Source organism: Castanea sativa, chromosome 1 (assembly GCF_040712315.1).
Source record: "Castanea sativa cultivar Marrone di Chiusa Pesio chromosome 1, ASM4071231v1".
NCBI lineage: Eukaryota > Viridiplantae > Streptophyta > Magnoliopsida > Fagales > Fagaceae > Castanea > Castanea sativa.
In genome coordinates, this window is record NC_134013.1 from 33,256,120 (window position 1) to 33,328,208 (window position 72,089).

Below are 72,089 nucleotides of genomic sequence, written 5' to 3' on the forward strand. Positions count from 1 at the left end.
TCATATGGTTTAAGTTGAGTCAAATGGTTCCTTTCCATGCCTTCTTGTGTGTGTGTGTGTGTGATGGTTTCTTTCCATTCCTTTTTTTTTTTTTTTTTGAATGGTTCATTTCCATGCCTCAAATGTATGGATGGAGAAATGTGAGACTTCAATTCAAATTCCAAGAAAAGAGGGCCCTTGTGACATTTGTTAATTGATAATTTTAGAAAAGTTTTAAGACTACTTATATGATAAATATAAAAGTTGTCGAAAAAATCAATTGTTTTTTTTTTTTTCATATTCGAAGTTTCTAAAAATATTATGACAAAAGTACAAAACTAACCCTCTAACTTTCAAGGTTTTTCATTTCAGTTTTCTAATTTTAAGTTTTGTCATTTCAGTCCTCTAACTTTCAATTTTTTTCAATCTAAGTTTCTATTAGAACTCAGTTAAGATTACCGTTACCCTTCTTTTTTTTAAAAAAAAAATTCGGAATTAAAAGAAAAAAAAAGAAAACATTTTAAGGGGAACAATGTCCTTGTTCCCCTTAAAATGCAACTAAATGAATGAATAAAGAAGATAAAGAGGAAAAGGACCTTGCAGGGCCAGTTTTCGCGATAGAAGTGGCAGATGGCGTGATTGCTGGCCTTGACGGTGGAGAAGAAGTCCTTCTTGGAGAAGATGTCGGTCTAGCCGCCATGGCCGAGGGAGATCCAACGGCTCCGCTTCTGGGCCATCTTCTTCATCTGCTGGAGCCTCCTTTCTCTAAGCGACTCCAGATCGTCGAGGTTAAGGTGATCCAGTCGTCTAGCTTGTCCTCTATGGCCTTTGCCACCGCCAGTCAACGTTCCCCTTAAAATGTTTTCTTCTTCTTCTTCTTCTTCTTTTTTTATAGATTTTTATTTTTTTCTTTTAATTCCAAAATTAATATTAAAAAAAGGTAACAGTGAGTTTAATGGCAATCTTAACTGAGTTCTAACGGAAGCTTGGATTGACAAAAATTGAAAGTTAGAGGACTGAAATGACAAAACTTGAAATTAGAGGACTGGAATAAAAAACGTTAAAAGTTAGAGGGTCAGTTTTCTATTTTTACCAAATATTTTTTTATAAGATATTATCATATGGTTTAAGTTGAGTCAAATGGTTCCTTTCCATGCCTTCTTCTTCTTTTTTTCTTTTATATATATATGATGGTTTCTTTCCATTCCTTTTTTTTTTGAATGGTTCATTTCCATGCCTTAAATGTATGGATGGAGAAATGTGAGACTACGATTCAAATTCCAAGAAGAGAGGGCCGAATGACATTTGTTAATTGATAATTTTAGAAAAGTTTTAATACTACTTATGATAAAAATATAAAAGTTGTCAAAAAAATCAATTGTTTTTTTTTTTCATACTCAGAGGGTGTTTGGTAGAATAGTTTGAGATGAGATTTTTGTAATATTTTGAAATACGTGTAAGTGAAAAAGTGTGTGAAAATGCTAGTAATGTTGTTTAAAATGTAAAAATGTGAGTTTGGGATGGGGTACCAAACAGACCCTCAAAGTTTCTAAAAATATTTCTTAAACCAGTGTTCTTAGAATATCTATTAATTTTTCCCATATAATGTATTTCTTACCGGTTCAAAAATAATATTATTAATAATAAGAAAAAAATGATTTTACTAAGATTTTATAAATAAAAATAAATAAGAACCCAAGAACTGACCATGTAATATTGATAAAAGGTGATGTTGCCAAAGATGAAGAGAAGTTAGAGTTCTCAGTGACTTCGCCCAGTCTACAATCAACAAGACTGGTACTCTCTCCTCCTCTCTCACAATTCCATTTTAGCCAACAATACCGACAAATAGTTTAGAACTCAAGCCCAACTACACAACCAATGGAAATCAACAACACCAATACTAGATGCAAATCTTGTCCAAAAAATCACAATTAATAAAAGTAAATAAATAAATTCTTAAACCCATCAAAGCCAAATGCAAATCTTAACCAAAATTACATGCAAAGGACACATAGCCAATATAGGAAATAGCATAGTTATCGAAACTAAATCAGAAGTTGACCAGGTTGAAGGATTGGTTAACTGGTTTAGTAGTTCAACCAATCACTAGTTGAATCCTAAGTTTATTAATTAAATAAATAATATATTTTATAATTATTACAAATAATTAAAATAAAATAAAAATACACCATTAATGTAAATTAATAACAAAAATTGAGAAAAAAAAAAAACAAAGGAAGAGGGGTGAACCGCATCATTCATATAAATAATCCAATATCCAAATCATATATATAGTCAAATAGCTTTGAAAGAACATATTTCATAGAAAGTTCAAAATAATTTTTTATTTTAATTGTTAAACACTTAAACCCAATAAAATAACAACATTATTTAAATATCCAAATACACCTAAGGATTAGAATTGACTCTTGTTTTCAACAAAACAAAAAAAGTTGTTGAATCTTGAATGGAGAGTATTGAAAAAATAAGATAACAGAGATAAAATAATGACTTTTCTAGTGGGCCAAGAGCATTGCCATCAAAACTTTTGAAAATTTTAGCATTTAGCATCTCAAAAACCACTTTCTCAATTTTACCAACTCATTTTACAATACACCCAACATCAAAAGTTTTCTTTTTTTACCATTTCGTTTAAAATAATATAAACTACTCATTAAAATAATAAAAAACAACTACACAAACCACCTTTTCCACCACAAACATTAAAATAATAATATTTAAAAAAAAAATGAAAGCTCATTGTAGCTCAGGTTCTATTTTTTTAAAGTTTAGCATGTTTGTTGTAGCTTGCTTTTTGGTGCTTTGTACAAACTTGATATTAAAATTTAGCATTTATAGCATTTAGCATTCTTAAGGAGAGGCAATATGATTTTGTGAAGTTTTGGAGTTGACGGCACACTAGGTGGGGGCTTAATAAATGCATATGTATTTCATATTAAAAATAAGGGTTTAGACTTTAGCAGTTGGTATCTCAAAGCAGCGCATAAAGTAAAGAATGTATGAATAGGATGCATCAATTTACTTTCTCAACAACCATATGTAGTGAATAGCTGAAAATAATAATAATAATAATAATAAGAAGAGTAAAATATCATTTTCGTCCTTAAACTATCACAAAAGTTCATTTTTCATCCCTAAAATTTTAAAAGTTCTATTTTCGTCCCTAAACTTTTCTAAACGTAATAATTTTCATCCCTCCATCTATTTCCGTTAACTTATATCTTATGTGGCCTAACAAAGTGTTGATCTGGTATCTAACTTGGATTAAAATTATTTTGTTTAAAAAATTATTTGTTAGGTTGCTAGTAGTTTTTTTATGAAAAAAATATAGGTTTTCACTAGTTGTGCTATAGAATTCTGGGTTGTTAAATTCCTGGGTTGTTATTAGTTTTTTGTTCATAATTTATGGGTTGTTAAATTCTAGTTTTCCTTCATATTTGGAATTGAATTTTCTTTTTGTCAATGCTTGGAATAGTTGGGACCATTTGTGGTTGCTACGGTAGATAGCTTCTATGAGTTTGGAATAATTGTGACCATTCAGTTTTTTTGATACTAAATTTCGTTGGGAATTAATATAGAGTTTAGCATCATTTTTGTTTTTCTTAAGGTTGGGTTTTATGTTTTTCTTGGCTAAAATCTTTTTTATGTTGTCTTAATTTTATGTTCAGATTGAATGAAGTGGCAGCAAGCAAAGTATGTGCAGGTGCAACAAAGATAATCAAATTCAGCTCTAGAGAATCAAGTGGCATTGTGGCAACAACCAAATTCTGGAAAATGGTGTACAAAATGAGATTGTTTCATGTAATAGGATGTACGTACAATTAATTGATATGAGTATGTAAGGAAGTGATGGGTATTGGCTTGTAAAATTTTACAATATAAGAATTATCTATGAATTTATATTTAGTGAAATTAATGTATCAGCGTGTGCTTTTGTTTGTGTGCATATAAGCAAATGTCCCTTTGTTTATATACAAAGATGCATATGGTTATCCACAATTATTTCTATACTTAAAATGAAAATTAGTATAAAAATTCTTACACTGGTACAACAACTATTTCATAAGATATACCCTGCCTGGATTACATTGTTCAGAATCTCAAAAAGTAGCAATTCAATCCAAAATTCATATTCAAGAGCATTTAATAATTCTTTGGATTTCTTTATTCAATACAACGTTATAATTCCTATTCATTCGTAAGATTGCATGCTTAAAATGGATAGCATCCATGATTAACCATACAACCATCACAAAACAATAAGTCATTACCATTACAATACAATATTCGTATGACATTGCATACACAAAATGGATAGTATCCATGATTAACCATACAACCATAAAAAAAAGTCATTGCCACTACAATACAAAATTCCTATGGCATTGCATACACAAAATGGATAATATTTTAGTCGTCTTGTCCCCCACTATTGTGTACTAAAATACTGCTTGAACCTAGTTCTACATCCTTGACTTATTGCAACCATTGTCTCCAGTGATACTCCAGAGTTGCCTCTAGCCTATGGTTGTGGATGTGGACATAATGGTGGAGGTGGATGTGGCTGTGGCTGTGGCTGTGGCTGTGATTGTGACTGTGACAAGGAGTTCCCTATTTTTGGTTCCTTCCTGCTTATTTTTTTAACCTGCAGACAATAAGAAGAATTATTTATCATCCTAAGACATGAATTATGCATGTTAGTAGATTCTTTCACATCCCTTAATTACACCTACTTAATTTCTTTGAAATTGTTATCGTCTCACCTGTGACGTTTTTGGACCACTTGAACTTGTTGCACCACTTGAACTTGCTCCATTTTTTTTCTTGACCTAATCAAAATATACCAAGCCACCCCACTAATTTCAATAATCACTTAATACAAACATTAACTAATTAATTACAATCATTGAGTATAAATCTCACTAGTTTCTTTCTCATTGTCTTTGCATCTTCTCTTGTTATGGCCCAACACCCTACACTGATTGCATCTAATCTGTGTATTGGTCCTTGGCATTTTGTATGGGTTTCTTGGCTCATCACATTCTCTCTTCCTTAGTTTTTTTGGTATGCCTAGTTGTCTCCTATGTGGAGGAGGGAGTATTGGATCTCTTTTACTTTGAAGCCACAAGTTACTGCCACTAGTAGGATATACACACGGCTCCCATGCAGTAGCTAAGGATTCCGTCCTATAGTATTGGTGCACATAATCCTCAACTTGCTCACCCTTAGAGCCTAATGCAGCTAGAGAAGGAACACAAGGAATCCCAGACACATCCCATAACCCACAAGAGCATGTGCGTTGTTCTATGTCTACAACATATCAATATGGTGCTTTTCTCTCCTCAAACCTAGAGACCTTTTTATCCCTACACTATACTGCAACCCACAGTCTACTATTGATCTTTTCTATTTCTAACTTGTGTTGTATTCTAGGGCATATAGGACCCTTGTATCTAGCAATCAGCTGCTTCATCTTTATATATCTCTCCATCAAACATCTAATTTCTTCAATCATGGTGATGATAGGTTTGTCCCTATATTTCAGGATTAATGCATTGAAACTCTCACACAAGTTGTTAGTCAAAGCATCACACCTTGGGAATGTCTTAAATGCAGCTCTAGTCCATAACTCTGGTGGATTTGCAACTAACCACTCCCATGCCTTATGATTGATCTTCTTAATATTTTCCATCTCAATTCGAAAATCACCCATGTTGGTGGCCCTTGCAGCAGCCCACATCCTATCTTTAAGTAGTTTTCCCTTGTGCTCCTTACTGAAGTTATTGTATAGGGGTTTGACACAAAATCAATGGTTCACACCTAGCATAAGCTCAGCAAACGTAGGTACTAGCTCTTGTACATTATTATATAACAAAAAGCATTATTAATAATCATGCATATATAACTAGAATATGGTTTAAAAAGCAAAGCAAATTATTACCTTCTATTGATTAGACATGAAAGTCCATCCCCGCTCATTCACACCTCCAATATCTTCAAGTAATCGTGAAAGGAACCAAGTCCAAGACTCTTTAGTTTCGGCTTCAACAACGGCTAACGCATTTGAATAAATTCCATTGTTGCCATCCTTGTCCACTACAGTAAGAAGCTACCTTGTAAATTCACCCTTCAAGTGACATCCATCAACCCCAATAAATTGCCTACATGCACTCAAAAATCCCCTCTTACAAGCATCTAGGCAAACATAAAATCTCTCAAAATAAGGCTGCAACTCTGGATGGGGTCTGTTAACTGAAAGTACTGCAGTAGTTCCGGGATTAGTTTTGTACAACTCCTCACAATAATCACCCAATTGTGCATATTGCTCCTTGTATGTCCCCTCCAATCTCTCACTTGCCCTCAACTTAGCTCATTGAGCCTGCCCCTTGTTTATATGGATATTGAAAGTACTATACACGTGTGCTGTCACATCTTTCAACTTCATATTTCGGTTAGTCCTTAATTGTTCAACAATATTTTTGCCTAAACACTTGGATGATGCTTGTTTATTCCTAAACTACCTCCCACATATATGCGCATCATTATATGTCCTAATTTGCCAAGTGTCCAAGCTCTTCCTCTTTGCATAGTATATAACAAAAGGATACTTATGCTTGCACTTTACCCTTACTCTAATGCAGTCATCTTTAACAAGTCTTACATTAAACCCTTTTCCCACAGCATAGTCTTTTATAGCATCCTTCAATTCCTACTTGGATGCAAACAACATCCCTTTTTCAAAACTAGTTTCAGATATAGGACCCTAACAATATTTAGTATACTGAGGTCTATCCTCTGCATCTGAATCAAACCCAACCAAGCTAGCAGAAGTATCAGACACATATCCATCCCTAACAGCCTCAGTAGTAGTACCTCTTAGCACATCAATTGCTGCTTTTGGCCCATTAACTTTAACACTTGGCCCAACATCACCTAATCCACTACCATCGCTAGCCTTGCTCCTACAAGCTTTCGATTTTTTCCTCTTAACACCCTTTGCCTTTTGCTTCTTGCCATTTATTGATGTTCCCTCATGTATTTCCTTCCCTTTTGTATTTTCTATTGGTGTTACTTCCTCATTCCCAATATACGTATGAAACATATCATCATTGTCACTTTCACTACCACCAAAATGGACTTCACAAGCACTATCATATTCTTTAATGGCCCCATTATCAACCTTTGCCCCCTCTTCCCCCTTTCTATTATTTGTATCTTCTTGCCCAAAGTCTTCGAAGAACGTCACGTATAGCTCAACTTCATGGTGCCCTCTAATAATTTCCACCATTTGCACAACATCATTGTCATATACTAAGGGCTTTAAGCCTCCCACAAATGGTAAACCAGGATCCCTATATAACAACAAATCAAGGGGCCCATAACCATACTCTCTAATAATACTGATCATCTCGATCATTGACATTTCATTGGAATTGTAGTCTTCATGCTTCTTTATCTTCCTCCCATCGTACCTGAATGGATTATTCTTACATTTCCCACCATAATGAAAACCTATGGTGAATTGAAAGTCTTCATCCATCCTATAACAAACAAAGTGTAAAAAGAAAGAAGTATCATGAATACAAAGGAAAATATTGGACGAAGTACTTATCTATTAAAAACTTCAAGTGTAACATCTACATTAATATTCCTAACAATCTTTTGATGAATTCAAGTAAATTTGTTTCGGTGATTCTGAGCCAATAATTCTTTGTGATATTATTAAAAAAATCAGTGGACTAAGTTACATAGTGGTTACCATGTGCAAATACTATAAAGCAAGCCAAACAAAATTATTATAGTCACTCAAATATAGCATGTCGTCCCTCAATGTCTGAGGGAGTCTTCAACGCTAAACACTAGGGACCACTATATCAAATTTCACCAATTTTTAAATATAAACCCTTGTCCCTTTCAGTAGCATAGCACACCCTTATGTAAACCAATTTTTTATAGTGACAAAACTTAAAAGCTCTTTCATTGGCCTTGCAGGCTGCCTTGTCACTTTTCCATTGGAGCAACTTTTCAAATATAAAAAACTTGTGTTTAAAGTGGACTCTTGTGTATTTTCATTACACTGAAAACCTAAAAATAGACTTTGTCTTGGAAACGTATAAATCAACATACTTTGAACCATACCCATCAAGCTATAGAAACATATATGTACATTCCAATAAAGCTATAAAGCAAGACCAACAAATTTTACTTTATAAGTCAGTACGAGCTTCGATTTCAATAGCAACTTCACGACGGAGTTCTGAACCCCATTTCATCTCCTCAATGTCAGCTAAGGGAGGCTGACCGGTTGGGGTCTTCAGCGGGTTTGGACTAGTTGATTTTGGTCACCGATTATAGTGGGGCTTGGGCATTAGGGTTTCGCGAATGCAGAACAGTGATTCACAAGTGGAGGGAGTGAGGGTCAACTGAGGCAGTGAGGGGTAATTTTGAGCTTTTAAAAAAAAATGGTTCCCACGTGCCCTATAATTATTTGTCACCTATTTGTATTTTTTAAAACAAAATAATTTTAATCCAAGTCAAATACCACATTAGCACCCCATCAGGCCACATAAGACATAAGTTAACGGAAATAGACAGAGAGACAAAAATTAGTAAGTTTAGAAAAGTTTAGTGACGAAAATAGAACTTTTGAAACTTTAGGGACGAAAAACGAACTTTTGTGATAGTTTAGGGATGAAAATAATATATTTTTTCCTAATAATAATCATCATCATCATAATAAGGTGTATTGTCTATGTTTTATTTTGCAATTTCCAACCATTTTATTGGTGGGATTACATACCGACACTAATGTATACAAATCTCATGGATTATTGGATGATTTTTGGCTCTAAAATTTAAACAAGTAAAGTTGTTGCACATTGCAAAAAATAATAAAATATAAATGACACACTTGCACTTTACAATACAAACATCATAAATTATACCAAGCCAATTAAGTATTTACAAGTGGCAAAAATAAAATATTGATGACACACTTACAGTAAGAAAATTGTAAATCTCCTTACACAAATAATATAATTTATATTATGTATAACGATCCTATTGAAAGGGGATAAAAAAAATGTTACTGAGGGCCCATTTGGTTGGAGATTTCTAGTATCGTTGTTCAGTAATTTTTAAGTGTTGTGGAAATACGTATTTGAATGTTATAAAAATACATATCAGAAGTGTTATTGTTGTTTAAATACTGAAAATTGTTGTTTAAACACTGGTACCAAATAGCTCCTAAGTACTTAGTGTGTAACATTCTATAAAGAAAGGAGATAAATAATCAATGATATCTGCAAAGCTTAGATGATATATATAATCAGTGATATAATCTAGGAGATTTACATTTTTTGAGTGTAAGTGTGTCATCAATATTTTATTTTTGTCACTTGTAAATACTTTATTGGCTTAGTATAATTCATAATGTTTGTATTGTAAAGTGCAGGTGCCAATAATCCATGGGTTTTGTATTCATTGGTGGGAGTAGGTTTGCACAAATAAAATAATTTATATTATGTATAATTAATGATCCCGTTGAATGAAACTATCAACTGGGAAGATTCTCGGTGTCTACTTCAAGATTTAAATAGCCATTTTTCTCTCTCTTGGTTGTGTATGGGCGATTTTAATGAAATTTTAAGGGTGGAGGAGAAGCAAGGTTGGCTTGACCAACCTGAGAGACAAAAGTAAGGGTTTCGTGATGCTTTTGATTATTGTGGACTTAAGGACCCTGGCTACAATGGGTTTTCATTTGCTTGGTGTAACCGAAAACTGGGGATTCAAAATGCGTGTGGGTTAGACTTGATCGTGGGGTAAATTCTGTGGACTGGATCCTTAGATTCCCTACCACTCGTGTTCATCACTTGGAGGCACTCCACTCTGATCACTGACTAATCATCCTAGTTTCTGAAGATTATCCATTTGTCAGGATAATCTTCAAATCTGGAATCAGGCTACCTGTTGCCAAGTTCGAATTACTTTCACCAAAAAACTCAAGGAGTTATCTAGGCCCAAAGAGATGGGGCTATACCAATCAAATCCAAACCAGATTCTCCAACTTAGAGATGAAATCCAACTCCTCCAAAATAAAGAAGAAACTTTGTGGAAGCAATGGTCTCATAATGATTTGTTAAAGGATGGGGATAGCAACATGAAGGTTTTTCACTGCAGAGCCAACCAAAGGAACAAGCATAACTTTATATTGGGTTTGGAGGATGATCATGATGTTTGGGTAGAGGATGAAGGCTGAATGGATAACATGGTTGAGGATCATTTTGCTGGTATTTTTACCTCTTCAAATCCAACCGAGTTTGAGGATATTCTTAAGGGTATCTTACCCACTGTCACCACGAATATGAATGCCAGTCTTAACCGTGAGTTTCAAGCTGTTGAAGTTCAACGGGCTCTTCAGCAAATGGATCCTCTCACAACTCCTGGGCCTTATGGCATGTTGCCCATTTTTTACAAGTCTTTTTGGCACATTGTAGGTGAGGATGTTTCAGCAATAGTTCTGGCAACGCTAAATGGAGGTATTGTTCCTGATGCTATCTACTCCACTTTTATCTCATTGATTTCTAAGATTAAAAAATCCTAAAAAGGTTTCCGATTTTAGACCTATTAGCTTTTGTAATGTATTATATAAACTCATTGCAAAGGTCTTGGTTAATTAGTTGAAATTAGTTTTGCCCCATGTGGTATTGGATTCTTAGGTTGCTTTCCTCTCTAGTCGTCTCATTAGTGATAACGTTCTTGTTGCTTTTGAGACTCTCAATTATCTTAAATCTAAGTCCTAAGGGAAGTTGGGTTGCATGGTTCTTAAGCTCGATATGAGCATGGAGTATGACAGGGTTGAGTGGGAGTTCCTTGAAAAGATCATAAGGCACTTGGGTTTCTCTAGGAAAATTTGGGACCACTATCATGTCTTGCATTATGTCAATTTCATATGCTATCCTTCTCAATGGAGAACTGGTTGGACACATTAAACCAGGGTAGGGCGCTTCGACAAGGTGATCCCTTATCTCCATACTTGTTCGTACTATGTGCCATGGGTCTTCAAAGCCTTCTGCATAAAGCTGAATCTGATGGGTTGATCAGGGGGGGTTTCAATTTGTAGAAATGGACCTTGGGTTTCTCACATTTTCTTTGTGGATGACAGTATTCTATTCTATCGAATTTCACATTTCCTTTATGGATGACAGTATTCTATTTTGTCAAGCTAAAGAAATTGAATGTCAAGTTATTCCTAATTTACTGGTAGTTTATGAGAAAGGACTGAACAAAAAATCAATAGAGACAAGACAAACATTTTTTTTAGCTCAAACACTCACTAGGACGTGTAGACTCGTAGACAACAACTTTTAGGTGTTCCTTCCACAAGACACTTTGAGAAATATTTAGGGCTCCCTGCCTAGTTGGAAGAGCTAAAAAACATAATTTTGTCTATATTAAAGAAAGGGTTTGGAAAAAGCTTCAAAGTTGGAAAGAAAAAGCTCTTATCTCAAGTTAGAAGGGAGGTATTGACCAAAGCAATAATCCAACCAATCCCCACTTATACCATGAGTTGTTTCAAATTGCCAAAAGGTTTGACACAGGAGTTGGAGACTATGATTCGTAAATTCTGGTGGGAATATAGCGGTGATAGTTGAAAATTTATTGGGTAAAATGGGAATGTCTCTGTGAAGCAAAGGAAAATGGAGGTATGAGGTCCAAGAGGATTGAGATGTTTAACAATGCTTTGTTGGCTAAGCAAGTGTGGCGCATGATACATAATCCTGAGTCACTATGATTTAAGGTTTTTAAAGCAAAGTTTTTCCCGGATTGTTCCATTCTTAAGGCTAGAGAATTGACCCAAGGGTCTTATGCTTGGAAAAACATCTTGGTGCATAGCATGTCATCAAGAAAGGCATGGTGTGGCGTATAGGGAAAGGGCAATCTGTGCTCATCTGAGAAGATAAATGGCTACTGGATAAGTGTTGTAGAACTGTGATCTCTCCACCACCTTTGCTTCCACCAAATATCAAAGTCAGTTATCTTATTGATGCCGAGTTAGCAACATGGAAATCAAACCAAACCCAGAATTTATTTATGCTGCATGAAGCTAGGTTGATCTTGAGTATTCCCCGAAGTTTCAGACTCCCCCTTGATCGTCTAATCTGGTCACAAATGCCTATAGGAGTTTTTACTACTAGTAATGCTTATAAATTGTTGGCTAATAATACTTCAGCCAATAGTGCAAGTAGCTTGAATCCAAATCCCATGAGTCATTTTGTAGAGGACTTTGGAAGCTATGTGTCCCTAATAAATTGAAGCATTTTGCTTGAAAAGCTTGCAATAATGGGCTGCCTACAATGGATAATCTCCATCGTCGCCATATTGTTCCTACTGCTCTTTGTAATCTCTGTCATAGTCTCCCTGAAGACCCATTGCATGCCATCTGGGAGTGCTCTGCATTGGGAAGTGTGTGGAGTAGCCTCTCAACTTTCAAGCAATCTGATACCCCACCACTAGCAGATTTCTTTGACCTCTTATCTAGATTTTTGCAGGTACATGACAATAAGAAAGCTGAAATTTTTTCATCTGTGTTGCTTGGTCCCTATGGAATCTTCGAAATGCCCTTTGTGTCAACAAGCCATCCCAGCCACTACACTTGGTTTGCCCTCTTACTAGATGACTTCTCTTTGACTATTGCAATGCCCAAGATTCATATGCACTGAGTGGCCATTCAGCCTTCCTCTCCAAATCAATGGTGTCCTTTGATCTCATATCTTTTCAAGGCAAACTTTGATGGAGCGTTATTCAGCAATTCCAATTCCGCTGGTCTGGATTCATTATCCGAGATAGTCACGGTGAAGTTATCAAGGGATTATCCATGCGAATTCCCGTCCCTTCTTCTGTTGCTGAGGTCAAAGCTCTTGCTTGCCGTCGGGTTGTTTAGTTTGCTGTTGAGATTGGCCTTCATGAGGTAATGTTTGAAGGTGATAGTTTGATAGTGATCCAAGCTCTCAAGGAAGGGTCTTCGGGCCACTCTGTATTCAACAATCTTAATGAAGACTCTCTGTTTCAAGTTGATAAGTTACATTGTTATCATTTTTGTCATGTAAAATGTAGTAGTAATACTGTTGCAGATGCTTTGGCAAAAAAAGCTAAGTTAGGCCCAGAGTTACAAGTTTGGTTAGAGGACCTTCGGAGACATTGCTCCTTGGCCTATTTTGATGTTCATTAAGGTTTCTTTGTTTTGCTTTGCTAATAAATTCCCAGGCAGCTCTCGGTTTGGTTTCTCAAAAAAAAAAAAAAAAAAAGATCCCATTGAAAGGGAGATAAAAAAATGTTGCTAAGTATCTTGGTGAAAATGACCAAATATCACCATTTTCATAAATTTGTAGCAATTAAGCACTGTTTCGAAACTAAATGGGAATCTACCACTTTTTAGGTATTCGAGCTCACTAAACTCGAGTTCTAAACGGTACTCAAGTTTAGTAAACTCGAGTTCCTAGTTTCATTCCACCGTGGTGTTGCTGACTTGGAATTTGTGCAATTAAAAAAAAAAATGTGGTACTTGAGCTTGGTAAACTCGAGTTCCATGCAACACAATACTCGAGCATATCATGCTCGAGTATGTTTATTTTTATGTTTATGTTAATTTTTTTTCTACGATTTGCTAAGCTCGAGTTCCTTGTAATAAGGAACTCGAGTTTGTTAAGCTCGAGTTCCTTATAACTTTTTTTTTTGAATAATCGATAAATAAACATAAACATAAAAATAAGTAGTTTTTTTATGTTTTTATTTATTTAAATAGAATCATTGTAAAATATAGAGATTTTAATTTCAAAATATGAATTTTTAGGCCACTCATACCCCTTGTTCATTCATTTTTAACACACTCATCAATTTCTAACTTCTTGAAAGCATTATGGTCAAATTGGTTAAAATATTGGGGGTTACAATGAGAAATTAGAATAACATGTAAAATAAAAATCTTACTCCATTTTAGCCATGGGCACACCGAAAGAAGTTTAAGCTACATCTAGATATGTAAATTTTTGACTTGCAGTGTTTCTAAGAGGAATGTGAAACATTTTTTTATGTATACCTAAATGTTTGGCTGATGATATGAAAGTCGCTTTTGCAACTTTTTTTCTTGGCGAGTTGTAGCACCTCATGTTTAGATAAATTGTTCACTTTTTTCTCATAAAACACCTAGTGAAATTGTGTTTTCTAAATTTAAAAGCCAAATCTGAATGCTTTTTCATGTTTGGATTTCACAATAATTGAATCTATTTTTCTGCATTGATAAAATGTGTTTTTACATTAATAAAATTTGCTCTCTACACATCATGTTTACTATATATTCAAATCTGCTTACTGCATTCATAAAATTTGTCTTCTACATTAATTAAAATTGTTCATTGTTTTCTCATAAAAATTGTTCACAGTTTTCTGCATAAACTGTTTCTAGCATTTTGCATAACATTATTTTCTGTTCAGCATTATTTAAAAAATTGTTCACTCTCTTTTTTGCATAAATTATTCTCTATTCATTGTTTTCTCATGAAACACCTAGTGAAATCGTGTTTTTCAAATTTAAAAACTAAATCTGAATGCTTTTTCATGTTTGAACTTCACAATAATCGAATATATTTTTCTGCATTGAATTGTTCATTGTTTTTTGGATAAACTATTTCTACCATTCTGTATAAAATTATTTTCTGTTCAGCATTATTTAAAAAATTGTTCACTCGCTTTTCTGCATAAATTATTCTCTATTCATTGCATAAATTGTTCACTGTTTTCTCATAAAACACCTAGTGAAATCGTATTTTCTAAATTTAAAAGCCAAATCTAAATGCTTTTTCATGTTTGAATTTCACAATAATCGAATCTATTTTTCTGCATTGATAAAATCTGTTTCTGCATTAATAAAATTTGCTCTCTACACATTATGTGTTACTATATATTCAAATCTGCTTACTGCATTCATAAAATCTGTTTTTTGCATTAAATAAAACTGTTCATTGTTTTCTCATAAAAATTGTTCACTGTTTTATGCATATACTATTTTTAGTAGTGAACAATTAACTCGTGCGCCTGGGGTTTTGTTAGGCGAGTCCTTCACAGTAGAAAAAATAGGCCCTTCGTAGAAAGTGGGGGTATTTTATACAACATAGGCCAGGTAGTGGCTATATGTTTGACAGGATGAATTCCACAGTGAACAATTTATGCAGTAAATAGAGAATAATTTATGCAGAAAAGAGAGTGAACACTTTTTTAAATAATGCTGAATAGAAAATAATTTTATGCAAAATGCTAGACATAGTTTATGCAAAAACTGTGAACAATTTTTTTTATGAGAAAACAATGAACAATTTTAATTAATGTAGAAAAAAAATTTTATAAATGCAGTAAGCAAAATTGAATATATAGTAAACATGATGTGTAGAGAGCAAATTTTATTAATGTAGAAACACATTTTATCAATGCAGAAAAATAGATTCGATTATTGTGAAATCCAAACATGAAAAAGCATTTAGATTTAGAAAACACGATTTCACTAGGTGTTTTATGAGAAAACAGTAAATAATTTATCTAAACATGGGGTGCTACAACTCGCCAAGAAAAAAAGTTGCCAAAGCGACTTTCACATCATTAGCCAAACATTTAGGTATACATAAAAAAATGTTTCACATTCCTTTTAGAAACACTGCAAGTCAAAAACTTACATATCTAGATGTAGCTTAAACTTCTTTCGGTGTGCCCATGACTAAAATGGAGTGAGATTTTTATTTTACATGTTATTCTAATTTCTCATTGTAACCCCCAATATTTTAACCAATTTGACCATAATGCTTTCGAGAAGTTAGAATTGATGAGTGTGTTAAAAATGAATGAACAAGGGGTATGAGTGGCCTAAAAATTCATATTTTGAAGTTAAAATCTCTATATTTTACAATGCTTCTATTTAAATAAATAAAAACATAAAAAACTACTTATTTTTATGTGTATGTTTATTTGTCGATTATTCAAAAAAAAAAGTTATAGGGAACTCGAGCTTAGCAAACTCGAGTTCCATATTACAAGGAACTCAAGCTTAGCAAACCGTAGAAAAACAAATTAACATAAACATAAAAATAAACATACTTGAGCCTGGTATGCTCGAGTATTGTGTTGCATGGAACTTGAGTTTACCAAGCTCGAGTACCAATTTTTTTTAATTGCACAAATTCCAGGTCAGCAGTGTCACGGTGGAAGGAAACTAGGAACTCGAGTTTACTAAACTCGAGTACCATTTAGAACTCGAGTTTAGTGATCTCGAGTACCTAAAAAGTGGTAAATTCTCATTTAGTTCTAAAATAGTGCTTAATTGCTACAAATTTTTGAAAATGGTGGTATTTGGCCATTTTCACAAAGTATCTTAGTGTGTAACATTTCTATATAGAAAGGAGATAAAAAAAAATTAAAAAAAATTGCCAAGTCTCTTAGTGTGTAACATTCTATTTATATATACTAAGTCATTCAGTGTTTTTAGAAATCTGCAAAGCTTTGATGATGTATTGTAGTTGATTAATTACTAAGGAAAAATAAATTATATATAAAAAAAAAACATGTGTAAAAGAAATTGACTTAGATTTTTACAAAGTTAGTTACATGGCTTCACTAAAAAAAAAATAAAAGAAGAAGAAGAAGAAGATACAGTTTCAATCTAGAAGATCAATGCACTAGATAGAAGCTTAGCCCGTCATCTATCTATTATTGGTCTAATTTTTTGCCTTTGTTTCTTAATTTAAATTTCGTAAGAAAGTAGTTAAAGACCTCTTAAGGGATATTTGTGCTTCTTTTTTTGTTGTTGGTTATTCAATAGTTATAAGTTATAACAGGAGATAGAAATTTGAACCATGAATGTCATGAACATACTAAAAAGTGCTAATCAGTTGTGTTGCAAGACACTGAATGGATATAAAGGCCGATTCACAGATAAACTGGTTGACCCGTTGGTCTAGTCTTGCTGTTTAAATAATGGTTGTAATTAGTTCAAAAACTCTATAATCTTTGTGTTTTAACTTGACCTAAGACTCAAAGTGTTATAAACAGTTTAACCGTTGAATTTACCTTTAATAATTTTTGGGTTTTTTTCTTAGTTTTTACTTGTAATTAAATATTAAGTGGTGACTCTATTTGCAAGTCTTTCAATTTATGAGGATGATATCTACACTAAAATTTCCACAATGAAATTTTCTATTGTATGTCTCAAATAATTAATTAGAGAGATAATTACAATATAATACTAATCTTCAGTTCGAACTGTTTTTCATTAGACCTGCAGTTCAGCTACAAGACCCTTGCAAATTAAGGCCTAATTGGATCACAATTCTCACATGAAATACTCATTTCATTTCCCACTCCCTTTTAGTATTCCTCACAAACATGTAAGCAATATTCATTTCTTTAATGAAATGAATGTAAAATATTGATTTTATCCCTATTTTAGAAAAAGAAAAATAAAAGATGAAGGCTACACATGTTATCGGTTATCCCTATCTTTCATTTCCATTTTTTCTTTTATAAGCATATATTTCTTTTTTCCATTTTTTCTTTTATAAACTTTCAAATACACTAGAGATAATGCACTATATTCAGATATTCTCTTCCTTCATGGCCTACTCATTTCATTTCATCATTTTATAAATTTCTAAATATAGTGTCAAGGGATATGAAGAATTATTAAAACTTCACCACTAATACAAACAAACACTGTTGTAAATAAATAATTCTATTATAATGCGTAAGTATTATTTTTATTAATATTTATTGATCATTGTCCTTTGTCCCTAATTTTTTTTATATTTTTGGGATGAATTTTAATTAGAGTTGTTTTTAATTACTTAATTTGATTGAAAGAGTTATTTCTTTCTTTTGGGGGTCTCATTTGATACGTGACAATTTTTAATTGCCGTTCATGACACAATTCGACTTACATTATTGCATGATATAGTTCTATTAACTTATTAGCACTCCATTTAAATTAAAAATAATTTAGTGATAAATTTTATAAATTATGATCAACACCTAATTTAATCGGAAGAAATAGAATCATCTTCTGAATCCACTTATTTGATAGGGCAATTTGTCACTGCCTCTTTGTTGCAAAGAGGAAGATCGTCTGATTTTTGGGTTTGGGCCACATGTAAATGGGGCTACTTAGTTGAACTTATGTTAGGTTTAGGCCCAAGTTATGACAAGAAATCATGCTGCTGGTGCTGGGCCTTTGTATTTAAATTTTGATTTAGAGCAATTGAACACCAATTGGCCCAATCGTTGAGATCGGTTCAAAATCAACCATTAAAAAAAAAAAAAAAAAAAAAAAAACCAACAGGAGTCCAAATCTTCTGTCCCACTTTTCCTGCTCTACTCTATATTCCACCAATAAAAACTTGCCACGTGTTCACCTAATTAATTAAATACTACTATTATTGACTTATTAATGCTACCGTTATTAATTAATAGTAGTATTTAATTAATTAGGTGGACACGTGGCAAATTTTTATTGGTGGAGTATAGAGTGGAGCAGGAAAAGTGGGACAGAAGATTTGGACTCGAATGTGAACTAAGTGATGTCCTATAAAGAGAGTCAACAGTTTCTTTCCAAGTGGCACTGGATAAGAGAACTAAAATCAATAAAAAAAAATTTTTAACTTGGTAGATTAAAATAACAATTCACCAAATTTATAATGTGTAAATTCTATTTTTGCCTAAATTTTAAGTATTACCTAATTATCTTAAATAAAAAGATAACTAATCATTTATTTAAAACAACTAGATTACCTAATTATCCAAGGCACCGATACAAATTCTTGCTTTAAAATTAAACCAATAAAATCAGGACACAGTGACAGAATTAATTTTTTTTAAAAAAAATTCTTAAAGAACCAATAACAATTAATTGATTATAATTACATTTGATCAATCTCAATTTTAAGAATGTGCACCAAATGTTAAAATCTTGATTTGGCTACATCTTTTGTTCCGACAGTTTGATTTAAGCACATAATATGTCGTTTTAATGGTTAGAACTTCTAAATTTGGTTTCAACTGAGTATTTGAAAATTGATCCATCGAATTACAATTTTTTACCATTAAGGCAATAATTACATAAGTTGCCCAACCAGAAAAGTTGACATTTTAACTATCTATTATTTGTTGGCAAGCCCAATTTGAATGTAAAATAGGCATCACTGATTTAATGAGCATTAGCTTTCCAGCTTGGGATAAGATAAGTGTAGATAACAACCGACCTTTCCAAATCTTGAAGTTTTGATGCTAGTCGGTCCATTATGGGCTGAAAGAACTTCTTCTTCTTTGCCCAGTGGGCCATATGTTTACCCAAATATGGCCTTATCCATATTCAGATTGTCTCATTAGATTTTTAGTATTTTTTGGACAAATCCACCTTCTTGTTGATTGAGGTTATGAGATGGATTTTGAAAAAAAAAATCCATATTGGGATATGGTTTTTGAAATAACCAAAAATAAAAACAGATACAAAAAAAAGGACGACCTAATTCCTTCTATTGGGCATTAGGCATTTTTTTTTAAGAAACAATTCAAAATACAAGTTAACTACATAATAACTCAATAATAGAATTACTATTTTCTGAATTATTATTAAGAATGAATCAATTGTTTTTAACTAGTCTATGGATCTAGATTTTCAGATTAACTTATAACCCATTAAGTATAATGAGTGTGATAAAAGAAGGAATTACTAATAGGTTAAGGTTGCTAAAAAGTAGACAAACAATTTCTTAAAATTGAATGCATACAAAAAACAATTGGGTTGAAGAAGCTAAGAAAAGAGAGAGAGCAAAATGGATTGAACTCAGCAAGTCTGGACGTTGGAAATAAAGAAATCAGAGAGACAGAGAAAGAGAGAAATTAAGAAGAGTCAAAGCCACTCAGGCTCACATTGGGTGAGCTCTAGGTGTGTTACTATCTTGCCTATCTACCCAAATGCAAATTTGTTGGAGGCTAGTGGTGACGTCTCCTTTTACCATCACCTCCAATGTAAGCTAAAAAGAGAGTTAAAAAAAAAAAGGGGCAAAATAGTTGCCTCTCTCTCTCTCTCATAATTGTTAAAATAGTTGTGTCATTAAGTTTGTCATGTTCAACTAAATTAAGTTTGTGATATATACAATTTATCACTAACAAGATTGTAGCCCTATTTAAATGGCTTACAAAATTATGTTTAACTGGCGGTAGAGGAACAAAATACATATATTCTTTTAAAAAGTTATAAAGTATTTTTTTTTTTTTTTGAAAAATTTTGGGTAGACCTAACCCCACCGACAAGTTACCACTTACTAGCATTTGAAAAATATTCTACAAGGTGGAAGGTGAGGCAATAAATTCAAAATTTATTAGTGAATATCTAACTAATCAAACATAGAAAAAAAGTGACATTAAATACATATGCAGATACCCAATGAAATGTATTGAGATTTTTTTTTCTTTTAATAGATACAATAATACTTGAAATGTCTACTCCATTATGATTTATGTCTATCAGAAAATATTTTTTTGGCTTTTGGCATTGACGGAATTCAAATCAAAATCCTTTATTCTTCAATTAAAGATTTTATCAATTGAATAACTAGAACCCACTAAATGTAACCAAAAGATAAATTAACAAACTTTGGTCATGCATATACTCTAGTTTTCTTTCCCTTTTTTTTTTTTAAATTTTTTTCCCCAATTCAAGATAAAAGTATAAAGCAAACAAACTGGAGTGATATCTACATGTGGTATGACAACTGCAAGTTTCAGTAATCCCAAAGAAAGTCCTACAAGATCCAATGCTTTTAAGAGAAATATACCTCAAAACATTCCCAAAATTATGCTATGTTTGGAGGAAGAGGAGAGTAGAGGGGAATAGTTATCTTCCACCTTATTTAGATGATTTTAAAATTGAGTAAGGAGGAGGGGAATAATTAACATTTTCATAGTTTGTAATTTTGTTAATATGATAAAGGTAAATTTGGTAATTCATTTGATCAAACATTTCTATGCTTTACTCTCCCTCCAAATCTCTCCAATTTGGGGGAATTAAAAATGAGGAGTTAGAACTTAGAAGTAGTTAGAACCCCTCCAAATACCTCTCATTCCTCCCTTAAAAAACATCCAAATAAGGTAATTTAAGTTTCTCTCCCTCCTTCTACTCTACTCCCCTCTACTCCTCATCTATCCAAACAAGCTATTAGTTTGGAACTTTGGAAATGGCTTGGCCCGCGCCAAATGTCTTATAAAATTGGGAAGCCAAATCAAAAATGAATGCTTTAAGAGGAATGTTATAAGTGATCGATCACACACATCAATACACAAGGAATATTTTATTTCTTTCTTTCTTAAATAGGTCTTTAATTCAAATATTGTCCCTACATTATTTATACAACTATGGCTATAAAATTGTTATGAATCTTGAAAAGCTCAATAAGTAAATAGCATCATAATATTTTTGATAAGCAGTAAGAGAAATTATTCACAATTGTGAAGGCGATTAATCTATAATGGTAAATGATAGGGTGATATCAGTAGTGAATTCTAATGAGCACTAACAAAAACCTATTAACTCAATTATCGTGAAAATTAGTGTATATATAGTGATGTGGGATGAAAACGCTCAGACCGTCCCTGGACGGTCATCACCTCGGCAGCCGTCCAGGAGTTATCCTCAGGACGAGAGTAACAGACAAGGCCATCCTGAGGATGATAGCGAAGCTACACCCCTCGTCCATGGGATGCGCACAGCCTGTCCCGAGAGGACTCGCCCACATAAAGATTCGTGGACGAGGATGCTACACTTGGAATTATCAGGCACACTCGACGAAGGAATTCCAGGACGAGGATATCATACTTAGGAGAATCTCCGAATATAATGTGACAATCCCTTATCCCACGCATAACTGTCATGTATCCGTTGTGAAATAGAAGTGTAACTCCTAAACGGTTATGGCAGTTACGTTTAATCCTCCTTGAATCCAGGGGAGGTTCCAGTATTCGATAACCGTCTATGGGAACACTATATAAACACTGATTCGGACAAAGCAAAGGTACGTTGAACAGTTTTAGTAAAAAGCTTGGAATTCCATATACCAAGAGAAAACTGACTTTACTATCGGAGGGTTTTTGGCCGGCAGTTCCGGTCACCTTTGATTGTTTTACTTTGTTTTTCAGGCCATTGGAGAGCGAGTTGTCTTTTCGAATCCGGATCATCCAGCCTACTGATTGAATTGCATCATCATATAGCATTACTCAATTATTTAGTATATTTGGTATAGTACATCTTTTGTTCATATAAATGTATGTTTTACATGTGGAATCTATGTGTGATTAGATTCTAGATGCTAGACCTATATGTTGGATTCATATTTATATAAGAAAAACGTGTAGTACTTTAAGTACATTGAATTAGGGAGGGGGAATTTGAATCTAGATTCTCTTTATAAAGGAGATCTCATGATGCCAATAAAATACAAGTCTTTTGGCATACATATTGACAAGTTGGGTGTAACACATGACATTGATTTACTTGACATAAAATTCAAAAAGTCATAAGGATTAACCAAAGGAGATCCCATAATATCACTAAACTATAAGTCTTTTGACATACATGCACCAAATAATTTCACAAGTTGTTAAGCATAACAATGTCCCACTAGAAAGTTGATCACATTATATTGTCTATATTTTGGCAAGCCCACTTCTTCTTCTTCTTTCTTTTTTTATTTTATTTATTTATTTATTTTTTTAACTACAAAGAATGTCATACAAACTGAGTTATCACTTGCAAGTTGCAACTACTTTAAAAATTCAAAGCAGGATAGTCTATAAATACTAAATACACTGTAATAAGCATTACCTTTCCAGTTTGGGATAACAAATGAACTTTTCAGTCTTGAAGTTTTTATGCTACTCAATGTGGGCTAAACAAACTCCTTTCTTCTTTGCCCAATTCGCCATATGTTTACCAACAATATGGCCTAATTTATATTTAGATTGTCTCATTATATTTGTAGTATTTATTGGACAAATCCATCATCTTGACAGGGGTTGTGAGGTGTAAAATGTTACATTTATCACCACAATATATATGCATGGGATATGGTTTTTAAAATCACCAAAAATAAAAACAGATAAAAAAAAAAGGACTATATCATATTCTCCTTCCTTCTATTAGGCATGAAAGTATTACAGACCCAAAAAAAGAAAGAAAAAAAAGGCAGTATCACACATGATGCAGCCATTGACGCTTTGGATTTTGTAGCCATTGATGCCATTACAACAAAAATGGCTGTGATAGCATCTGGTGACCTTAGGACACATGTCTATTATAAGGGAAAATTATTAAATATTTCTAGAATACAATTACATGTTGCTCCCTCCTTTTATATTCATAGTGAACATCATATTACCATACTCTAGGAATACCTAATAATTATTCTATTACAACTGTCCCACAATAAAAGTGGGGGGATGAACCTTAAAGAACTTGGGAATTCTCAAAGATGGGCAACGATGGCAGGCCTTGCATTTTTGGAATTAGGAACATCAGGGGCTGGAGATGGGAGCAGGGTGAGTGCCAACATTCCACTTATTGCAGCTGCAATAGCGCCCACCACGAATGCTGGTAGATTACCACCTCCGAATAAGGAATCCCAGGGTCCACTAGTAACCGATATGATCATCTAAAAAAAAAAAAAGATAAGGAGAAAGGTGAGGTCGTGAATTCAAAATTAATTAAATAGATAGCTAACTAATCTAAAAAATATCATATAAGGTAAAAGGTGAGATCATGCATTTAAAATTTATTAAAAATACTATTAAATACATATAAGTGCTTGTAGGGTGTGGGGGGCAAGGGCCGGGGTTCAAGTCTCCAGAAGGGAATTTCACACACATATACACTTAGATTAGGTTAGAGTAGAATTCTATCTTGTATAAAAAAATAAAAAAAATAAAACAGATATAATAATATTTAAACTGCCCGCTCCATTATGACATACGTTTAGTGTAGGAAAAAATTGGATTAAAGTATCTATTTAACAACAAAAAAACTTTCAATAAAGTAGACCTCCGGGTTTGGATTCTCAAACAAAAAAAAAACAAAAAAAACAAAAAAAAACTTTATTAGTTGAAGTAACTAGAACCTTGAAAATGTGACTGAAAAATAAAAGAAAAAAGGAAACTGAAGTGAAATCTACCTGAGGTATCACGATTGCAAGATTCAGAACTCCCAAAGAAAGGCCTGCAAGATCCAACACTTATAAGAGAAATATACCTCAAAGCAATCAAGGAATTAGTTTGGATATATATATATATATATATATGAGATAAAAGAAACCATACCTTGGCCCGCGCCAGATGTGCTAGAAAATATGGAAGCTAAAGCGAAAGGAATGCTAAATGTCACCTGCACCAATATGCAAGGAATGTTTTATTTATTTTTCTCTTAACAAATAGTTCCTTTATTTAAATATTGTCCCTACCTTAATTAATATGGTTCTAGATTTCACAATTTTTTTTCCCTTTTTTTTTTTATAATTCAATAATTGAGCAAGAGGGAAGTATTGAATAATAATTATTATTTTTTTAATTCAATTATTAGAATGATGGGAGAAATATGAATTTTGATTCTATTTGGTAATCTCATAAAAATACAAATCTTCTGGCATGCAATAAATTAAAATAAATTGAGTGTAACATAATGACATTAAATAATTTGACATAAAAATAAAAAAGTAACGAGGATTAAGCATTAAATTCCAAAAACTATAGATCTCTCTGTCTCCCTCTTTCATGTCAAAGAATTTTAACGTAAACGCAATCAACATTTATCAAAATGAATTACAAATTAAATAATAGAGGAGAGAGAAAGAAAAGGCAAAGTGTGGCTCGCAAAAAAAGGTAGGATGGGGCCAAAAATAGAATTCGGGAGGAAGTGAGGAAGATATATGTAACACGTCTGGAGAACATGCAAAGATATCAAGAATCAACAAAGAAAGAAAGAAAAATGATAATACAAATTTGGATCGACATCTTGTGCAATATCATATGGTATATAATCTAATGGAAGCTATAAAAGTTAATTTTTTAACTTTTTGTTATTTGTCATGTTGGATTTGGATCTAATTACATTCGCTGTTGATGTACGAGATCTCAATCTTACAAATCTTACCCAAAAAAAACTTAACAGAGGGATGTAGTAAGCATATAATTGGTACTATTTAAACAACATGATAAATAATTATTTAAATTACTTTTTTTTTAATTGATGACATTAATTTATAAGACTTATATAATAAAATTTATATTATCTTTAATATCATGCTGGAAAGAATTATTATTATTGTCCAGTTAGGTAAGAATAATTATTTTATGCATTGATTATGTATTATCATAGTGTGTAGATGCACAATCATGTAGGACCCATATATTATGATAAGTATAAACTTTTTATGGAAATTTTTTTTTTCATTTTTGATAGTTTTTTTTTTCTACTAAACTTGTATTAAAATTTTCTTAAGATTATCACTAACAAGCTTTCTAAAGACACTAGTTAATATGATTTATAATATACTAATAGATATATGACAAATGAATATATACCGGTCAAAGATCTTAAAGATTAACTTGCACTTCAATATGATTTTAACTAAGGAAAAGTATCTCATGAGACCTATTATTCATAATATTGTGGAATCCACACATATTGCAATAAAAATATCTTATAAGACAATTTTATTAGATAATCATTCTTTACAAAGGCAATTCAAATTTCTAATTCCTCAACTATAACGTAATAAATATATGCAATGCATGAGATACGTCTTATACTGAGTAGAAATGCTTACCGCTTGCGGTATACCCAACACCGCGAAGAGAGTCAAAGCGCCGGCCTTAATGCCTCCCGGTGGTGGCGCCACCGCCGGATGACCATTGCGAGCGTCCTTGGCCAACTTGGTAACCAACACAGTCAATGCCAAGCACGCAGCTAGCAAGAAATTAGCAATACCCCATAAACGCTTCACTCCCCCAACCCCACGCGCCAAGTGCTCCACCCCCAAAGATGTGAGCCCCAACACCACAGCGTTAAGCATCAGCCCCAATGCACCAGTGCGTACACCCACGTTGTACAACTCCCCCAGCTTTCCTTTCGCAGAAGCATCACCTCCAAACACCTCTCTCCCCATCCAATCAGTGTCAAAGAGAAAGAAAGGGAACCATGCAATCCAATTGAAACATGTCACCAACAGCAAAATCCACATGGGTCTTTTAAGCTCTTTGAAAGCCCCAACTATTTCACCAAAACATGGTACACGAGTATCGTCCTCTTCTGCAGGATCTCTTTCTGGTTCTGAAAATGTTTTTTCTTTCACCATAGTGAGAGCCAATGTGGTCAAAGTTAACAACAATGCAATAGAGATGAAAAAACAAGTCTTGAGATTTGCACAATACACATCACAAGCTTCAGTGCGTGTGAAAGGCAAAAAGGAGTGGAGTGTTTTGAGTGAACCAGCAGAATAGCCTAATACGTTACCAACAGCCATGAAGAAAGAGAACAAATTATTGGATATACGCATTCTTTTCTGGTCATTTGCGGAGAGATCAGCTAGAAAAGCACGACATGGGCCTTGTAACATGTTGTTAGCAACATCAAGGATCCAAAACCCAACCACAAACACAACAATTGCACGTGGCTTTATGGGTTTGTTTAAGGAATCACCAGAGAGGTGACCAAAGTCAGCAGCATATCCGATGAGGAAAACAGCTGCGGCGACGAGGGAAGCTCCGGCGGCAATAAAGGGTCTACGGCGACCGAAACGAGAGGTGGAACGGTCGCTGTAATAGCCAACTATGGGTTGAACAAGCATGCCGGAGATAGGACCACAGAGCCAAATGAAAGCAGCCCATTTGTGAGGAATACCCAAAAGCTGAACATATGGGGTCAACAAAGAAAGCTGTAGAGCCCATCCAAATTGAACCCCAGCTGCTATTGAAGCTACCAGAAAGATATTCCTCACGGGACTCGCTTTGCTTTCAGAACTAGCACTTTCAACTTCCATGGCAGAGAAGAGACTATTTTCTCAGATTTTGTTTGCGTGTGTGTATGAGTGAGAGAGTTTGCTATGTGCTTGATACAAATTTATATTTGAGTGTGGAGGCAATTTAGGCCGGTGGGCTTTGCTAATCTTGTGCCTTATCCATTTAACTTTACAGTTTACAATGAAAACACTGTCACTGCCTACGCGTGTATCACTGCCTTAAAGACTCTTTGCCTTTTATTTCGACAGTAAATTGTGTAGTTCTTGGTTTCTCCATATTTGAATTTATGAAAGGGTCCACATTTTAATAAATGATGATACTATATAGATAAATAGATATAGGTTAGGAAGAAAGGATTAATTTCTTTACTAGGTCTTTTTTGCTGTTCCTTCTATAAAAAAAAAAAAAAAGGTCTTTTTTGCTGTTGACAGAAAAAAGCTTGCTTGCTTTACTATAATCATATATAGAATTGTAGTATATATGAGTATCTAAATTGATACTTTCATAACTATATATTTTTAAAACTAACTATTAAATTAAATAAATGGTAGATATATGTTAGGAATATATATGGTATTTCTGACAGAGGTCTTTTCGGTTGTCATGAATCTTGCTTTGTAGCATGGAAGCATGGGTATGATAATTTGTTTTATTTATCATCTTCATTGTTACTTCCAAAAACTATATGCGATGCTGTACTTTTAAAACTATTTCTACCCACTCATCTTGACTAATATACTACTAGGTATTTATCTGTATGCGGTATATCTATATGATATATCTATACGGTTTTTTTTTTTTTAGAATCTTTATTTCATTAAAAGCTTTTGACTTTATCCTTAACTTTTTCTAATGTTACAAGATAAGTTTTTGAAAACTCGCACTTTTCGAGACTATTTGGTTTAAATTTTTCTATAAAGACTCCTTTTGAAAACCATATATATGATATTTTCTTAAAATTTTAGGAGATATAAACAATTACCATAATTACCAGATTTCAAATAAATAGTTATATATATATTTTTATACAAAATAGTTTTAGAGAAATAATATGTCTACAACATTTTCACAATATTTTTACAACAAATTAAATTTTAAGTGGCAGGTTGTTACGGGTTATAATTGTTGGGACAAAAAAGTAATCTTAGTGTTATGGTCAAATTTGAACTAATAACAACTAACCACCTATAATTTGTTATAAAAATATTATGGACGTAACATCTGTCATAATTTTATATTTTGGTTATATTGTATGCTGACTAATTATTAGATATTTGCAAATCACCGCTAACATATTACTCCATACAATAAATCCCATCGAAAATTTTAATATAAATTTCATATTAATTCATAAGCTTATGTCATTTTTTTAATATAATTGTAGAGTACCATGCAATTGTACTTCAAGAGTATCTACCATTTTCTTAAAATTATGAAATTTTTATAATTTTTTATCTTAAATTATAAAATTTTGTTATCAATAGTCAAAACTTAATATTTTTTTTAATACAATCAAAACTTAAATTTTTTTATCACCGCCGACATTAACAAATTATTGAGTTGATTGGGGTAGATATTACATTGATAAATGGATATAATTTAATAAAACAATGAAAAAAAATTGCATTTTATTATTTAAGTGATACTATTGGTTTTGTTTTTATTTATTTATTTATTAATCATGAGTTTATTCATGTTTAAAAGGCTTAGTTAAGTCTAAATTCATGTTTAAATATTAAACGGGAATGGATATCATTTAATAAAACAATGAAAAAAATATTGCATTTTATTATTTAAGTGATACTATTGGTTTTGTTTTTTATTTATTTATTAATCATGAGTTTATTCATGTTTAAAATGCTTAATTAAGTCTAAATTCATATTATTAACCAGAAAATTTCATTAGCAAAACTTAACATCATGTAATTTTTTTACAATTGCATGGATATACTTAAAAAATACAATTAAGATGCATAGTATAATTCTTATATATATATATAATGTAAATACTATTGATAAATAGTCATTCTTATATTTTGTTAAGTCTTTAAAAAATGTTGTAAGGATATTATTAGGTAGATTTATTCATGTTTAAAAGGCTTAGTTAAGTGTAAATTTATATTATTAACCAGAAAATTTTGATTAACAAAACTTTGCATTATGCAATTTTTTTTACAATTGCATGGATATACTGAAAATACATATTAAGATGCATAGTATAATTCTTATATATATATATATATATATATATATATAAAATTTAAATACTATTGATAACCACACGGGAAATGGTTAATTGTAGTGATACTATTGGTCAATTTCTTTTTTGTCTTTTTGAGTTTATCACAAAGAGGATAGAATTAGATAAAACATTAAAAATATATATTGCATTTAACTACAAATATTTTATAATCACAAGGATAAGGTTGATTACACTTTGAATTTTCCACAATCTATAACCATTGATTTTGGCAAACCATTAAGGAAATCATAATTGTAAAACTTTTGCAAAGCTTAACAAACAATTAACAATGGAACAGAATATTGAATCTTATTATTTAAGTGATGCTATAATCAGACTAAAAAAATACAATAAAAGAGACTTAAAAAAGCCTATGCACCAACTTAAACATTTCAAAGTCGATTGAGCATCTTTTGCACGTCACTACAAATTCTTCATAACCATAAGGATAAGGTTCATCTCGGTTTCAATGTCCCATTCCAATTTTGTGGCATGCATGAAAGTTTGAAATTTTATACATGTCCATTCCTACAGTAAGTAGTCGAAGCATTTTTCGGCATTTGACAAGCCAATGCTTCCCATGTTCATCATTTAAAATTTCCAAAAGGATATCAATGCCTTCATTATTTGACTCACAAAGTAGCATGATTCCATAAATATAAGGTGCAATAAATTGTCACATGGAAGAGTTTTTTAAATTATTTTTTTTTCCTACAACGACTTCTTCATTAAAAAAATATTGGTAGCTTCCCACTATTAGTAGCGCATAAGGATTTTCTACTTCATAATATGAAAATATTAAGCTTTTTTCTTTGTCATGTAGTAGAGTTGGATGATTGAAATACGGAGTCAGCTCAATTTGTTGGAGGACTAATTTCTTTTCTGTTAACTTCTTGAAGTGTTTGCAACTAATTAAGACAAAGGAAAAAATTAAATTAATAGACTGAATTATTTATATAGAGGAAAATGAATAAATAGATACAAATTGAAGAAATAGTTTTTTTACCTTAACTTAATGTATCCGAAGAGTGTTGCCGAATCTCTGCCCACTTTCGAAAAGATTTCAACCCATATGTCATTAGGAAGGTTTTTTAAAGCTTTCATATTGTTGTTTTGTTTGAAATAGTATTATAACATTTCGTCTACTATCTATAATAAAATCATTTTTTAAGGTTCATAGTATGATATTAAATAACAATACATAATAATCACGTGTTTAGAAATTTTGAAATGATTATACATGAGTTTGATGGTGAAATGGTTCAATTCATATAGAATTTTATATTGCAATTGGTTCTTAATGAATTTCATTGTTTCTATTCGTTAATATTAATACTTTACAGTTAATGTTAGTGGTTGATTAGGTTCAATGAATTGCTGTTTTAGTCCCCAAACGATTCACAATATTAGAAAGTGGGCAATGATTCGGATCCTAGGAATATAATACAAACTAGTTCAATGAATCAACAAAAACAAAAATCAATGTAAAACATAAAGGAATTGAACTTGCTTAGAAGGAAGGGAAAAAAGTCATAACATAGAGAAGAAAATTGATTAAACTTATTAATTATTACTTATTGAACTGTACAATTAGAAGAATCCAGAAACAACTATAAAGATAAATTCAAAATTAGGTCACTGCTTTCTTCAAATTTATATTCAAATATTGGTAAATTATTAAAGAGTGACATGAAATGTGATTCATTTAAATGACTCAACATATTATGTATTCAAATTTAATTAGTATATATCTAGTCATTATGAGTTTAGTCATAGATGTTTATGTGTGATCTTATTATTATATGTTTAAAGTGACAAAAAAATGAAAAAATTAAATAAATACGAGTTATTATCATGTGATATGGTGAAACCTCCTATTGTGAGAGACCGCGCCCCCGGCCCGTTTTTTATGGTGTGTTGGGCCAAACCCATGTAAATGGGTGGAGTCGCGTCATTGCCTCTAAAAATAGAGGTTTGACTAATTATATTTTCCCCTTTAGATTAAGGGTTTTACAATAGAGTCGCCACTTATTTAATTATTGGGATAAATAAGAAAACCAAAATTGAAAAATTCTCCATTTTATTAATTTTCAATTGAATTTACATGGATCATAGGAAAATTATATGACTTTGGTCCTAGGCACAATCTAAGATAAAGTATATAACTTTGTTTCCTAGTTACAATCTAAAAATTGAAAATTACAAGGATAAACATTGGTTCTACTAACTCTTGATCTAAGCTCGGAGGCTATGTTACAAGGTGGGAAGGTGTTAAGCGCCCACCTTGCCCAGTGAAACCACTCTTCTAGACTATGATGGCCAACATTTATATCATATCATCCAATATGTCAATCAATTTTCATGTTGAATTTAATATATGTGCATGTGATAAACCCTAAATCAATTTATTAAGCATTACATTTGGATTGAAAATAAATTCTAGTGAATGTGTGTGGATGGTGATATCCTAGATTCAAGAATTTAAAAGAATTATTAAACAAACATATTTTTCATGTTTTTTATGTGGATTTAAGATCGAAACTAGTGTAATGCATGAACATGTGAAGAACATATAAGAACAATTAAGAACATTCAAACATATTTAAAGGAATTTAAATGATTATTATCATACTTTAATCTTAAACTCTCATCATGGCAACACAAAAAATTAATTAGGAAAATGAATTATACCTTCATGCAAGATCCATATGGTGGATGAGGAGACTCTTGAGGGAGGTCCTAAGGGTGGAGGAAAAGAAGAATTAGGAGAGGAAGAGTGAGTCTCACTCAATACCTTGAGTCTCAAGAAGACTAAGATATGAAAAGACTACTCAAATTTCTAGAACTCAAAAGAGGAGAAGAGTGGGGCTTTTTTTTTTGTGTGTGTCTTGGAATGAAGGAGAGGGGGAGTTTATATAGTAGTGGTGGAGGAAATATGAATAGAAGACCACTAATGAGGGTTGACAAAGAATCATGAACCTAGACCTTAGCCTTTGGGAAAATCTGGTGCATTAAATGGAGAGATTGGTGGGAGTGATGAGCAAGCCAAAATTCAGTTTTCCCGTAGCTGCTGTAACAGCCTGTAGAGCCAACCTTGAAAAATCATATCTGACTCAATTCTGATCAGAATTGTCTCGTTCTTGTGCACAAATTGAAGCCTCGGATGTCTAGTTTCTGGGAAAATGAACCTCATTCATAAATTCAAAATATTCTGAGAAATATCGATGAAATGGTGAGCAGATGTCATTTGTTAGAAAATGATTTCAGCACAATTAACATTAATGAGTCCCAAATTAGCTCCTAGTTAACATTAAATGACTCCAATCACTCTCATTTCAAACTTAATTGATTCCAAATTTACTCTAATTAAAAGATAATTGCACCAATAACTCATTGAATAATTAATGTTTAATTATCTAATTAATTAGGTGTGTGCAACCTTACCATAAAATGTAGTCCTAACCAATCAAATTATGACACATCATTAATCTCAAATTGATTATAATTATAACCAATTAGAACCAATTATTCATAATCACATATAATCGGACTCAATTTGTAATAATGCATCTCAGCCATTAAAAATTAATTTGATGATAATTTTCAATTTGATGGTCTGATTAAGGCTTATGACCAGTCGATTTGATCGTTACAACTTCAAGATCATTTTAGTGAAATGAGATTAAGGATCTAATGACCAGAATCAAGATGCATATTTTCAAGGAAAAATTACTCTTTTACCCTCTAGGTGAGGTTAAATGCAGGTTGCAAAATGAGGTGTCAACATAATGTCCTTCATTGGCAAAGCTTGAAAAGCGAATGTCAATGTATGAAAGAGACACCTAACTTTGCAATCAGTATTTTAACCATGGTGAATGTATGATGCATGTAGATAAAAATGTAGGCAGTCATGTTGTGGATCAAAATGTGGACCGAATCACGAAGGAGATTGCCTACGTACTTTTTTGTGGGAGGATCAGGTCCAAACATAGTTCATGTATGCAATTTTTTTTTTTGAATGAGTACAAGACATGCTTACCTGAGGTCAAAAAAATATGGAGGACCAAGGATCTTGGCTCATGTTTTCAAAAGAACAAGGGTTTTTTGGGCTTTAGCTCATGTTTTTAGAGGACCAAATGTTCTGGATCCTAGCTCATGTTTTCAGAGGACCTAGGATTTTTGGATCTTGGCTCATATTTTCAGAGGACCAAGGGTTTTTTGGGCTTTAGCTCATGTTTTCAAAGGACTAAAGGTTTTGGATCCTAGCTCATGATTTTAGAGGACCTAGGATTTTTGGATCTTGGCTCATGTTTTCAAAGGACCAATGGTTTTTTGGGCTTTGGCTCATGTTTTCAGAGGACCAAAGGTTTTGAATCTTGGCTCATGTTTTCGGAGGACATAAGATTTTTGGATCTTGGCTCATGTTTTCAAAGGACCAAGGGTTTTTTTTAGGCTTTGGCTCATGTTTTCAGAGGACCAAAGGTTCTGGATCTTGACTTATGTTTTCAGAGGACCTAGGATTTTTGGATCTTGGCTCATGTTTTCAGAGGACCAAAGGTTTTTTAGGCTTTGGGCTCATGTTTTCAAAGGACCAAAGGTTCTGGATCCTATCTCATGTTTTTAAAGGACTTAGGATTTTTGGATCTTGGCTCATGTGTGTGGGTCTTTTACCCTAGTACCTGCAAAATAGATATTTCCAATTAGTAACAGAGTTATTCATTAAAAAGAATTTGGCATACCTGACGAATGCCCCTAGTTTGGGACATATGCCATGCTTCGATGAATGTTGAGGATGGATAGTTGACTTGATGTTGCACCACTGGAGAATATGGAAGAGGATCATAGTTTTCTTTTCCTGAAGAAGAATTTAATGAAGTTCTCATTTGGGACTTTTGATTTTTTTTAAAAAAAAAATTGGGAAATCTTGAATTTATTTTTTGAAGGAATTGAAATTTTTCGAAAGATTTGGAAATCTTGAAAACGCTTTTTTTTTTTTTAATTTTTTTTTATTAAGGAATTGTAAATTTTGATAGATGAATTTTCTTTTTTTGAAAAATTTGAAAATCTTGAATTTTTTGAAGGAATTGAAAATTTTGATTGATCAATTTTTTTGAAAGCAACCTAAGAAGTACAAGCCAAATGCCCCTAGGCCTAAGGCTTTTTTCAAAATTCCCCTTTTTTTTTTTGAAAAATTTACAAAGAATTGAATTTTTTTTTTTTGAAAATTTTTTCTTGTCTTTTGTCTTTTTTTTTTTTTTTTTTTGAAATATGAAGATTTGTTCATTATCAAAAAGTGAAGAAGATGGAGTAAAAGTGATGAAGATTTATTCATGATGATTTTTTTTTTTTGGAAAAACCTATCCTTTGAATGAGAATAACTTTGGTTGGAAGTTGATGCGGATTGCTAGATAAGTCCTTGCTTAATTTCTACAAAAAGATAATTTCAATTAGCAATGGATTTATTCATTGAAATGAATTGAAAGTACTTAGCCAATGCCCCTAGCTTGGGGCATATTCCATGCTTAGCTTAAAGCTGAGTTCATTTGATATTGCGACCATTGGGGAACACGAAAGAAGATCACGGTCCACCATCATTGGTTCCTGCAAAATGACTTTCTTTCTCTAGCTTGTTAGAAACCAGTTATCATGAAAATTTTTTGGTCAATGCCTCTAATGTGGACATGCTTACAAAAAAAAAAAAATGGATTGATGCCTCAAATGAAAACATGCTTTCATGCTAGAAGGACATATCCGCAAACAATATAAATAGGCCAATGCCCCAAGTTTAAGCACGCTTGATGCAAAACAAATAGGCTTAGCCTAACTTACACCCAAACAAGTTTGTCACATTTTTTACTTTGCTCCCCAAGGTTGTTTGGGTGATTGGGACCGGACCTTTGAAAGGCTGCCTACGTACCTCTCTCATAGAGGATCAAGTCAAGACGTAGTTCAAAAGAACTGAATTTTGAAAAAGAATGATTTTTTTTTTGTGGAAATGAGATTTCTCTTTCTTTCTTTCTTCCTCTCTCTTTTTATTTTTTTATTTTTTTAATTTTTATTTTTTTATGAACAAGAGGTGATCCTTTGAAAAACCATTTTGGCAAATCAAAGTGTTTAAGAATCAAACAAATCTCTTTGATTAGGAAGGATCAAGATCATTAAACTCATGTAATCAAATTTGCTTCATCCTTTTGAACATCATCAGATTAAGTCTCCAAAGGCAATCAAGAAATGAAATTTAGGAATCACATTGTTGGGTGCAAACAAGAAGAGTGCTCCAAGTTTGAAAATTCTTTTGAGTCATTTGAGGATTTGAGAATTTTTCTCCTTAGACATATCATCCAGTGAGGTTTGACAATTTTAAGAATTTTTCCTTTTTACTTCAAGAGAAAATAATATTAGAGTTTAAGATGTGCCTACAACTAGCAAGACTTCACGGAGGTCTTTACTCATGGATTTTAATGTAGGCCGGGTTTAGGTTATGAAATGAAAGATATAAAAGGCTCAAAATTTCCTATGATGTTTCCCCCAAGTATGCATTACTCAAAAATCAAGTATTAGAGGAATTTTCCCATTTCTTCTTTGTCATCTTTTCACTTGTCTTCATTGGTAACTTGTATCAACATTTTTTTTTATGCTCATTCCTCTTGAATCATGCCTCTAGACTTTCATCTTGTAAAATTCTTCTCTTTTTGGGTTGCATCCTCAAGTTTCCAACTTGGTAGGATTTTCCATTTTTTTCCTTTTCCTTTTCTTCTTCTTTTTTTTTTTTTAGCCCTAACTTTTGCCTAGACCGCCATTTTGGATTTTCAGCCTAGCAGGCTTCTTTTTTTTTTTTTTTTTTGGGTGCTATCTTTCATCTCTTGATTGAATGAACTTTTTAGGGATCTTTTGCATCTCTTGTTTTTCTTAGCTTAAGTCATTTTGATGCACTCTCTATACATCTTTCTTGCCTTAAAGCGCTTGCACATTTCTATGCTTGACGAATCTTTTCCTTTTTTGATGAATTCTTTAGATGAATCTTGTATTCCTCTTGGCACAATGAATTTTAGGCTCTTCAACTTTACGAACACTATTTTTTTTTTCACATTGATGGAATTTCATTTCTCTTTCCACGATTGTGTGAAATCTCATTTCTCTTTGACGATCTCTTGTCTTTAGCCTAATGAATTCTCCACTTGTCTTTCATGTCTTCTAGGAGAGATTTATCAATTAGCTTCAAAGCTACAAGGTTGACTCGTCCTCAACATAAGATTAAAGCATGCATACTTTGGTTTTTCCCACCCTAGGTTAAGATTTTAGTGGGTTCATGCGAAAAAGAGGCTAAGTGTTTAAAGGCGCAAATGGACTAGCAATGGATAATGATCATTCTAAGTATTAGGGAATAATCTTGTTTAACCAAAGATGGCCTCCTATCCCTAGTAATGCTTGCTTGTAAGCACAGTGACTTAAGCTCTTTTAATAAATTCATCTTAAAAGAAAAAGAATGAATGCTCTAATGTTATGAAACAAAAGATCCTTGAAATTTGGATCGAGTGCATGGATTCTTTGAGATTTTCTGATGGATGGCTTTTTTTTTTATTGCCTTTTAAGACCAATTCTTCTTATATTCTAAGTCAAGTAGCAAAAATCTTTACATGGATCAAATGAAATTAATCATTCCTTGGTACAAGTTGATTGCTCAAGCCTTTAAACATCAAGATTTAAAAAATGTTTTGTCCAAGGGATCCTCATGTACAATTTTGAAAAGGAGACTTCTTTTTTTTTTTTTTTTTTTAATCTTGAAAGAAAAAAATTGGGTCTTTTTGAAAAAGTCACTTGGAAGTTCAATGGCTCTAGTTCAAAGTTTTTTTTTTTTTTTAAATGACTCAAAGGCCCAATGCCCCTAGTCCAAACATTTTCTTATTTGATTTTTTTTTTTTGGAAAGAATTGGGAGTCTTGATTTTTTTTTTGAATTTAAAAAAAAAAATATATATATATATATATATACACACACACATGAACAAAGTGCATCAAATGCTACATGGATTTTTAGAATTCAAAGAAACATAGAAACATAGAATAAAAAGTAGACTTTAAGCTTAACCATGATGTTGCAAACCAAATGTGGAGTGAGGCAAAGTTGGGCCGCTTGCTTCTTCTTGGTCCATTTAGGATGCTTGAGACTTGGTATGCTTGAACCTTGATTATGATCTTTTGGTATTTGCTTGAAATGACTTGGGTTTGCACTTGGAAGGCTTGAACCTTGATCTTTTGGTATTTGCTTGAAATGGCTTGAACCTTGATTATGATCTTCTGGAAGGCTTGAACCTTACACTTGGAAGGCATGCATCTTGTGAGCTTCTGGCCTTTGATGTGGATCATGCATATACACCTTTGATGGGCTCAAGTGGTGGGCTTAGAACAATTCAAGAAACAATTTTGGGTTTCCATATCAAGTAGAGTTCAATCATAGGCTTTTGGGCTTGAGTTCATTCACAGCATACAAGGTTCAAACAATTATGATGTGTTCAAGCGTTGGACTAGAGTCATCATGGTTCAAACAACATCCACACACGTGTAATGAAATGAAATTACATGGACCGACCTAAAGATAGGTTCTATGGGTCATTACAACATGGGTAGAAGGTAGGCTAAAGGTCCCCACAAGCTAAGACGTTGTACCTCCCAACTTGTGACGCCAAGCGCGCCGCGTTGGTCCGAACAGTACAGTTTGTCCCTATGAACCACCATGGCATAATCGTGATGATCCTTGTTGCGGTGGATGGTAAGCTCACCGCTGGGTATGAGAGTCTCAAGAAGACCACAATCCACGGCTAATACTATCGGGCTTCCGAGCTAGCACACAAATAAAATAAATTTCATTCAAGCAAATGATGCCTGACATGCAATATAATGACATATTAGATATATTATATACAAAAAGCAATAAACAAACAATGATATGGTTGGCCACCATAACTTAATTGAAGCTTAGCCCTCAATATCCCCAGCGGAGTCGCCACTGTGAGAGACCGCACCCCCAGCCCGTTTTTTATGGTGTGTTGGGCTAAACTCATGTGAATGGGTGGAGTCGTGTTATTGCCTCTCAAAATGGAGATTTGACTAATTATATTTTCCCCTTTAGATTAAGGGTTTTACAATGGAGTTGCCACTTATTTAATTATTGGGATAAATAAGAAAACCAAAATTGAAAAATTCCCTATTTTATTAATTTTCAATTGAATTTACATTGATCATAGGAAAATTATATGGCTTTGGTCCTAGATACAATCTAAGATAAAGTACATAACTTTGTTTCCTAGTTACAATCTAAAAATTGAAAATTACAAGGATAAACATTGGTTTTACTAACTCTTGATCTAAGCTCGGAGGCTATGTTACAAGGTGGGAAGGTGTTAGGCACCCACCTTGCCCAATGAAACCAGTCTTCTAGACTATGATGGCCAACATTCATATCATATCATCCAATATGTCAATCAATTTGCATGTTAAATTTAGTGTGTGTGCATGTGATGAACCCTAATTCAATTTATTAAGTATTACATTTGGATTGAAAAATAAATTTTAGTGAATGTGTGTGGATGGTGATATCCTAGATTCAAGAATTTAAAAGAATTATTAAACAAGCATATTTTTCATGTTTTTGATGTGGATTTAAGATCGAAACTAGTGTAATGCATGAACATGTGATGAACAACCAAGAACATGTGAAGAACATATAAGAACAATTAAGAACATTCAAACATATTCAAAGGAATTTAAATGATTATTATCATACTTTAATCTTAAACTCTCATCATGGCAACACAAAAAATTAATTAGGGAAAGGAATTATACCTTCATGCAAGATCCATATGGTGGATGAGAAGACTCTTGAGAGAGGTCCTAAGGGTGGAGGAAAAGAAGAGTTAGGAGAGGAAGAGTGAGTCTCACTCAATACCTTGCGTCTCAAGAAGACCAAGATATGACAAGACTACTCAACTTTCTAGAACTCAAAAGAGGAGAAGAGAGGAGGTTTTTTTGTGTGTCTTGGAATGAAGGAGAGGGGGAGTTTATATAGTAGTGGTGGAGGAAATATGAATGGAAGGCCATTAATGAGGGTTGACAAAGAATCATGAACTTAGACTTCATTTTAGCCTTTGGGGAAATTTGGTGCATTAAATGGAGAGATTGGTGGGAGTGAGGAGCAAGCCAAAAATTTAGTTTTCCTGTAGCTGCTGTAATAGCCTGTAGAGCCAACTTTGAAAAATCATATCTGACTCAATTCTGATCGGAATTGTCTCGTTCTTATGCTCAAATTGAAGCCCCAAATGTCTAGTTTCTGGGAAAATGAACCTCATTCACGGATTCAAAATATTCTGAGAGATATCGATGAAATGGTGAGCAGAGGTCATTTGTTAGAAAATGATTTCAGTACAATTAACATTAATAGGTCCCAAATTAGCTCTCAATTAACATTAAATGGCTCCAATCACTATCATTTCAAACTTAATTGATTCCAAATTTACTCTAATTAAAAGATAATTGAACAAATTACTCATTGAATAATTAATATTTAACTATCTAATTAATTAGGTGTGTGCAACCTTACCATAAAATGTAGTCATAACCAATCAAATTATGACACATCATTAATCTCAAATTGATTATAATTATAACTAATTGGAACCAATTATTCATAATCACATATAATCGGACTCAATTTGTGATAGTGCATCTCGGCCATTAAAAATTAATTCGATGATAATTTTCAATTTGATGGTCTGATTAGAGCTTATGACCAGTCGATTTGATCGTTACAACTTCCAGATCATTTTAGTGAAATGAGATTAAGGATCTAATGACCAGAATCAAGATGCATATTTTCAAGAAAAAATTACTCTTTTACCCTCCAGGTGAGGTTAAATGCAGGTTGCAAAATGAGGTGTCAACACCCATCAAATTTGACTCTTGTCATAATTTATAGTTTGGAAAAAAAATTATCAAAAACTTGTGGGGTTACTATTCAATGTGACATGAATTATTAATTGATATGATATAATTATTGTCATGTATAAGTCAGTATAACATTGTTAGTTTATGTTCAAATTGACAAAAATGAAATGAAAGAAAATAAGAAATCTAGCTTTTTATAATGCAACGTGGCAAACCTAATTAACTACTTTGTAACCATGTCATGGTCCAACTTAAAATATAACTACGAAAAAAATGGTGGAGTTATTACCTGATTTGTAATGTTATAGTCCAACATGAAATAGAAAAAAAAATAAAAAATGAACTAAAAAAAATTGTTTAGTTACCCACTTGATTTAAAGTTATTATCAAATATAACAAATTAAGTTACTGCTACCTTTTTATTAATTAAATATTTAAATTCAATATGATTGGAATATATAATATTTACTTTATAATGATTATTTTTTATCATTAGACCAAGATATTAAAGAATTAAAATAATTTATTTATTTATTTAATCGGGGCTTTCATGCACTAAGAAAATAATCTTTTTAAATATAGATCTTTTCTACAATTTAAAAAAAAAAAAAATTGAATGGTTACAAAAATTATGAGAGATTTGAACTATGATTCAACTAATTCAAGAAAGGATGCTATCCATTGAGTTACAAAATACTCCTGGCTAATCTTAAACTTATAAATTATGTTCCGTCTAATGACTATGCTTTTGAATTTCATATTTGATTTGTCTTTTTTTCAATATTTACAAAATATTCCTGGCTTATCTTAAAATTAAAAATTATGTTTCATTTAATGACTATGCCTTTGGTAAGGAAATCAGTAGTTCTAAAGACTCAGTTCGTTGGCAACAAAGTTTCCAATATTATGACAATCTCCTGTGGGGGAAAAAAACATAGCAAATAAGGACATAAACTGTGAAAATATAAACGACATTTGTCAAGACAATAAGCTGTTTACAACATATACTATTACGCAATTAGGGGAAACCTAATTAACATAGGCAAACGAAAAAACTTTTATAATTAAAGAATAAAAATTGTTCACAAAAAGGACGGAAACAATAGACAGATGAAAGAAATGAGTAATCAAATCTTAAAAATGGTTGGAATTCATTTTGCAGACCATAGACCAGGACCATTAAAATTCTGAGTTCCCTTGCAAAAATAGAAAATAAATATGCAACATCAATGATAGGAAAACAAAAAAAAATTTATAATTAAACAATAACAATTATTCACAAAAACGAACGAAAGTATAGACAGATGAAAGAAAGAAGTAATCAAAGCTTAGAAAGCATAAACCAGGACCTTAAAATTGTGAGTACAATCCGAATCTATGGAAAACCTCTTCTTATATAAGATACAGAAATACCCAAATTCATGCATCATTGATACCGAGAGATTCTTGTCAAATTCCATAGTATTCATTGAACAACAATGGAGCTGTATATGAAGGTTATTATTGGAGAAGGGGAGATGAACCTTGAAATACGCAGGTGTGGAAAAAAAAAAAGAGCACACCGGAATTACAACTGATCCACTTAAATTTAGACAAATGGAACCACTTGAATCTTGACATATGGCACAAAATTAGGATTCTAATTTAGAATTGCAATTGGAGTTTCTCTCTGCTCCACCTATTTTATATATATAGATAAGCATTAATCTATTATTTTTTAGAAAAATATTTAATCCTCTCAGAGGATCATAATGTAATACTCTTTCATTTTATATTAATGGTGAAGATCTCATCATAAATTTAATTAATGAAACCTACCATTAATTCATATAAAATAAGAAAATTACTTTGATAGTACTAAATAATTATCCATAATTTGACTTATTTAATATTAATGTATCCCAAGTACCCACTTACTCATTAATTAGCTAGTTTTAATATTAATTTTGCATGTTGTGATGCATATTGTAAAAATTGAAGTCCCCCCCCCCCCCCATTTTGAGTCATTTCAATTGTACTCTTAAAAGAAAGAGAAATTATATTAAAATCATATAATTTAAGAGGTTTAACAAATTAAACTAGGTAGAAAATAATAAATTTTTGTACATGTCTAATAGAAGTGTGGGGAGTAAAAAGACCCCGATGGGGATGTGGGCCTTTAGGCCATGCTAAGGAAGGCCGACCCGCTCTTGGGTTTAGAACTTGTTAGTACTACGGGTCGGCCCATACGCCGAGGATCCGAGGATCCAGCCGAGGGTGAATTTCCCTTCGGACGGACACCGGGGAACCCGGGATTTCATGGTAAGGTTAGGGAATGACACGGTCAAGACCAATGGTTAAAGGGGGTGAACCCTTGAATGTCCTAGAAGCACCGATGTTAGAGAAATACCAAAGATAAAGGCTGCCACCTCCACATTAAAGACCCTGCACCTACCACCCTGGCCGCATTAATGGGGAAGTGACACCTGAATAGTGGAAGGGAAACTTATGGTTACTATTCAAAGGCACTGAGAAAAGAAATATCTAGGCTAAGGGGGAGTTGGGGCAACACGTGTACAAAGTATCAAAAAGAGGAGTATTTAAGGAGCAACCTAGAACAGGAATTAGCGGGCCCTTCTTTGTAATCTAAAAGAAAAAGAAAAAAGATAAAGAGATAATATAAGAACAGCTCTCGGCTTACGTCCGAGCAGGTTGATTTACAATATTCCTTGTTGTTTTCAAGTGTTTGCAATCTTTGGCTTGTCATTTAATCCTCAGACACTTCTAACCTGGGTTTCAAGCCCACACTCTACAAATTCATATTGTTTAAGGCTTATTGGGCCTGAGCCCGTAACTGTTCTTGGGGCCAGGTGCAATTGTGCACTTACAATTGGCGCCGTCTATAGGGAATCTAGTCTAGAAGGGGTAGGGATATTATGGCAGGCTTAGGCTCTCACCATGCAGAGTCACAGGGATCACAACCGGAGGACCATTTCGAGCGACTTGAACATCGAAGGGATCGTGAGGGAAGTGTCCATACAGAGTACCCAAGCGCTAGCCATACTCATGGTGGGGGTAGCGCCCTCCAGGAGGACGGTTCTAAAACCATGCAGAAGGAGATCAACCGTTTAAAGAGAAAGCTACGCCGCGCCAGACGTAGGCCTTCATCATCCTCACCTAATCCTTCCTCGGAAGAGGATAGGCGAGCTGGCTACACTTCGAGATCGTGTTCATCTGCCAGCTCAGTGTCCTCCGGTGAGGAGGACGACCGGCCAGCTCGCAGACGCAAGAATCTTCCTTCTAGGGGCTTAGGCAACGACGCTATGAGTAGGGCGTTACACCAACTCTCCAAATCTCCGTTTTCACGGAGGATTGAGAGGGGGAGGCTTCCCAGGAGGTTCACCCAGCCCACCTTTACCATCTATAATGGCCGGACTGATCCGGTGGAGCACGTGAGTCACTTCAACCAGAGGATGGCAGTGCACTCTCACAACGAGACTCTGATGTGTAAAGTTTTCCCCTCCAGCTTGGGACCCTGTGGCTATGAGATGGTTTAACGGTCTCAAATCGGGGTCTCGTAGGCTCATTCGGGGAGCTAACTAGGGCATTCGCTTCGCGGTTCATTACGTGTAGCGAGTCCCTCGGCCATTGGACTCGCTATCCATGGCCATGAAGGAAGGGGAGACGGCGAAGGCATACTCCGACCGATACTCGGGAAATGTTTAATGAAATAGATGGTGATTTCGATGAGGTGGCGCTTAATACCTTTAAGGTAGGTCTTCCTACTGACCACGACCTAAGAAAGTCTTTGACGAAAAGCCCGTCCGGGCGTACGCCGCCTTATGGATCGTATTGATGAGTACAAAAGGGTAGAGGAAGACCGAGCGGCGGGCAAGGGAAAGGAGAAGGCTATCCGCCGGAGAGAGAAGGGATTTCAGGTCGGACAGAAATCACAACAACAAGCCGAGCAGGGATTACTTCGGGCAATGCGGCTCGGCAGCACCTCAGTTAAATACTATGTTCGAGAACCAAGGCATCGCCATTCGGAGAAAGTTCGTAAAGAGCCCTTCTTCGATGGCCAATAAGATGGCGTGGGACCTCGCGAAAAGAAATCAAAACCTCTTTTGTCGGTACCATCAGATGTGGGCCACACTACCGAGAAGATTGTCGGACCTTATGGAACCATCTGGAGCAGCTCGTCAGTGAGGGAAAGTTGAAGCACTTGTGTCGGCCGCCGGGCAGGTCGATCAAGTTGGCTCAAACAACCAGAGGAACAATTCATCTCGGCCAACATTAGGAATAATTAATGTTATCTTCGCCGCACACAGTAGGACCGGCTCAGGTCCCACTAGGGTGATGGCGGTTTCCCATCCTCAGGCCGAGGATGTGGGTAGCAGGCTGAAGAGGTTGAAGGGCACTTTGCCCGTCTTAGGTTTCTCCAAGGAGGATAAGGTAGGGACTATCCTGCCCATGACGATGCTCTTGTGGTCACCCTCAGGATAGGGAACTATGATGTGAGAAGGGTGATGATAGACCAGGCAGCGGTGCAGATCTCATTTACCCTGATCTATTCAAGGGGTTCAGGTTGATGTTGGAAGTTCTTTCTCCTTATGATTCGCCGCTTATAAGTTTTGAAGGGAGAGTCGTTGTGCCGAAGGGCCCGATTCGTTTGCCCGTTCGATCGGCTCGAAACGGTTGAGGTGGACTTTATTGTGGTTGACGCGTACTCTCCATATACGCCATCCTTGCCAGCCATGGCTGCACGCTCTTGGAGCTGTCTCCTCTACCTTGCATGTTAAGGTTAAATTTCCCCTGGAGGAATGTGTTGAAGAGGTCCTCGGCGACGATCGGTCGCCAGGAAATGCATATCGGCTGCTGTCCTGCATCAGACGGAAGCCGAATCTTCGGCTCTGATTACCAAAGACTTATAGCAGTTAACAGCTCCTGGTTCATCTGGGATGGTGACAGGAGAGGAGACACACTGTGAGGAGTTAGAGAAGTTTCCAGTGGCCAATGACCCGGAGAGGTTCTTCCAAGTCGGCATACTTTTGCCACACCAAGAGAAGATCGAATTGTTAGAATTTTTGAAGGACAATATTGATGTTTTTGCGTGGGATCCTTATGAAGCTCCAGGCATTGATCCGAGCTTCATTTGTCATCATTTAAATGTCAACCCAGCTATTGTTCTGAGAAGGCAGCCACCTCAGCGATCTTCCAAAGAACATCCTGAGGCTGTGAAGGAAGAGGTTCTTAAACTTAAGAGGGCGGGGGCTATCAAAGAGGTTTTCTACCCCGAGTGGTTGGCCCATACAGTTGTTGTTAAAAAGAAGAATGGAACGTGGAGGGTATGTGTGGACTTTACCGATCTGAACAAGGCCTGTCCCAAAGATTCGTTCCCAATGCCGCGTATTGATCAACTGGTGGACGCCACCGTCGGACATCCCAGGATGAGTTTTCTGGACGCTTTCCAAGGTTACCACCAGATTCCCTTGGCATTGGAGGACCAAGAGAAGACTGCCTTCATTACCCCGACCGGGAATTATCATTATAAGGTCATGCCATTTGGTTTGAAAAATGCTGGGGCTACTTACCAAAGAATGATGACCAGGATGTTCGAACAGCAGTTGGGGAAGACTATTGAGGTGTATGTAGACGATATGGTGGTAAAGAGCAAAACGATACCTTTACACGTGAGAGACCTGGTTGACACCTTTCAGGTGTTAAGAAAGTATAAGCTGCGCCTTAACGCCTCAAAATGCTCTTTCGGCGTTGGGTCTGGAAAATTCTTGGGGTACATGATTACTCATAGAGGCATAGAGGTAAACCCAACACAGGTTAAGGCTATTCAGAACTTGCAGCCTTCTCGGAACCCAAAAGAAGTCCAGAAATTAACCGGAATGATTGCCGCCTTGAACAGATTTATATCTCGGTCAGCTGACCGGTGTCATCCTTTCTTCCAACTGTTGAATAAGTGGAAAGGGTTTCACTGGACCGAGGACTGCGAGTTAGCTTTTCAATAGCTCAAGCAATATCTTTCTCGGCCACCCATTCTGTCTCGTCCGGAGGCACATGAGATTTTGTTTGCTTATCTGGCAGTGGCCGTCCACGCGGTCAGCCTGGTCCTGATAAGAGATGATAACGGGGTGCAAAGACCGGTATATTACGTTAGTAAGTCTTTAGGTGATGCCGAGGTGCGTTATCAACCCTTAGAGAAAGCACTTTTGGCCGTGGTTCATGCCACGCGAAAGCTTCCCCATTATTTTCAGTCTCACACAGTGGTTGTTACCCACCCGTGCCCCTCGAGGCGAGTCCTCGTAGCGCCGACTACTCAGGAAGGATAGCAAAGTGGGGGACCATCCTGGGGGCTTTTGATGATAAATACAAGCCTCGCACCTCGGTGAAGGGCCAGGTCCTCGCTGACTTGGTGGCAGAGTATACTGAACCGTTGCTAGATGAAGCTCTAAAAGAAGCACACATGGATGCAAAATCAGTTGGAGTGATCACGGCCGCAGTGCCCTCAGCTTGGAAAGTGTATGTGGATGGGGCTGCTAATCAGAGAGGGTCTGGTGTTGGACTTGTTCTAATGTCCCCTGAAGGAATTGTCTTCGAAAAATCTTTGAGATTGGCATTCTCGGCTACTAACAATGAGGCCGAGTATGAAGCAGTCTTGGTAGGCATGCAGATGGTACGTAGAATGGGTGGAAGGTAAGTCCATGTGTTCTCGGACTCTCAGTTAGTGGTCGGCCAGGTCATGGGGACCATGGAGGCTAGAGACCCCAGAATGCAGGAATATTTGGTCCAGGTCAAACGTCAACAAGCTGAATTTGACTCCTTTGCCTTAACTCACATTCCTAGGAGTGGAAACACCCATGCAGATTCTTTAGCCACATTGGCGACATCTTCGGCTCAGGGTTTGCCCAGGATTATCCTTGTGGAGGATTTGCTAAAGCCAACTCTTATCCCCATCAATGTGGCTCGCATCCATCTAGTAAGGCCTGGACCTAGTTGGACCGACCCGGTTGTGTCTTTTCTTAAGAATGACATCCTTCCCGAGGAAAAATCGGAAGCAGATAAGATACGTCGAAAGGCGCCACGCTTCTGGTTGTCCGAGGATCAGAAACTGTATAAACGATCCTTTTCAGGACCATATTTGCTGTGTGTGCACCCTGACTCAACGGAAGCACTTCTAGAAGAACTGCATGAAGGAATTTGTGGCAGCCACACTGGGGGAAGGTCCTTGGCCCACAGAGCTCTGACTCAGGGTTATTGGTGGCCCAATATGCAAAGGGAGGCTCAAGACTACGCCAGGAAATGTGATCAATGCCAGAGGTTCGCCCCTAACATCCATCAACTCCGGAGGAGTTCTTAACCCCCTCTCCGAGTCCTCGCCCTTGCACAGTGGGGATTGGACATAGTGGGGCCGTTTCCGAGGGCAGCAGGTAACAAAAGATGGCTGCTTGTAGGAACGGATTACTTTACTAAATGGGTCGAGGCGGAGCCCTTGGAAAACATTAGAGATGTTGATTCCAAGAAATTTGTGTGGAAGAACATCGTCACTAGATTTGGAATACCACATACACTTATATCAGATAATGGAGTTCAATTTGACAGCAAAGCTTTCAGGAATTATTGCAGTGACATGGGTATCATAAATAGGTACTCCACCCCATATTATCCTCAGGGAAATGGGCAAGCCGAGGCCGTTAACAAGGTCATAGTCAGTGGGCTTAAGAAAAGGTTGGACGATGCGAAAGGCAAATGGGTAGAAGAGCTCCCTCATGTTCTGTGGACGTATCGGACCACACCGCGCAGGTCCACTGGAGAAACGCCATTCTCTATGACTTATGGGGCCGAGGCGGTGATACCTTTGGAATATGGTTTCCCCACCCTAAAGACAAGTTCTTTTACCCCAGAGAATAACAAGGGACTCCTGGAGAAAGGTCTTGATTTACTGGAGGAACGACGCGAGGCAGCTATGGTCCAAATGGCTTATTATCAACAGAAGCTAAAACGGGGATATGATGCCCATGTGAAGCTAAGGCCGCTTGCACCTGGTGATCTTGTACTCAGAAAAGTCGTAGGAACTTCTAGGAACCCAGCTTGGGGTAAACTAGGACCCAACTGGGAAGGCCCCTATCGCATTGTTTCAGTAGCCGGCATAGGGTCATATCGGCTAGCTGACCTAGATAAAAAAATTGTACCACGCCCATGGAATGTAAACAATCTTAGAAGGTATTATTATTAATAAAATGTGCTTTTGTCAGTGAACATTTTAAAGTTATGAGTATCATTAACATTTGAAGCTATTGCTCTTAAGAATCAAACAGAAACTTGGTTAAGTGCAGTCCTCGGACCACAAACCTTGTGGAAATTGATGTCTTGTCATTTGTTAAACAGAACCTTAGTTATGCCGGGTCCTCGGACCTCCTACTTTGGGGAAATTAACATTTGAAGTTACTGTTCTTAAGAATCAAACGGAAACTTGGTTAAGTGCAGTCCTCGGACCACAAACCTTGTGGAAATTGATGTCTTGTCATTTGTTAAACAGAATCTTAGTTATGCCGGGTCCTCGGACCTCCTACTTTGGGGAAATTAACATTTGAAGTTACTGTTCTTAAGAATCAAACAGAAACTTGGTTAAGTGCAGTCCTCGGACCACAAACCTTGTGGAAATTGATGTCTTGTCATTTGTTACACAGAACCTTAGTTATGCCGGGTCCTCGGACCTCCTACTTTGGGGAAATTAACATTTGAAGTTACTGTTCTTAAGAATCAAACAGAAACTTGGTTAAGTGTAGTCCTCGGACCACAAACCTTGGGAAAACTGATATCTTGTCATTTGTTAAACAGAACCTTACTTATGCCGGGTCCTCGGACCTCCTACTTTGGGAAATTAACATTTGAAGTTACCGTCTTAAGAATCAAACGAAACTTGGTTAAGTGTAGTCCTCGGACCACAAACCTTGTGAAAATTGATGTCTTGTCATTTGTTAAACAGAACCTTAGTTATGCCGGGTCCTCGGACCTCCTACTTTGGGGAAATTAACATTTGAAGTTACTGTTCTTAAGAATCAAACAGAAACTTGGTTAAGTGTAGTCCTCGGACCACAAACCTTGTGGAAATTGATGTCTTGTCATTTGTTAAACAGAACCTTAGTTATGCCGGGTCCTCAGACCTCCTACTTTGGGAAAATTAACATTTGAAGTTAATGGTCTAAAGAATCAAATGGAAAATTAGTTAAGTCTTGTCCTCGGACTATAAACTTGATCAAAGTTAACTTCTTATTGTGTCTGGGAGTTGGTGCCTTACCGTTCAATAACTCGGATCTTAAGTCTTATTTCGTTAAAAGTATTAAGCAAATTTATGTGAGGAAGGAGTGGTCCTCGGATCTTACATCCTACTAAAAACAATGCTACACATTATAAGGTTTTAATCATTATACGAGGTCTCTCTTTTTTAAACCAAGGCATTGTTTAAACATGTTAGCCATATCACTTTTTATTAAGTTTTTAATAACACGCGAATGACTGCGTGGAGGTTATGATCGTGCAAAACGTGAAGTTAGATTTGTTTGCTCTGCCCCCTTTTGACCATGTATTAATGGCAATCTTTATAACCAATATAACAAGAATAAAGTAAGATGGATACAACATAAGTGAGAATTAAATGAAATTGTTCTTCATTAATCATTCGAATATACATTACATATTTAATTCAAAAATGGAAAAAGAGAAGTCCTAAAGCTAGGTCCTAAGCTTTTGGAGGGGGGTCTTGCTGAGAGGTACTGGTGGCCTCGGTCTTTCTCAACTCCAGCTCAAAGGGAGTCAGGACTTGATTTCCTTTGTCTGCTGTCTTCGTTGGAAGGATGTTGGGTTCCACTTTCTGGTTCAAGTCCTTCTCTGCATCCCCGCCTCCTTCCTTCTCTTTGTTGGAACCTGAAGGTTCTGTAGGATCTGGAATTAGCTGTGGGATCATCGGAGGCAGAGCAGGGAGAGTTGACTCAGGGGTAGGAGTAGCAGTAGGAGCCTCTTCAATCTCCTGTATCTCCAGGGGAAGCCAAACGTTCTCGGACTTCCTCAGATCCGAGGATAGAGGAACTCCAGCTACGTTTAGGGCTTCCCCGTACTTTTCGACGACTCCCGGCCAAAGCCGCGAAGGCCTCGCCGGCTCTCTCGGTGGTTGCTACCCACTGCCTCATAGCTCGTACGCCGGCGGCTGTAAAGAGCGTTGGAATGAGCGGCTTCTTCCTTCATCGGCCGCAAGTTCCTTTTCCAAATCCGAGCTTTCCCTTTGGGCTTGGGAGAGCTCATCATCTTTTGTGAAGGAGCTTGCGCCGCCCTTCTATCCGGGACTTCATGGTCTTCAATTCGCCTCGGCCCCATTCTTCTCTCTCTTTAGATCAGCCACCTCCGAGGTAAGCTTCTCATTTTCCGGCAAAGGGCCGTGCCCAAGGACTTCTCGGTCTCCGGCCGACTTCAAACTCGGCTGGCCTTCTTCCGAGTATCTTCTATAAATTTATTGGCTACGAAGACTTCTTGAATGGCCTGCAGTAAAGTGCGAGGAAGTCAAATATAGCAAGGCACTTATGAATAATTTGATATTGTTAAAAATTGGAATCTTCCTAAAGGGGTTAAACTTACCAGCGCTAAATCCCTTTTTAAAGAGAGGAATAGTTGTGGCTGGCTCATTTTCTCCAAGGTTTCCATGTCCTTGGCGAGTGAAGGGCGCTCTAACACTTCGGCCAAGTGGTGGGCATGGCCTTGTTGAACCGCCCTTATACTGGATTGGCAGGATATGGGTGCACCGTCCAGCCTTAAGTCAAGGGACCAGGTGGTCGGTGCTCGGCGCACTTCGGCCTCGTCCCTGATCTCCCCGCTTTCAACTGAGCGGGCCCTACCCTTGCCTTTGTCCAGCTTCTGCTGCTGAACCGGTGGAAGTTGTTGTCGTGGTTTCTTGGGGTCCTTGCTGATCGTCCCCTCGGCCTCCCCCTTTCTCTTCTTTTTGGGATCCTCGGCTGGAAGTTTCGGCTCGGCTGGAGGAGGGGGAGGTGGCAAAGATGGAAGAGCTTGGGTTGCCCCTGTCTTTTTCTCAACAACCTTCGCAGCTCTATTGGTCAGGAGACCCTTCATCCTGTCCATTTCCTCCTCGGATTCGTCCTCTGGTTGGGCAACGATCAATCCTGCAATTCCAGAGGCCTCAGTGGCTTCTTCTTCCTCGTCAGAGAGTACGACGAACTGGCTCCCTCGAGGTCTTTTGGTGTCTTCAAGTTGGAATTGACCTATCTCTTCGTCTAGTGTATGTGAAGAAGACACCTGCTCTTCTGGAACAACAGTTGCCTGAGAGTGCACGACGAGGGGAATTGCCGCTATGGGCTGGTTGTACAAAACGGTGTGAGGGGCGTTAGGGAGCTCGTGGTCGTCCAAAAGGTGGGGTCGGGCTACGTTTATTCTCCTTCGTCTTCAGTCACCCGCGACTATGGCGTTTTCTATCTCTTGGAAGTCCGAAGAGATGGGAGTGTACCCCAGAATCAGATGAGCAGCTCTAAGTTGTAAGTCCTCGCTGACAAACACCTCGGAGCGAAGCACTCGGTTTAGATCGGCAACGCTGCAGTGGCTCAAGCGTGGACGCACGTGTTGCTTATCTGCAAAGAAAGACATGAAAGTAAACAACATGGTCAGATTCACATAGCAAGTGATAAAGTTAAACAAATGTAAATACATGTTAGTGTGCATGTTTGTGAGTATTAAGGGAAGTTGTGAGTTGGGGAGGTTAATCCTAAGGTGTCGCACCTGGATTTCCCCACTCAACTGGGCAGTGGAGGCCGTCGTGCCAGTTCCCAGAGACGATCAGGTAGTCATCCTTCATGCCTTTGTTGGATTTGGGCAAACAGGAGATTAGCCTAACGACGCTGGAGCGGGATTTAATGTAGTAACCTATGTTGGAGAGTTTATGGGATTCGTACAGAAAGACGACATCGTGCCAGGTGAGGTTTAGACCCATTTGCTCGTTTAAAGCATCGACGCTACCCAAAACTCTAAAAACATTTGGGAGGCACTGATCGGGACACAACCGGTGGTTGCGAAGGTACTCCCTAGTTACAGGTTTCATTGGGAGGGTCATCCCACCCTTTATAAAGGCTATCATCGGGATGATAACCTCTCCCTATTTTCTAGAACCAGCCACGGCTTCTGTCAGGCAATATTTTAAACCTACATTGCCGGGAATGTTATACTTGGCTCTGAAGCCTTCCATTCCAGCGGCGGTATCAACTAGACACTTAAACCTACCCATCAGAAAAGAACGAAAGACTAAACTCTAAAGGGGAGAATATCTACGAGGACAGCCGAGGACTCTATCCGAGGAGAAAAGGTTAAGAATAGAGAGAGCAAGAACTTACAAAGTTGAAGGTGTGCAAATTTTCACGGTTTTCTGCAGGCAAAGTATGATTGCTGATGTTTTGATGGGATTAGCCCCTGGGGAATTAAATGAAGGCGCAGGTTCCCGAAGCGTCACAATGTGCGGAAAAGCGGCCTCGAAATTACATTCGTCCCGCCAAAATTTTCGTGGAGTAACGAGGACCGTTGGATACCCATCTCGCCGTTGAACGTGAGGGACAAGATGTAGCTTACAGCAATAAATGCGCGCGTTTTTGAAAATAAAACCGCCAAGTGGCATCTTCTGGGACGCGAAACGATTTCCACACGTGCAGTCACTCACAAAGTGTATGGAGTAGGTTCTCGTCAGATCAAAATCCTATTTTTCTCCTCGGACGTTGAAAATTAGAGTTTTGAGGGGCTATTGTGGGGAGTAAAAAGACCCCGATGGGGATGTGGGCCTTTGGGCCATGCTAAGGAAGGCCGACCCGCTCTTGGGTTTAGAACTTGTTAGTACTACGGGTCGGCCCATACGCCGAGGATCCGAGGATCCAGCTGAGGGTGAATTTCCCTTCGGACGGACACCGGGGAACCCAAGATTTCATGGTAAAGGTTAGGGAATGACACGGTCAAGACCAATGGTTAAAGGGGGTGAACCCTTGAATGTCCTAGAAGCACCGATGTTAGAGAAATACCAAAGATAAAGGTTGCCACCTCCACATTAAAGACCCTGCACCTACCACCCTGGCCGCATTAATGGGGAAGTGACACCTGAACAGTGGAAGGGAAACTTCTGGTTACTGTTCAAAGGCACTGAGAAAAGAAATATCTAGGCTAAGGGGGAGTTGGGGCAACACGTGTACAAAGTATCAAAAAGAGGAGTATTTAAGGAGCAACCTAGAACAAGAATCAGCGGGCCCTTCTTTGTAATCTAAAAGAAAAAGAAAAAATATAAAGAGATAATATAAGAACAGCTCTCGGCTTACGTCCGAGCAGGTTGATTTACAATATTCCTTGTTGTTTTCAAGTGTTTGCAATCTTTGGCTTGTCATTTAATCCTTAGACACTTCTAACCTGGGTTTCAAGCCCACACTCTACAAATTCATATTGTTTAAGGCTCATTGGGCCTGAGCCCGTAACTGTTCTTAGGGCCAGGTGCAATTGTGCACTTACAAGAAGAAATACATGACTTTTATATACTCATTAAAATTTAGAAGATAATAAATTCTCTTAGTAAATTAATTTATATATATGTGTGTGTATAGAGATTTGTCTTAACTAATATATTAACATCACAACTTGGCCCCCCCAAACTAAAATTTCTAGCTCCGCCCCTGGACACACACACTCTTTATGATGGATATTGTAAATGATCTTATAGGGTATATAGTTTCATATTTTGTTGTTGATAATTCCATGGTTGGGGGAAGGAAATTTTGAATTCTTGATGTTTTCGTTGAAAATACTAGGAGGTGCCACTCAATTTCAATTGACACTAGTTATAAAAGTAAGAAAATACTAATATGATTATTGACTTTGCTAAATTGGGACCACAAAAGTTATCTCTCTCTCTCTCTCTCTCTCTCTCTCTCTCTCTCATATGAACATGTCAATTATTTTTATTTAATTTGTAGTTCATATGCATATAATTGTATCATTTTGATCACACTTTTTATTTTTAACTTTGATATATGTTATCACTGTTACTCAAATTTCCCCCCAAATTTTTCATTAAGGTTTCATTATATTCTTAGATCCTTTAATCATTGAAATCAGTTCTCTTCCCCAACCCCCCCCCCCCCCCCAAAAATCAAAGCCACATTTAAATTAAAAAGGGTAAAAATGCAGAAACACTTATTAATATAACTTTTGGTAAATTTGAAATTATAAGTTTGTGAATTTTGAAAAATACCCAAAATAATCATTCTATCTAATTTTTCATCTTCCTTAGTTGATAAAAGACATAGGGGAAAATTTTTAATTAAAATATATTCTAAAATAAATTTTTAACAAAAAAAATGATATGACAACGATAATATAGCCATAACGATTAATTTCAATAATTCTCAAAATTTAGGGGTTTCTTATTTTAAATAGAAGATCAAGGGATTAATTTGATTTTAACTTAGAGTCCAAGGGGGTGTTTTTACCTTTTACTTTATATATATAGTGGAGCCAAAAGCTTTGTAGCTTGACTGGGGTTGCCAATTTTTTTTTTAATAAAAAAATTGGCCCCTCCTAATACACAAATTACTTAGGGGTTTAGAAGAAAAATGATTCAAACTACAGGGATAGGAGCATATTTACAGTCTCACATGAAAAAAATGATTAGGAGTTGAATATGGTAAGTAAAGGGTTGTTTATCATATATATATATATATATATATATATATATATATATATATATATATATATATATATATATATATATATTTTCCTTTAACTAGTTAATACCCTCTTCTAAAATGAAAAAAAAAAAAAAAAAAACTTAGGGTATGTTTGGTACATTGAATGGGAAATACAACACAAATCATAATTTTTATTACTCAGAATAAAAGGTGTTATAAGTTGTACGTAGTAACATTAGAATAAAACTTAAAATCTATATGTAGGAAATATTTTACTTACAATTAAAATATTTAAAAAAATTTAAATTTGAGAGAGAGATGTTATTTTTGGATGATTTTATATTTTGATAATTATTATTTTCATATAGAAATAATATTGTATATTTGAAAATATATTAATTTGATAAATTATTCACAAACTATGGAAAGGATGTTACAACCTTTTTTTTAAAGAGAAATAGTTATTTCTCATTTTAAAGAATAATTATTTATAATAATAAAAAAAACCATGCCCTTAGTGTACCAATCATGCCCTTAGTTAGTGCAATCATAATCAAACTATTATATAGCTAAATTAGGCCAATTTTTATAAAAAAATCAGGCCAATTTTTGTAATAAAAATATAATCAAACTATTAAATAGCTAAATTAAATAATAGGTATTATATTTTAGTGTACCAATCATGCCCTTAGTTAGTGCAATGTACATAAATGTTTTACCAAATAAGTATTATACATGTTTATTTAATAAATATATGAATAAATAGAGAAATAAAACTACAGTCATAGCAACAGTTACAACAATTTCATAACATGCCATAATTTTCTTACCACCTCAAACTTGGACCATTATAAAAATTTAAATTGTAGATTGTGTAGGCCCAAGTGTGAGGTATTAGGAGGTATATTGTAAAATTGTTGTTAATTTTCGTTGCATGTGATCATAATTTTATTATAAATAAAGAATCAACTATAATATTTATAGAAAAGAACATACTTGATCCAATTGGCTTTAGAAAATCAAACTTAATTTAATAATATTAGGATGTTTAGTGTGCGTTTGATATCAGCCTATTTAATTTTTTGCTGAATGTTTGTTATGGTTTACTTGTACTTCAAAAAAGTAACAAAAAGTGGAGATTTAAAAAACTGTATATAAATGCTAAAAGCTTTTTTCTTTTTCTTTTTGAGGGGGAAAAATAGAAACTTTATTAATGTAAGCAAGCTAAATCAGCTTGTAAAACAGTTTGTATGTGTGGTGAAACATCCTCCATCCACGATAAAAAATCTAGGATGCATAAAACATATCTAACCAGATTATGAGCTACAGAATTACCTTCTCTTTTTGTATGGGAGTAAAGCACTTGTTCAAAATTTTGGGATAACATTCTCACATCCTCAAGTAGCAAACCTATAAGTGTTAAGGATTGTGCATTCTCCCTCAAAGCTTGTATCACTTCCATCAAATCTCCCTTCAAGACAACACATTGAAAACCAGGATCTCTTGCAAAGGACAAAGCTGTTGCTACTGCCAATGACTCGATATCCACTGCCTCCGAAGCTTGTTGCATTACCTTTGCGCATGAAGTTAAAACCAAGCCCTTCACATCCTTGACCACCACGCCTACACCAGATTTATTTTCTTTTGAAAAAACGGCGCCATCGAAGTTAATCTTTACCACATTCACTGGAGGAGGCAACCATCGATTGTGTGATATTTTACAACTCCGTTGTACCTGGGTCTCCATTTCCTGTCTCTTCATGTGGAAGTCGTTCAAGCTAACTTTCGACATAGCAGCAACGTGGTGAAGAGCAGTAGTAGGAATTTGTAAACGGACCTGGTTCCGTTGATTCCAAACTGACCATGCTGTGACTGCCAAAAGTTCCAGCTACTTACCCTCCAATATTATCCACAAGACTAGTTCTTTAAACTCAGCAAAACCGACTGAATTTCGGAAATTCCATAATGATTGGTCTGCCCAGACAATATCAAGCTTAGTGCATGACCACAAGGCATGGAGTGGGTCTTCGGCATCAACTCTACAGCGGTCACAGATTGAGTCGGCAATAATGGTTCTTCTCACCAAAGCTTGTTTTGATGGAATGGCATTGCGACAGGCCCTCCATATGAATGTTGAAGAGGATAAAATAGGAGATGGATCTCTCCTTGAAGCATGACGGTACGGTATTGACATGTGGATGGTCCACGGGTCAATGTTACAAGGACACGTAGTGGACGGTTGTAACATTTGGCCTCCGTTTGTATTGATTAGGCTTTAAGGATTCCTAACCGGAATCAACTTGCATCTCACGATAAATCTGATATGGCTTTGCTTGATCTCCACGCAAACGTGAATAAGGAGAGTCCTTGCGTCACACGTTTAACCATAATCAAAAGACTCCTATAAGGAAAAGAACTCTATAAGGTATGCAGAATCGAAGAGGTGCTATCCTAAAAGGAAAGGGTTTCATGGCCAAGGCATGGATGATAACCCTACACTAATATAAATACCCCAAAACCCTCATAAATCAAGGTACGCATTATTAACTCGACTCTGATACTTTAGGGTTGTGAAAAACTCTAACTTGACCTTCGGAGGGTTTTTGGCTGGCACCACACCGGTGCTCTCTGTTAGGTCTTTTCTTTTCGTTTTGTAGGTGTTGTTTCGATTTGGGAGTGCATGCAGCTTATTGGTGATTTTTTCGGCATCATCCGTTGGCGCCGTCTGTGGGAAAGAAAATCAGCCTTTACTCCATCCCTGAGATAAAAATTTGCATGGTACTCACTCGATCGATGGCAACAACCAACAATCAAGGTGACGAACCGCACACCACAGCTTTAGAGAGGTAAGTCCAAACGCTTGCAGCGGCGGTTGAGCGCCTAACCAAGTAAAATCATGATCTAGAAGAGCAACTGCGGCAAAGGAATGCACACCCAAGCGCACTAGAGGAAGACCAGGAAGGTGCAAGCGCAGAAGGGAGGAACCCAAAAGGGCTTGAGGGTAGCAACGCTCCAAGCAGACCGGAACAGCAGGACACTAACCGGTCATCCATCTCGGATACCCTACCACATCACATAGCAGCTGAGATGCAGGAGATGAGGGAATGGATGGATGTGATGATAAACGCCCTAAGGGGTCGAATCTCCAGTGACCTAGATGACTTAGTCCATAGAACTGATTCGCCTTTCACGACGCTCGTAAGTTCATGCCCCCTTCCCCCAAAATTTTGCATGCCTCAGGTGGAGAATTACGACGGATCTAAGGATCCATTGGAATCTTTCAAGACCCTAATGCATCTTCAGGGTGTACCAGATGAAATCATGTGTAGGGTTTTTCCCACCACATTGAAAGGACTTGCGAGGGACTGGTACAGTAGGCTGATGCCTAATTCCATCGGCACTTTTAAGGAATTAGGCGCACAATTCGTATCACACTTTATCGGGAGTCACCGGCATAAGAAGTCTACCGCGTGTCTGATGAACATTAGACAACGAGAAGACGAGACTCTAAGATCATACATAGCTCGCTTTAACAAGGAAGCCCTCTCGATAGACGAGGCGGATGACAAGATACTTGTGGCAGCGTTCATAAATGGGTTGTGGAAGGGTAAGTTCCTGTTTTCTCTATATAAGAATGACCCAAAGACTATGTCCGAAGTGTTTTACAGGGCAACGAAGTACATGAATGCTGAGGATGCCTTGCTAGCCCGAGAGGAAAAGCCTAGAAAAAGGGAAAGGCAGGAAGATACACGATCGGATAAGGGACGAAAGATGGCTAGAACCGGAGAGCAACGGGAAAATCGACGACCCAAACCGCCCGCGGGAAGATTCACGAACTTCACCCCTCTCACAGCCCCAATCGACCAAGTGTTAATGCAGATCAAAGATGAAGGAACCCTGACGTTTCTTGGCAAGCTGAAGGGAGATCCGAACAAAAGGCCAAAAGACAGATACTGCTTTTCATGGCGATCATGGTCACGATAGGACGGATTGTTATGACTTAAAACAGCAAATTGAAGCCCTCATTAGTTAAGGAAGGTTGTAGAGGTTTGTGAGGAAGGAGAGAACGGATCAACTCCAGGAACAAAATCCCCGACGGGAGAACGAGCGTCCCAGACCACCTGTAGGAGACATACGGATGATTGTAGGGGCAATGCTTCTGCAGGGTCGTCCAAAAATGTCAGAAAAACCTATTTGCAGATGGTTCAAAGCGTCCAGTTAACGGGTTCCTCACCGAAAATGACGCGACGTGATTATCCCAGCATCAAGTTTTCGGAAGAAGATGCGCGACGCCTTCACCACCCGCATGATGACGCGCTCGTCGTCAGCATACGGGTAGGGGACTACAACATGCATCGAGTTTTGGTGGACAATGGAAGCTCATCGGATATCCTCTACTACCCCACGTTCCAGTAAATGGGGATTGGTAGAGAACGACTGGTCCCAATGAATGCACCCCTTGTTGGCTTCGGAGGGACAAGGGTCTACCCTTTGGGCGTCGTCACGTTGTCTGTGACGGTCGGGGATTACCCACAGCAAATAACCAAGGATGTAGCTTTTCTTGTGGTCGACTGCTTTTCTGCTTATAACACCATCCTCGGACGACCCACTCTCAATGCATGGAAGGCTGTTACCTCGACCTACCATCTAATGGTCAAATTCCCCACCGAATACGGAGTTGGGGAGCTGGGTGGAAATCAGGTGGCTGCACGGGAATGCTACATCGCCATGATGGAAATGGATGACCACCTACAAGTAATGAGCATCGAGGAACAGCGGACGGTGGCAGAACCGATGGAAGAATTAGAAGAAGTACACCTGGATGATTCTAGGCCCGAACGAACCACAAGAATCGACCCCTTGGCTAGCCAAATAGTCCAACAAGTGCTCGCATTATTCCTCAAGGAAAACCAAGATGTTTTTGCATGAAGTCACGAGGACATGACGGGGATAGACTCGACGACCATAGTTCACAGGTTGAACGTGTCACCCTCTTTCTCTCCTGTCCGACAGAAGAAATGAGTGTTCGCCCCTGAACGAGATCGAGCCATAGCAGAAGAAGTACGAAAGCTACAAGAAGAAGACTTCATACGCGAGGTGCACTACCCTGATTGGTTGGCAAATGTAGTAATGGTTAAGAAGGCCAATGGGAAGTGGAGAATGTGTGTTGACTTCACAGATCTGAATAGGGCCTGCCCTAAGGATAGTTACCCACTCCCACGTATTGACACCCTGGTAGACTCCACCGCAAGACATGAACTTTTGAGCTTAATGGATGCCTTCTTAGGCTATAACCAAATTAAATTGGATAAGGTTGATCAGAAGAAAACCTCGTTCGTAACGAGTCAGGGGCTTTTCTGTTACAAGATAATGTCTTTCGGGCTTAAAAACGCAGGAGCCACATATCAGAGATTGATAAACAAGATGTTCACGCACCAAATTAGAAGAAACGTGTAGGTTTACGTAGATGATATGTTGGTAAAAAGCGTACGGGAGTCCGATCACCTGAGGGACCTCCAGGAGACTTTCGATACTCTTCAGTCATACAAAATGAAGTTGAATCCGAACAAATGCACGTTCAGAGTAACCGCAGGAAAATTCTTGGGATTCATGTTATCCTAGAGGGGAATTGAAGTGAACCCAAAGAAGGTACAGGCGATCATGGAACTATCTCCTCCAAGGACGGTAAAGGAAGTACAAAGCTTGACCGACAAGATAGCAGCCTTGAACAGATTCGTATCAAGAGCGATGGAGAAATGCCTCCCATTCTTCCGCACACTGAAAAAATCATTTGAATGGACAGATGAGTGCCAAAAGGCATTTGAAGAGTTAAAGGTGTATCTCTCCACTCCGCCGTTGCTCAGCCCATCTATGCCAGGGGAAGAATTATTCCTATACCTTGCCGTCTCCTCAACAGCGGTCAGTGTAGCTCTTATTAGAGAAGAAGGTAAGGTACAAAAACCTGTGTACTTTATAAGTCGGGCACTGAGAGGAGCAGAAAAGAGGTACCCCCAGATGGAAAAACTCGCATTTGCTCTAGTAACCGCAGCTTAGAAACTCAAACCGTACTTTCAAGTGCATACCATAAATGTCCTGACAGATAAACCCTTACGAAGAGCAATGAGTAGTCCCGAAGCTGCCAGACGGATGGCGCTATGGGTGATTGAGCTAAGTGAGTTCAATATCCGATACCAACCATGGGCAACCGTGAAAGGACAGATATTGGAAGACTTCATTGCTGAATTCACTATCACAAAAGATCAGGGGGCAGAAGAGACACCCATATGGAGAGTCCATACAGATGGATCTTCCAAAAAACATGTTGGAGGTGTTAGAGTTGTACTCCACACCCCGGAGGGAGACAAGATCGAATGCATGATTTGTCTGGACTTCGCTACTACCAACAACGAGGCGGAATACGAGGCCTTGGTAGCAGGACTGGACCTTGCGATAGCGGCAGGAGCTAAGAGTGTGGTCGTCTACTCTGATTCTCAAATCGTGACCAGTCAGGTTAATGGGAGCTATGACTGCAAGAATGAAAGGATGAAAAGGTATCTTGGGGAAGTGGGGGATTGAACGAATAACCTCAAAATCAAGATGATTCAAATCCCAAGGGAAGAGAACCAAGAAGCTGACCGACTTGCAAAGGCAGCTTCGGCCGAACCTATGATCATCCCTAAACAGGTATTGTCCTTCATCCAGCCCTCATCATTATTAGATGACATTAGCATGCAGGAGGTAAGCAATGAGTGTTGTTGGACGACTCCAATAGTGGCGTATCTCAAGGAAGGCAAGCTACCTGATAACAAAGAGGATGCAAGGAAGTTGAAGGTTAAAGCTGCCCGGTTCATTTTGATTAAAGACGTCCTATACAAAAGAGGATTCTCCCGACCATACCTAAGATGCCTCAGCCGCGAAGAAGCGGACTACGTGATGAGGGAGGTCCATGAAGGAGTTTGTGGAAACCATTCTAGATCAAGGTCCTTAGTGCACAAGCTACTCCGAGCAGGATAATACTGGCCAACAATGCAGAAGGATGCCCACACATATGTTAGAGCTTGCGACAAGTGCCAACGATTTGGCAATTTCATAAGGCAACCAACGGAAGAACTTACCCCTATGACGGCCCCATGGCCGTTTGCACAATAGGGATTAGACATCATGAGTTCGTTCCCGACAGCGATGAGGCAGCTAAAGTTCTTAGTGGTTGGTATTGACTACTTCACCAAATGGGTGGAAGTAGAGGCTCTGGCCACTATCACGGAGAAGAATATCCGTAGTTTTGTATGGAGAAGTATTATTTGCAGATATGGAATTCTGAAGGTGCTGGTTTCGGACAACGGGAAACAATTCGACAACGACACATTCAGAGACTTTTGTTCCCAGCTTGGAATCAAGAATCACTACTCATCACCCGCTCACCCGCAGGCCAACGAATAGGTTGAAGTCACGAACCGGTCCTTGCTTAAGATTATCAAGACCCAACTCGAGGGGGCAAAGGGCATATGGCCAGACGAATTACCAAGTGTTTTATGGGCGTACAGGACAACGGCGAGAACACCGACAGGGGAAACACCGTTTCGATTGGCGTATGGCAGGAAGGCTCTCATAGCGGCAGAGGTAGGGTTAACAAGCTACTGTGTGGAGAACTTCGACAAGAGCACGAATGACGAAGCTTTGCGTTTACAACTCGACCTTGTGGATGAAGTCAAGGATGTAGCTGAACAGAGATTAGCGCGATACCAGGACCTGATGGCAAAGCATTACAACTCCAAGATCAAGCACAGGGACTTCTAGGTGGGAGATCTGGTCTTAAGAAAAGTACTTGGCACTACAAAGGATACCTCCCAAGGGAAACTAGGACCTAATTGGGAAGGACCATACAAGATCATTTCATAGCATAGGAAGGGAACGTACTACTTAGAGACACTAGACGGAAAAAAGCTGAGTCACTCATGGAACATGGAGCACCTGAAGAAATATTACTAGTAGGCGAAGGACAGAGACGACAGCATCATTTACCTCATTTCCAATTTATCTTTTAGTTTTTATTTCCTACAAGCACTTTTAGAGCCAAATGGCGTTTTTCTTTTTTATAAACAATATTCTAGCAATCCATTATAATAAGAGGAGTTTATTCAAGGCATATGGAAGGAATTTTGCTTAACAAGTCCACACAGTGGACGGATCATCCAAGAAGGATGAACATCTAACAAGTCCACGCAGTGGACGAATCATCCAAGAAGGATGAAAATCTAACAAGTCCACACAGTGGACGGATCATCCAAGAAGGATGAAAATCTAACAAATCCACAAAGTGGATGGATCATCCAAGAAGGATGAAAGTCTACAACGTCTATGAGGTGGACGGATCATCCCAGGAAGGGTAAAAGTTTATCAAGTCCATGATTGGGACGGGTCATCCCAAGAGGGATGAAAACCTACCAAGTCCACAAGGTGGACGGATCATCCAAGAAGGATGAAAGTCTACAACGTCCATGATGTGGACAGATCATCCCAGGAAGGATAAAAATTTATCAAGTCCATGATTGGGACGGGTCATCCCAAGAAGGATGAAAACCTACCAAGTCCACAAAGTGGACGGATCATCCAAGAATGATGAAAGTCTACAACGTCCATGATGTGGACGGATCATCCCAGGAAGGATAAAAATTTCTCAAGTCCATGATTTGGGCGGGTCATCCCAAGAGGGATGAAAACCTACCAAGACCACACAGTGGACGGGTCATCCTATCTAGAACGCAATGTACAGGTCCACAAAATGGACGGATCATCCTCTCAAGGATGAATATGTGAGTCCAAAAGTGGACGGATCATCCTCTCAAGGATGAAATGTATGAGTCAAATTGTGAGATGGACGGACCTCACAAGTAAACGATGACTTAATCGTACATACAAGTCCACATTTGGACGGACCCCTATGACATGATTAGATTACCTATTGTACGCGCCATAAATTAAAAAATGCACGATGGATAAAAACAAGCAAATAAGCTAGTTAAACCCTACAAGAGGAATTATGTCCACAAATAAAATACGACGGTTAAAATCTGTCCTTAACATTTATAATAAATAAAAAAAATAAAAAAATAAAAAAACCACTACTGATGCTGGTGGGGAGTGCTTTCAAGCTTCTGTTCGTCATCTGGTTGATCTTGAGCAGGAGTCTGGCCTTCGTCCACAAGAGGAGCATTAACAACAAACAAGTCTTCTATACTCTCTGAATGGACGGAGTGGGCTAGTGTCTGCCCTTGGACGTCTATGGAGACATGGGACACGTCTAGGTCTGGATACGAGGCCTTAACCTGACAAAGGGCATCATCAAATCCTTCAGCAAAGGAGCTCCCAAGTTCTGCTAAAAAAAGGTCGGAGTCATGATACTCCCGTATCGCCTCCTCTTTGGCTTCACGGAGCTGATTCCTGGCGTCCGTCACCTCCTTTTCTTTATCCTTCAAGATTTGTGTCAGCTGCTCCGTCTGCTTCTCTAGCTCTCCTCTGACCTGCTCAGAATAGGTAAGCTTTCTCTCCATGTTGATCTTCCAGGCCTTCAGATCATGAAGCTCGTCCTCCATCAACTTATTCTTCTTCCTGAGATGGTCCAAGGTTGTCTCATGATTCAGACAACGACCTATCAACCCCTTTATCATCAACATGGCCTGAAAGCAAAGTCAAAATGAATACGATAAAAAGGATGAATAAGGAAGGACGGGTTCAAGGCTGAGGACGGGTTTAAAATACCTGAACAATGGTAAAAAGACCCGTCTCTCCCATCACCTCTGTAGCATGGTTACCAAGGTCCTCATAGTCGTCAACAGTCATGATAGACGAGGGTTTTTCTAAGGCATACTCGGAATCTTCTTGCAGGAGGACGGGTGGTTTCTCACCAACAGGAGCCGGACCTTTCATTAAACCTTTACCCTTTCCATGCCCCATGGGGGTGACTGTTCTTTTGGTCTTGGCTTCCAGCGCTACGACGGGCTCAGGGGTTGTTTTCTGTTTCTTTTGCTGACGGTCCATTTTCTCCGGTTGCTTCCATTTGGACGAAACGGATAAACTCGTCCCCTTAATCTGTTGACTGGCCTCCTATTTCTTCTTAGCTGCTTGCTGCTTGATGAAGGCTCTTCTTTTGGCAGCGTCCATTTCTGCAAAGAAAAGACGGATGTGCAGCATTAGAAAAGTGTGAGTAAAAGAAATTGAAAGCGTTTAATGACGGACTTACGTTTGCGAACTCTATTATCGTAACGACGGGCGGCTGAAATTGGTTCGGGACCTTCACAATACCAGTGGAATGTGTCGAGGGTGACTAATTTTGCCCACGTTCTCTCTTCGAGCTTGTTCTTATTAAAAATCCTCTCCAAAAAGCTCCACTGCTCCAATGAAACTTGCGGACGGTCTCGAGCTGTAAAAGAAGACGTTTAGAGTAACTTACAAAAAATAAAAGTAAGGTTTGAGCACACACGGGAATACTAAACTAAGTGCATACCCGACAGAGGCATTATGCCCTATGTTGTGTCGACGGGCATATATTTGTTATCTCCTGGACGACACATCCACTCGTCCCCTTCCATGAAAAAATACCCACTCTTCCAGTCCCTATTAGAGTCGGGTGTATCACGCACGAGCCTCAACAACGGGCTCCTAGCCACGAAACTATACATACCCTTTGACTTTGTGATCTCAGTGGGACGGTAACAGTGAAAAAAATTCTTCCACCGTCAGCCTTCATGCACCATCTGACATGGCCCCGTACAAGACCTCCACGCCTATGAAAACCCTCCAGGCGTTTGGGGAGATTTATGCGACGGATAAACCAAGATACTGAAGGAGTCGATGGTGGAGAGAGCTCAGAGGAAATCTGAGCCCTACCTTTAGCATTTGCTTATAAACCCCAACACCTTCAACACCCTTGTAGTAACATTTCTCGGATTTATAGGGGAGACGAAGACGGATGTTGTCGAGAATTTGGTACTTGGCCCTAATAGTTTTGAAATGAGATTCTTTGACTGTGGACCTAAAATCATTGACCGTCCACAGGGGTAGCATTACAAACTCCCTAAGGCTGTCAGGACCAATTACAGATTGGACGGGGGGATCGACGCTGTCTAGGCCATCACTTGAAGCCTCCTCTGAACTATCCAACTCCAAACCTTCGCCATCTAAGGAAGGAGAAGTAGCGGATGGATTCCTTTCTTCACTTGAAGTGTCAAGGTCTTTTTGACCTGACGGGAATCCTTCATCGTAGCCCGCCCCGTTGCGGACAAACGAATGATTACTCGACGCACTAGACATTACCTATATATGATGGTAAAACCTACATATGACGGTAAAACCTAAAACACTGATGGATCTACAGAAAGTGCGTGGATTCAAAAAAGAAAAAGTTCAGTGAAGGGAGTACATACCGGATTGAAATCAAGCAGTATGAGACAATAGAGAGATTAGCAGGACGGTACAAGTGCGCAAAGTAAACAACGGTGGCGCTCCGATTGCAAAATTTCTATAAGAAGGTGAGAATGAAGAAAGAGAAGGCAAGCATTTATAGAGCAAAGGGCACAGAATACGAAGGGACGCCTCGCTTAGGGTGAACAACTAATAGATGAAAGTCGTGTGTCCCTTGTCATAAATAATCCTAGCCAGCCTGTCTTGATAGGTTACCATGAGAAAGGAAGACTGCCACTTTATGGGTCCGTCTAGTTTGTAGTGACGGACTCAAGGAGTGAGGGGGCAACTGAAGAGGATAAAATAGGAGACGGATCTCTCCTTGAAGCATGATAGTACGGTATTGACATGTGGATGGTCGACGGGTCAATGTTACAAGGACACGTAGTGGACGGTTGTAACATCTGGCCTTCATTTGTATTGATTAGGCTTTAAGGATTCCTAACCGGAATCAACTTGCATCTCGCAATAAGTCTGATATGGCTTTACTTGATCGCCACGCAAACGTGAATAAGGAGAGTCCTTGCGTCACACGTTTAACCATAATCAAAAGACTCCTATAAGGAAAAGAACTCTATAAGGTATGCAGAATCGAAGAGGTGTTATCCTAAAAGGAAAGAGTTTCCTGGCCAAGGCATGGATGATAACCCTACACTAATATAAATGCCCCAAAACCCTCATAAATCAAGGTACGCATTATTAACTCTACTCTGGCACTTTAGGGTTATGAAAAACTCTAACTTGACCTTCAGAGGATTTTTGGCCGGCACCACACCGGTGCTCTTTGTTAGGTCTTTTCTTTTCGTTTTGTAGGTGTTGTTTCGATTTGGGAGTGCGTGCAGCTTACTGGTGATTTTTTCGGCATCATCAAATGTCTTCACTTTCTGTGGCACTTGCATCGACCAAATGGCTTTTCAAACATGCTTATCTATAAATGGTGGAACCTGGTATCTGTTACCTCTATTTTAGCTTCTCCTTTGAGGAATCAGTAACTTGATTTGCAGCTATACAGTCCATTGCTTGTGTAAGGCCAGAATAGCACATCATCAGTTCCTACTCGACTCAGCGGTATTGCTTTTATTATTTGCTAAAAGCTAACCAAATAAACTGGTTACAAATGGACACATTATATAAAAAGATGATGTTATTTAATTATTTTAAACTAACATAGTTGTAATTCAAAAAAGAATTATATATATATATATATATATATATAATATGGGTTTTCAAGAACTGTTAGGACATATGTGATTGGATGTTAGGAACATATGTCAACATTTTATGTATTGGCTAATCCTTTGACAAAACACAATTTACTTGTATTTGAATAGATCTAGGATGTGTTTAATACTTCAAGAAATAAGGTTTCAAGTTCAAGTGTTAAAGCCATGCAAGTCTGTCCAAGAATCAAGTGAGAAAGTGCTAGATTTTAAAGCTCGGCAATTAGTATCTATTGAGGTTTAAAAGCTGTTGAAGCCCTTGGCTCGACAGCTAGCTCAATAGATGGCTATCTATCAAGGTTTATGAAACTCAGTTTTTCAGAACTGTTTTTCATCCAATCCGTGAGTATGTGTTTGAGCCTTCTTTTCTCACAACCCTAAACATATATAAGGATTATTTTAAGGGCCATATCAGGTTACACAGCCAAGAGCATAATTCCCCGAGTGTGACCAGAAAACCTAGTTTGCCCTAGTTCTTGAAGAAGTTGCTGTGTTTGTACACTGTAGGGTTTTGTGACCAAGCAACTTCGTGATCTTCATCGGTTGAAGAATAGAAGAACTTTGCAGCCAACATCCTTCTCAAGTTGGTGATCAAGTCGCGTATTGGGATCCGCGCATCTATTGGTCAGTCACGTATTGGGAGCCGTGCAATACAAGGAAAGATTGCTACTACAGAACAAGTCTAATTGGGTATTGGGGTAAGGTTTCAACTGTAGTTTGGTATAAGGTACTGGGATTCATTTACTTGTAACCGCTTATTTTGATAATAGTGGATTCTCAGGAGTAGTGACCTTAAAATCACCCGGTGGGGTTTTTGCTGTGTAGGTTTTCTCCATCCGTAAACAAATCACCGTGTCATTTAATTTCCGTTGCATATTTAGTTATTTGGTGATTTGTATGTGCTGGCACGCTCATTGCATGTAATTGAACCTAATTAATTCACTTGGCTAATTAATTGGTTAATACATCACAAGTGATCAATACATTTTTGGCCTATCAAGTGGTATCAGAGCAGGCACACTCTGTTTAAAGTTAAATCTTTGTTTTGAGACCCATTAACTCCTGTTTGTCATGGATAGAGGACAATCACTTATTGTACCTCCTTTATTTGATGGAACTAATTATGCATATTGGAAAGTACGCATGAGAGCTTTCTTGTAGTCCTTGGATGAGAAGGTGTGGCAAGCTGTGGAGATAGGCTGGACCAAGCCGAAAAAAGCGCCGACCAACTGGGATGATGCAAAGATCAAGGCGGCTAACTTCAACAGCAGAGCATTGAATGTTTTGTTTAGTGCGGTCACAAATGAGGAGTTCAAGAAGATCTCTTCCACTGAAACTGCAAAGGAGGCATGGACCATTCTCTAGACAACTTATGAAGGAACCAAGGCTGTCAAGGATTCGAAGCTTCAGAGGCTCACTACTAACTTCCCAGAAATCAAGATGGAGAAGGATGAGTCATTTGATGAGTTCTATGCCAAGCTTAAGGACATAGTGAACTCAATTTTCAATCTTGGGGAATCCATTCCCGAACCCAAGATTGTGAGAAATGTGCTTAGATTTCTGCTCGATAGATTCCATGCTAAGATCACTGCGATTGAGGAGTCAAAGGATATTGACAAGATTCCATTGACAGAGCTAGTTGGAAATCTGCAGACCTATGAGTTGGGTTTGTCTAGGACCGGGAAGTCAAGCAAGGGCAAGAGCATGGCATTGAAGGCCAAGAGTAGTGACACGGATGAGTCTTCCAACGATGAAGATTCTAAAATGAAGTCCTACATTACCCAGCAATTCGAGAAGTTCATGAAAAATGCCAATGCAAAGGACTTCGACAAGGATCGCAAGCAATCAAGCTCCTCTCAGTCTAAGAGCCAAGACAAAGAGAAGAAGGATGTTAGGGATGGAGGTCAGTACACTATTCCCTCAGGACCCAAGTGTTTCGGGTGTCAGGGATTCCGTTACATGAAACAAAAGTGCCTTACTTATCTCAAGTCTATTGGGAAAAGTAAGGCACTTGCTGCTACCTTGAGTGACACCGAACTTGAGGATGATTCCGAAAATGAGGATGACGGAATCCTGAATGCCTTCACCGCCACTATCAATCCTACTGAAGGGATTGTAGAAGATGTGGATGAAGAAGAAAACTTGATAGAGTCAAAATTTGAGAAGATGGATGAACAAGATGACATCCATACAGCCTATGCAAAGTTGTACAAGGTCTTGGAAAAACATGAGAAGCTGTATAGGTTGGCCACCAAGAAACTCAGTGATGTGGATCTTGAACGAGAACAACTCTCCATTAAGTTTGATGAAGCAAATCAGACTATTGGAGCACTGAGATTTGAAAACAATTTATTGGCTGAGAGAACCAAGAAGCTTGAGGCGGAACTATTCCAAGTGAGAGCTCAATTGGAGAGGACCTCAAGTGCAAAGTTTGATGAGATGCTCAGCATGCAAAAATCTGCCTTTGATCGTTTCGGTTTAGGGTATGATTTTTTTTCTCCTAATATTGCTTCCTCTAGTACTACTGTTTTTGTTTCTCCTGCTAACAATATTGATTTTGAGAATAATGATGCTAAAACTGTGATAGCTAATGAGAACATAAACAATGATAAATCTATCTTAGGACCACCCCTTAAGCTTGCTAAGAAAGAAACCAAAAATCCTAGGGCTAAGAAGAGTAATGCTCAAAAGTCTAAAAAGAAGAAGCAGCATCTCTGTCATCACTGTGGCACAGATGGACATACTCGACCAAATTGCTATAAGTTGTTAGCCACTCAACAGAGTAACAACATGATTTCGTCGAGAAACCAGAATCAGCTTTCATCCTTTCTCGCTCCCCTAGGAGATCTCCTCAAAGGCCTCATGTTCCTTTCGAACTTGAACGGTTTCAATTCTTCCTCCTCACCGCCGGTTAAAGGTTTTGCTCAAAGGAAAAGCTCTTCCAAGGTGTGGAAGGAAAAGGGCTCCAAGTGATTTAGTCACTTTTTCTCTCTCTCCCTCTTTTTGTTATGGTTGCATTACTTGTGTGTTTTGTTTTATTTGAGACAGTTTAGTTTTTATGCATTTCTTTATTTGACATATTTTTGTTTGGTTGTTTTTCAATTTTGTCTTTATTTAAAAAAAAATTGAAAAATAAAAAAAAATACAAAAACAGTGTGTGTTTATGTACATTGGTACTTGTGTACCTTGAATAGCCAATGAAACTAAATTTTCTAAACTTTGTTTCTTTTGTAACTTAGATGAGTATCTCTATGCACAACTAAGCAAGTGAGTTTTGCGGCTCATGGTTGTGATGAGTAAGATTAAGTTATCTCTTGTACTTAACACTCGTATCACTCTTTTTGACGGGAAGGACTAGAAAATCCTAAGAGAAAGGCATAAATAACCATCTCACCACTACTGCCCACCAATCATGAAATGACATATGTATGTTTCAGCATAGCAAAAGTGCAATGTCAAAAAACTTAACATAATTGGGTATTTCTTTTCTCTCTCTTATATGCCCATACATGATATGATTAATAAAAAAAAATATGCAAAAAAAAAAAAATAAAAGCAAAGAGATCAAAATGCTTTATATATGATTGCAAGCGTGTATTCTAAGAGGTATGGGAGTTATAGGATGTACCTCAAAGGTGATAGTCCCCATCAAACAGTTATGATCGTGTGTGAGTTAAATTAATTTACTCATATCTCAAATCGTGATAACATAGAGACACTTATGCAATCTTGCGATGTATTTCACATACAACACACAATATTCTTTGCTACTTTTGATACATGTGCAGGTACATTGTGATTTGGCCATCATAAGGTTTACATGCGCTAATGTATGCTCACTAAACTGTCTTAACTTGTTTTTGCAATATGAAATTGGTTAGACTTGTTTAGTGTGTGTGTGTGTGTGTGTGTGTGTGTGTTTTGGATCTAAATGCATGACATTTTTTTTCGTGTTGAGAGATGTTTTTGAGAGGTTAAAATGTTTTTTGGATCCTTGGTTAAGTAGCATGCTTGATTGCATTCATATCTGTGTTTTTCTCTTCTTTGAAAAACTGTTTTTAAGTAATCTCAATAGCTCTCAACAGCTAGGCTGTCTATCGAGACCCTTCAGTTTTTCTTTATCGCAATCTCGATAGCTATCTTAATCAATTGAGAAACTTTCTATCTCCTCGATAGCTACCTCGATGCATCGAGCTTCTCTACCCTGGAAACCTCTTGTTAGATCCTCGATAGCTGTTTCGATAGCTGAAAAGCGCCTCTTTAAAGCTCGATAGCTCTCGATCGCTTTATGAAGATTCTATATAAGGAGTCATCGTGATTTCTGCACTCATTTCCTTGATCTCTCTCGACAGTTTCTCTCTTTTTCTCACTCCAAAACTCTTCAAACTCAAACCCCTCACATTCCTTACTTGATCTTCAGCCTA

At 37.0% G+C, this 72,089-nt stretch overlaps 2 protein-coding genes across 2 annotated transcripts; both read right to left on the minus strand.

Moving 5' to 3' along the window:
- Window positions 1–23,186: 23,186 nt before the first annotated feature.
- On the minus strand, window positions 23,187–27,200 carry LOC142641552 (sucrose transport protein SUC2-like). Its single transcript, XM_075816003.1, has 4 exons — window positions 25,911–27,200; window positions 24,406–24,469; window positions 24,261–24,304; window positions 23,187–23,744 (listed from the first exon to the last, which is right to left on the minus strand). Exons 1-4 carry the CDS (start codon window positions 27,120–27,122, stop codon window positions 23,559–23,561), a joined length of 1,506 nt encoding a protein of 501 aa, XP_075672118.1. The 5' UTR covers window positions 27,123–27,200; the 3' UTR covers window positions 23,187–23,558.
- A 6,811-nt stretch (window positions 27,201–34,011) lies between these two features.
- Window positions 34,012–56,777, minus strand: LOC142625399 (uncharacterized). The gene is made up of 3 exons (XM_075799070.1): window positions 56,321–56,777; window positions 34,084–34,199; window positions 34,012–34,023 (listed from the first exon to the last, which is right to left on the minus strand). Exons 1-3 carry the CDS (start codon window positions 56,775–56,777, stop codon window positions 34,012–34,014), a joined length of 585 nt encoding a protein of 194 aa, XP_075655185.1.
- Window positions 56,778–72,089: the final 15,312 nt, after the last annotated feature.

Bases quoted from the DNA above. Each gene is read 5' to 3' on its own strand.
- LOC142625399 (XM_075799070.1), bottom strand. From the start codon at position 56,777: ATGTCGAAAGTTAGCTTGAACGACTTCCACATGAAGAGACAGGAAATG. The intron at 34,200-56,320 runs GTAATTCTGTAG...ATTCTTCTTCAG, and splicing joins CTCCCATACAAAAAGAGAAG to GAAAAGAAAACTATGATCCT.
- LOC142641552 (XM_075816003.1), bottom strand. From the start codon at position 27,122: ATGGAAGTTGAAAGTGCTAGTTCTGAAAGCAAAGCGAGTCCCGTGAGG. The intron at 24,470-25,910 runs GTAAGCATTTCT...ATATTGGTGCAG, and splicing joins TGTTGGGTATACCGCAAGCG to GTGACATTTAGCATTCCTTT. The intron at 23,745-24,260 runs GTAGATTTCACT...TTTTTTTTTTAG, and splicing joins TTGCAATCGTGATACCTCAG to ATGATCATATCGGTTACTAG.